Below are 70,601 nucleotides of genomic sequence, written 5' to 3'. Positions count from 1 at the left end.
CTGCGTGCTGCTTGCGGCCTGCTGCCCAGGAGGACTCCCTGAGTGAGTGCCTGAGGGCCCTCCTCTTTCCTGCCACTTACCACCTGGCCCAGGACAGTTGTTACTGCCGGAGAGGCACAGAGTGTTTTTAAAATGTTTTTTAAAATTTTCTTTGGATTTTTTGTATGTGGGGGGTGGGGGTGGGATGGATGTTTGGTTGGGCTTGGGGAATTATTATTTTTTTTATTTTGATGTTTTTGTAATTTTTACATTTTTTGTTTGTATTGTTTTATTGGTTTTGTTTGTTTGTTTAAGGTGTTATTTTGTTTTTAGGGGGAGGGTTCAGGGCTGCCGGGGAGTGGGCCCCAGCCCATAAAATGGCTGGGGCATGTTCCACAGGGGGGGATGCACTGGGACAACCGATCTCGGTGATCACGGGTAGGAGGAAGAGTTAGGTTGCCTACCCCTGGTCTAAAGGAATATGCAGCTGCCTCATGTGGGGATTGAACCCGAGACCTTGGTATCATCAGCCCCACGCTCCAAGCAGCTGAGCTGTCCAGAGACAGAACTAAACCTTATCCTCCCACCTGTGCTGCCACCAGTCTTGTCAGCTGAAGGGCAGGTGTACTCAGTGGCGTAGCGTGGGGGGTGCAGGGGGGGCCAGCCGCACCGGGCGCAACATCTGGGGGGGGGGCGCTCGCACTCTCAGCTCTCTGCCCCTACCTGGCTCACTCTCTCTCTCTCACTGCAGTGCTGGCTGTGCGAATCCGAGCTGCTGGGTCGCCGCCCACTGTGGAGGGGGTGGGTGCCAGGCGTGCGGTGCGGAGAGAGAGAGAGGGACTGTCTGGGGGAGGGACAGTGCAGCGGCCGCCCAGCGCAGTGCTGAGCGCGGGAGAGAACCACACCAGACCAGACCAGGCAGCAGCAAGAAGAAGCTGGCAGCGGCGGCAGGTTAGGGGGCGCAAATTACTTGCCTTGCCCCGGGTGCTGACAACCCACGCTACGCCACTGGGTGTACTGGTCTGGGGAAAATGGCCCGATGAGACAAAATGGACCTCTGGCAGGCTGGAGGTTCTGCACCCCGACGTAGTGGAAGCCTCCATGTGCAAAGCTGTGATGTGTGCTGGCAATTAAGACAAACCTATTCTCCAGGTAAAACCAGGTTAAACACGGGTGGCGCTGTGGGTTAAACCACAGAGCCTAGGACTTGCCGATCAGAAGGTCGGCGGTTCGAATCCCTGCGACGGGGTGAGCTCCTGTTGCTCGGTCCCTGCTCCTGCCCACCTAGCAGTTCAAAAGCATGTCAAAGTGCTTTTCAACACTGGCTCCGGCTTGGTGGAACGCTCTGTCTCATGAGACCAGGGCCCTGCAGGATCTGATTTCTTTCCGCAGGGCCTGTAAGACAGAGTTGTTCCGCCTGGCCTTCGGCTTGGAGCCAATTTGATTCCCTCCCTTTCTTTCTTTCTTTTTTCTTTTCCTTCTCCTCCTGCGATGAGGCTACATTTTAATATTTTAATGTTCCATTATTTTAATGTTGTATTTTATTTTTGTTTTTAAGTTGTAATCATTCATCTTGTTTTTATTATTGCTTGTAAGACACCCTGAGCCCGGCCTTGGCTGGGGAGGGCGGGGTATAAATAAAAAATTATTATTATTATTATTATTATTATTATTATTATTATTATTATTATTATTATTATTATTATTATTAAAGTTCAAGTAGATAAATAGGTACCACTCCAGCGGGAACATAAACAGCATTTCTGTGCGCTGCTCTGGTTCGCCAGAAGCGGTTTAGTCATGCTGGCCGCATGACCTGGAAGCTGTACGCCGGCTCCCTCGGCCAATAAAGCGAGATGAGCGCTGCAACCACAGAGTCAGCCACGACTGGACCTAATGGTCAGGGGTCCCTTTACCTTTACCTTTATTCTCCAGGCAGCAGACTCAAGAGCATTTTCATAAACATGCTTCCTTTTCTGAAGAATGAGGACATGATGCAACAACAGGAAACCCTCAAGCAGGAATTGAACGCAAGTGCCCTCTCGTCTCTTGCGTCTTCCAGAAACTGGTATTCAGAAGCATTGCTGCCTCCAGCTGTGAAGGAAGATCACCACCTCTGGAAGCACCCTATGACTGTGTCATCAGCGAGAGGAGCTTACCTGCATTTCCGGGCGTCGACGTCGAGTCTTCCCAGCTGCTAAGCTCTTGCAAGGACTGTCTCCCAAACATTCTCCGATTCGTTTAGCAGGAAGCGCTGCTGGGGGAATGTTGATATTGGCTCATGTATGCTAGCAAGCCCAGGCACTGGGCATTCACCCAGTGCCACAACTGTATCTGTGATTAATGCGTGTCGGCTCAGTTATCTATCTGTTAGCTTGCAGTTAGTATGTGAGACATCAGTCTGTTGGTGTTACTTGTCCAGTGTTACATCTTGAATTGGTGGAGTTTATTTGGAGCAACAGAGATACTTTGCGGTTGGAGTATGGATGGCGGCTAACAGATTGAGGTTGAATCCTGACAAGACAGAAGTACTGTTTTTGGGAGACAGGAGGTGGGCAGGTGTGGAGGATTCCCTGGTCCTGAATGGGGTAACTGTGCCCCTGAAGGACCAGGTGCGCAGCCTGGGAGTCATTTTGGACTCACATCTATTCATGGAGGCACAGGTCAAATCTGTGTCCAGGGCAGCTGTTTATCAGCTCCATCTGGTACGTAGGCTGAGACCCTATCTGCCGGCGGACTGTCTCGCCAGAGTGGTGCATGCTCTGGTTATCTCCCGCTTGGACTACTGCAATGCACTCTACGTGGGGCTACCTTTGAAGGTGACTCGGAAACTACAACTAATCCAGAATGCGGCAGCTAGACTGGTGACTGGGGGTGGCCGCCGAGACCATATAACACCGGTCTTGAAAGACCTACATTGGCTCCCAGTACGGTTCCGAGCACAATTCAAAGTGTTGGTGCTGACCTTTAAAGCCCTAAACGGCCTCGGTCCAGTATACCTGAAGGAGCGTCTCCACCCCCATCATTCTGCCCGGACGCTGAGGTCCAGCGCCGAGGGCCTTCTGGCGGTTCCCTCATTGCGAGAAGCAAAGCTTCAGGGAACCAGGCAGAGGGCCTTCTCGGTAGTGGCGCCCGCCCTGTGGAACGCCCTCCCAGCAGATGTCAAAGAGATAAACAACTACCTGACATTCAGAAGACATCTTAAGGCAGCCCTGTTCAGGGAAGTTTTTAACGTGTGATATTTTACTGTATTTTTGGTTTCTATGGAAGCCGCCCAGAGTGGCTGGGGAAACCCAGCCAGATGGGCGGGGTACAAATAATAAATTATTATTATTATTATTATTATTATTATTATTATTATTATTATACATATCTGTACATATCTGTATCTGCAATAGCCTACAAGCTGCGTGTATCTATATCCAGAACTGTTTTAGTGAGCCTTATCTTCTGCAATAGTAAATTATTCGGACCTTAAGCCATTTCTGTGTGGTGACTGGTACTGGGAGCAACTTCCACTGCGTGTGGAGCTCACCTGAGATTCCCAATAGAGCATCCTGTTGAAATCCTGCAACACATACAGCTCATAAGCGGCCCCTAGAAAGTTGTCTAGAAGATTTTGGACACACAAAATCAGCGATGAAGAGAGACTGAGTTTTGGATCTGTATCTGTATGTGTTTTTTATTTGGAATGTTTCTCCCCAAGTTATGTTTACACAAATACATTGTCTTCCTGTTAATTATACTTATTTAAACTAGGATATTTATTGTATTCTATATTTGATCTTCTTTTGTAATGTTGTATTTCGTAATGTTCTGTTTAATCTGTAAACTGCTTGGAGGGAATTATGAAATGATATAGAAATTATTGAAATATGTAAACTTTGGGACATCTCTTGGAGTTAAGTTATGCTCAGCCTGTAGATCTGGGCAAATAATACCATATATCAAAAAAGTCACAAATCTCCAGTGATGTCATTTGAAGGAATATGACCTTATATGCAGATTGGAAACCCTGAAATATCTCTCAGAAATTGGGGTGCAGTATAACAATATGATACAATGCAACACACAGCGGACACTAATGGAGCTGTGTAAATAATGAATCATTTTGCAAGAGACCGCCCTAACCCAGTAAGTGTTCTACCCACATTCTTGCATCTTTTGAAAAGAATGGAAAACAAAACGAGGGGGAAAAATGATTGCCTCCTACCTGCTGAGCAAATATGAGGGAATGATTTTGCTGCCAACCTGGGACAGGGGCTAGAGAGGTGTTTTTCACCCTTAAAAGTCTCACTGTTTCAAATCCATAGTAAGCCAACAGATGAAAGGAAAATGAGTGTAGAAAGGTTTGGTGGTCAACGCAGGTTGAGATCAAGTGCCCATGGCAGTTATTGATGTCATAATGGGCAGGGAAATGGCCAGGCAACCAATGAGAAACGACAATGGAATGCTTTGCTCCAACGGACGTTTCCCTCCCAAGCTGGTCTCGCCTCTGGAGAGCTTCATGGAGGTTCAAATTATGAAAAGTTACTGGTGCAGATATAAAACAGTGAAGAAACAACGCCCCAATTTTAATGAAACCTTATTTGTTGTTGCGCCACTCCTTGGTGTGTGGAGTGCCGCAGGGCGCAATCCTCTCCCCAATGCTCTTTAACATCTTTATGCGACCCCTTGCCCAGATTATCCGGAGCTTTGGGCTGGGCTGTCACCAATATGCTGATGACACTCAGCTCTATCTGCTCAACACACTGACCAGATGCTTGGAAGCTGTGGCTGGATGGCTTCGTGGGAGCCGATTGAAACTAAATCCTTCGAAGAAGAGGTCCTATGGCTGGGTCGGGATGGCACGGGGATGAGGGACCAACTCCCTTCTCTTGCGGGGGTCCAATTAGTGCCATTGCCTTCCGTTAAGAGTTTGGGTGTAATCCTTGACGCCTCCCTTTCCATGGAGGCGCAGGTTACAGCAACAGCCAAGGCAACATTTTTCCACCTTCGCCGCATCAAGCAGTTGTTCCCTTACCTTTCCCACCCCGACCTGGCCACAGTGATCCATGCGATGGTCACCTCCAGGCTTGACTACCGTAATTCGCTCTACGCGGGGCTGCCCTTGAAGCTGTCCCAGAAACTCCAGCGGGTGTAGAATGCTGCAGCGAGGCTCCTTACAGGGTCTCTGCCATAGGAGCATATTCACCCAGTGCTTTTCCAGCTGCACTGGCTCCTGGTGGAGTACAGGGTCAGGTTTAAGGTGCTGGTTTTGACCTTTAAAGCCCTTCACCGCCTAGGACCCTCGTACCTACGGGACCGCCTCTCCCGGTATGCCCCACGGAGAGCCTCAAGGTCCATAAATAGCAACACCCTAGTGGTCCCGGGCCCTAAGGAAGTTAGATTGGCTTCAACCAGAGCCAGGGCCTTCTCACTGAAAAGGCGTGCTTTCCCATAGCAGCGGGGAACTCAATTTACAAAAGGAACACACTCAACAGGAAGCGGAACATGTTCTTAATCCAAGGCAAAGTTCACAAACCAAAACACCTACTTCCGGATTTGCAGTGTCCTTAATCCAAGTTGTTCATAAACGAAGCTATTCTTAAACCAAGGTACCACTGTACTAAGATACTCATAAGTGTTCATAGATGGAAACTTTGTAACTTCGGATGTGGTTCTGGAGCTACATGTGTCCTTGTGTGTTATTTCCATGGCATAAGTTTAAATGTGTGTGAGAGATTCCCATCTGTAATACACTCCTCTGTTGCATGCAGGAATATGTTACCCAGACCTCTGCAAAACACCCCATTGTCCGTGATGTGGAAGCAAAGATTCAGCAATATTTCAAAGACCCAAGTAACGCTTTTTAATGAAGTGCCTTATTTTAAGGAGCCTTGCAAATATATTCCGTGGCATCTTGTTTTTTTATTTTGTAGAATCCTAGAATTACAGAGTTGGAAGGGACCCCAAGGGTCATTCAGTCCAGCCCCCCGGAAGTGCAGGAATCTCATCTAAAGCATCCCTCCAGCCTCTGCTTTAAAATCTCCAAGGAAGGAGCAAGGGTGCAAATTTGAATAAAATATTGGGGGGTGGGTGTGTATGCCATTTGAATAATAATTAATAATAATTTTTAATTTACATCCCGCCCATTTGGCTGGGTTTCCCCAAGACACTCTGGGCGGCTTACAACAAATAAAACACAACAAAACAAAACACCAAACATTAAAAAACAAGTATCTGAAGAAGTGTGCATGCACACGAAAGCTCATACCAAGAACTAACTTAGTTGGTCTTTAAGGTGCTACTGGAAGGAATTTTTTTATATTAAAAAACAAGGTATCCTATACAAGCAAAGCGTGTTCTCCTTCATGGAGAGCACGTGTTGCGGTGGGGGCCGCCAGGACACTCCAAAGCTGGGGGCGGGCTAACTGATCGTTGGCCACTGATGCGATTGGGGCTTCCCTTGTTGTTGGGAGGAAATTAATGTTGCCATTTATTGATTGACAGCCAGAAATGCTCAAACTCCTTGCACGAGGCCAGGGCTTCCTCTTTTCGCCCGTGCAGCGGATTGATCACAGTGAAAGGAGACGGTTGTATTTTTCTACAAATTACCTTGTGTCTTTGGCCTGCTTTAATTGTGTTACCTTTATATTTAATTGATATTTTAGTCCTATTAAATTCCCTTTTCTGTGTAATATTTTCTTTTAATTTTTCTCTGCTTTCCCACCCCCCTTTGGTCTTTAATTCCCCCCTACTCCCCCCCCCACCCTTTAGCTTACCTTAACGTTGGGTCTTCTAATTTGGTGGCAGGCCTTTCCAAGGCCGGTTCTCTTTAATTCATTGCCCCGGCTGCCCCTTTTCTGCCAGTCCCGGGTGAAGGGTGGGCCTGGCCGAGGGCGCAGCACCCTTTTAGGCCTTTTTGGGGGGCACCTGGTGCCGCACCGCAGCGGGAGGTGCCTCCGGCCTTGCCAGGCCCTTGGGAGGCCTTGCCGTGAGCTCCCCCCCCCCCGCCCTATTCTTGAAAGGGCCGGTTTTGGCCTTGTTAGCCTGGTGTCTGCCAGGGCTGCAGGGAGGCAGGCGCGGCCTAATTGGGGCCTGGCAGCAGGCCCCGTTGTGATCGCCACCTTCCCTGCTTCTTTTTGGCGGGAGCGCCATTTTTGTGGCCTAGTTTGCTCTCGCTGAGGTACTGCAGCGCTTGTTTTTATTCCATTAATTTAGGCTGACATTGCAGCCTGTGTGATCTAATTGTAAAGAAAATGTTTTAGAGACGAGCCATTGTGGCATAGTGGCTAGAGAGCAGGACTAGGGCCTGGGAGACAGGGTTCATATCCCTCACTTAGCCATTGTTAGAACAAAATAAATCAAAATAAATTTGGGTTTCTTGAGGGGATGCTTCCCCCTAAAAGGGCAAGCAGGGGTACCTGGACAGGCGGTGGGCTGCCTCAAGTCTGTTATTGAAACATTTTATGTCTGGCCTAGCAGGTGATCCTAGGGCTTTGCTCGAGAATTTGATGGCCTCTGGCAGCAGTTTTCGGCCTGAATAGCGTTCCCATGTGGTGCACGAAGCATTGGTTTCACTGGTTCCTCACATTGTTTAGTTTTTTGCAGACTATGGCAGAGCCTTTGCAGATGCCTCCAGAGCTTGCCTCTCCTGCAGAGGATGTTTTGCTGATGCCCCAGGTGCCTTCTTCTGGAAGAAAGCGTCTTCAGAGGCGGCATTCCAGGAGGGAGGGCAAAGAAGAGCAGAGATGATACTTACACTTCCTCACAGGTGCTTCATCCCTGGGCTCTTGTGACTATTCAGAGGTCACCTTGGACCTCTATGGGGTCAGGGTGAGGCTCTCCCGGGTCTTTAAGGATCATCCTGGTCAGCACGTGGTGCCAGTAATGCCTAGGTTGCAGGATTGGTCCCTGTATGGGACAGCTGCATGCTCCCCCATCGTTCTAACTGGACAGAAGCCGGGTTGCAGGGGGCCGGGCAGAGGGCTTTCTCGGTGGTGGCACCTGTCCTGTGGAGAGCCCTCCCACCAGATGTCGACTACCAGTCTTTTAAAAGACATCGGAAGGCAGCCCTATTTAGGGAAGCTTTTAATGTCTGATGCATTACTATATTTTAATATTTTGTTGGAAGCCACCCAGGGGAAGCTAGATATTTTATTTATTTATTTATTTATTATTAGGGAGTGGACTAGAAGATTGTTGCTGTCCCTTCCAACTCTACGATTCTATAAGTAGCAATTCACTATGATGGGAATGTTAGACGCAGGGCTGCCATCATTCCCACAGTTTGCTGGGATCGCAGGGATGGGGACGTGCAGCTCCACATTTCAAATGGAAATTCCCTGAGCAGTAGAACCTGAAACTGGTGTGCAGGAAGCTGGCTCGGCGGCAGCTTTGTTGTTTAGGGGTTCTGGACAGTGGCAGCCCTGTGAATTCACATATCTTAGGTGGCAGCACAAGACGCCCCCTGCCCAAGCGGGGGCTGGGAGCTGGCAAGCAATAGCTCCTCATCTTTGGCCCGTATTCCCATAAAATTATCTCCCTTGAAAGCCTGGCTAAAAGGTTATCTAGAGGGGTCAGCGACTTTGTGCTTGTGGAAAGGGTTTTCTCAAGGTTTAGGATTCCTCTGGCTTTTCAGCCAGTGGTTCGGAATACAGCAAATCAAAAGCCAGTTAGAGAGCCACTTGAGGTAGCCAGAAAGAAGGTCAGGTAGCAGCTTGCATTGGGACGTACGGTGGGACCCCTAAGAAACCCCCATATAATTCCATCTGATCCTTATTTATCGCATCCCTAAGGCACCTCAGTGAATGACGCTATCCTTAAGGAATTGTTCCGCGAAGTTCACGTCTTTGGAGCAAGCGGCACTCGAGTCCTTTAGCGCCTTTCTGGATTGAACAGTGCGAGTCTATACTCATTTAACTGGGGGTACCAATTTTTTGGATTATTTTACTGGCTGGTTCATGTGACACCAGCCTCTGTGTAGGCTTGCTAGACATCCTTTATTCCCTTTGAGGAGCTGAGTGTTTCATAGGCAGTGGATGGGACCCCCTTTTAATATTTGGGGGTTACCTGGATACCGTTGCTCAAACATCTGCTTGCCTGTGGGGAAGCTGTTTGCCTTCAAGGAAGTTATTTTATTATACTTCTTCTGAAGCAAGTGTTGCTTTGTCAAATCCTATCATTTGCTAGGTCAGTTAAAATTAATTTTGCATGCAGATTGGTTGCCCCAGGCCACCCCTTCCGTTCCCAGTTGGCCAGGCTGCCTGTGGCCCGAGGTCCCCTTACCTTCGTGTACGCTTACCAAGTGAGGTGCAGCCGGATCTCATGCGGTGGTTGCAGTTCCTAAATGGATGCAGTAGTAGTTCACCATGGCAGGATACCTTGAACCTGCACAGCGATTTTCAGGTTCATGCTGATGCTGCTGGATCTTTGGCCTTTGGTTTTTATTTCAGGGGCTGTTGGTGTGCAAAGCCATGGCCTCAAGCCTGGTGTGGTGAGGCTGTCATGTGACCTAACTTTGCTTGAGTTTTCCCCATTGTAGTAGCAGTTCACATCTGGACCAAGGAGTTCAGTGACCGTTGGATCTGCTCGGTCTGATAACCAGGCAGTGGTGAGCATCTTGGCAGAACAGTCCTCACGCTCCAGCAGAGTCTCCGCCCCTCTGCTCACGCTTTTGAGCTGCACTGCTTAAGGTTTAATATTGTGCTTGCTGCTCACCTGATTCTGGGATCCTCTAATGATATTGCTGACACTCTATCCCATTTCAGATGGCGTGCTTCAGATCCTGGGCTCCAGAATCTCAGCTATTGCCGGACTTTTCCAGACCACCTGTTGTACTTTGACAACAATTAGTAATTACAGGGAGTAGCAGTTTCCATTCCCCTTCTGCTTTTAGCTCTTATGAGAAGGCCTGGATGGATTTCTTAGGGTTTAGTTGACAGCCCTTGGCCATTCAGAGGAACTTGCCCCCATCCGCTAAGCAGATCCTGCAGAATTTGGTCCACCTGCTGCAGATTGGATGTGCTGTTAAAACTATCAGTATTCAGTCTGCTGCAATGTCTGTTATAGTAAAGCTTTAATTTGCAGAGACCCTTATATAAAGTCTGTCATGCGCAGGGCCTTGGAAGGTTGGAATAGGCTCCAACCTCATACAACAGTGGGCAGGAAGTCGGTCAGTTTTTACCTATGCAGTATCTGCAACAAGTTATAACTTGTCTGCTGGTTGAAGATCAAGGAGAGACTCCTTTCAGTATTCCATGGCATTTTTGGTGCACTGAGGGTTGGGGAAATTGTGTTGGAGCCAGCACGGGGCTGAGAGTCTGAAGGCTTATTGCTTCAGGACTTTTCCTTATCTGCTTTGGAGCTGGTCATTAGAGTTGGAAACTCTAAAACAGACCTAGTGGGCAGGAGTGCCACCATCAGGCTTCCCCTCACAGGTGAGGAGGGCCTTTGCCTGGTTATGGATACCAGAAATATTTGGCTTTTCGTTCCCCTGGGGGCTGGCCTGCTCCTAGTCCATGAAAATGGGTTCCCATTAGCCAGGCATCAATGTGCTTACATCGTGCACCAGTTATTACGGCCTGCGGCTTCCCTACCACTGAACACGCCTCATTCCTTCCGACTAGGGCTGCTGCAAAGGCTGCACACTGGGGGCCTGCCAGTAGACAGGATTGTGAATACGGGTCATTGGAAGTCTGATGCTGACAAGGGTTACATCAGGAAGTGTCACCAATGATGTCTGTGCTGATGCCTGTCTGTTATTTCCTTTTTTCATAGGAGCAGCTGTGCACATTTGGATTGTCGGTCACAGCATTGTACACTGGGCTGGCAAGCGCGCTGACGAGTCTGGACTGGGGCGCCATCTCAGTCTTCCTGCCCATGTGAACATATACTGGGTGTCCAGATGGGGAATGCTTTGGGAAGAGATCCTTCATTTGGTGCAGTCGAGTGTGACCTGTGCAGGTCCTCCCGCAGTGCTAGTGGTGCAGCTGGACGAGAATGACTTGCCGTCTTCTTACAGCATAAGTTTGCGTTCCTGCATGCAGGAGGACTTAGATGAGTTGATGGCAGCTCTCCCTGGACTCAAAATAATTTAAGGCATTGGTTCAAGGTGGTCTGGAGGGGGGTCGGAGCGCCTGTCCCCTCCAATGCGCAAAGGTAATCCTTTAAATGAATCCAAGGATTCACCATGCTTTTGTAGACCCCTTTCAAGGGGTAGGGCCACGCAAGGGTCCCTGGAGCATTTGGGGTGTGCTTGAGTCTGATCCTGGTTCATTGCTCCCCCACGATGTTTGCTTGTACTGACGATATGGTGGGGCCCAGACGTCAGTGCTGCCCTGCTGCGGTCAGGTGCAGATAGTCGGAACCAATGCCTAGACAAACTACCACCGAGCAGGCCAGAAAGCATGTTAATAAGGCGGTGGAATATAAAATAAAATAAATAAATAAAATAAAATAACCAATAAAATAAAATAGGTCCTTGCTTTAGGTGTTTCTGTGATATTGCACCCTGCTATTTCCTTCAAGGCTGTTGCCCTCTTTAGGGCAGATGGGGTGCATCTTTCCCCTATGGGGAACAACACATGGCTGGATGCAGTTGCTTTGGGATTGAAGGAAGGGTTGCAGTTGTGAGTGGTTGGCGGCGAGCTTGAGTGCTCGGTGGCGGGTAGGCATTGGTTTATGGTTTGGTTGGTTGAGGGGCATGGATTGGCTGTGCCTGCCCCTCTAATGCTGCTGCTGCAAGGGATTCCGTTAAAGGAATTGGGGGCTAACTATTGCTTGTCCACTCTGTCAAGGGGGCTCGGGCCATAGCAATGAGCTCCTGGTTGCATTTGGGGTGAGGGCAGATTCCCTGCTCCGCGTAACCCCCAAGTGTATTCCCCCATTCTGACTTTTGCATCGTGCGGAATGTCAGTCTGTCCCCCATGGTGGGGACAGATAGTCGCAACCAATGCCTAAGCAACCACTCACAAATTTGTATTTTAATAAAGTTGTGGCCAAAATTATGCCAAAAACCTTAAACAAAAATTCTGTGTGATGTGTGAGTTATTGGGGTGGATCTGGGGACCTCGACACGCAACAAACAAACCAATAAATCAATAAAAACCAATAACAATAACAATACTACTACTACTACTCCATGCTGATGCCCATCAACTTGGGGGAGCAGCCCCCTCAAATATTTTACTGGGGGGTGCAAAGGGACCTTAGACCCTATATGAAAGGGACTCCATTCCACTGACTGTTCCAATGTTCAACAGTCAGAACATTCTGCCTGATGTAGAGTCTGAATCTGCCTTCCTGTAACTTGAATCCTTTGCTTCAGATCCTGCTCTCTGGAGCAGCAGAAAACAAGCTTGCTCCCTCTTCTATGGGACATATCACCTCTTATATTTCATGGGGCTGCCATATACGTCTGGGATTTTCTGGACATATCACAGATTCGTCTGTTGAAAATAGCATCTGGACGGAAATTTCAAAAATTGGTTAAAATGCCTGGGAAAACCTGGTGGTATGGCAGCCAATGATGATTCTTTGGCAAATTTCCTAAAAAATAGCTCAAAACCTCATTCATTTTTCTTTTTCTTTTTTTTATTTTCTTTTGAGATTTCACAAAAAAAAGAGTCATTCTTGAGCAGGATTAGCCAACATGGTACCCTCCATATGTCGAAAGGAGATGGAGAGAACTTTTTTTAAAGCAGCAATTTGCATTTGACTTGTAGTGGCTGCTTAATATGCATAGACTTCCCTGTTCCTTTTTTATTTGTGAAGGTAGAATAAGAAACGCCACTTTAAGAAAAGTGCTTCCTGAGCCTTGAATGTGCACCTGGATAGTATGGTGGGAAAACTGTCTCACCTCTTACTTATGTATCTTCCAGACCAACACTTACCAAGCCATCCTAACCACTGATGGATACAGAACATACACACTGTTCCTTTATCAAAACGGTGGAATGCAATGGGATTACAGAAGAATCGCTCCTGCAAATGTGCTGATCGGGTGGACCAGGTATGTGCAGTTCCTTAACCAAAGGACATGAGTGGGCGAGCCAGGAATAGGAGGATTTGTCACTGATGGTCAAACCCCTGTTGCCATGATTCAGAGATCTGTGCATGTTGAAATATGGGTATGTTTTGGATAGTGGCAGCCACTTGAGAGAGCAAAGGAATGTACACCTGGAACTGCTTCCTCCACTGCACTGAATGGGAAATTTTCAGATTTGCCAATAAATATATGGGACGTAGGTGGCGCTGTGGGTTAAACCACAGAGCCTAGGACTTGCTGATCAGAAGGTCGGTGGTTCAAATTCCCGTGATGGGGTGAGCTCCCATTGCTTGGTCCCTGCTCCTGCCAACCTAGCAGTTCGAAAACACAAAGTGCAAGTAGATAAACAGGTACCACTCCGGCGGGAAGGTAAACGGCGTTTCCGTGCGCTGCTCTGGCTTAGTCATGCTGGCCACATGACCCGAAAGCTGTACGCCGGCTCCCTCGGCCAATATACGAGATGAGTGCCGCAACCCCAGAGTCGGCCAGGACTGGACCTAATGGTCAGGGGTCCCTTTACATACATACATACATATATGTATATATATATATATATATATGTATGCTTTCGTAGATTTTCACGGGTACAGGAATGCAGGTTTTGGTGTCTTCGGGTATCTTCCCGTGTAAGAGTTGGGGTGTCTAGGCGACGTTTCGACGAGGTCTCGTCATCTTCAGGCTGGTGCTTTCGGCTTCTTGTTACTAGAACAGAGCGTAGATTTTCACGGGTACAGGAATGCAGGTTTTGGTGTCTTCGGGTATCTTCCCGTGTAAGAGTTGGGGTGTCTAGGCGACGTTTCGACGAGGTCTCACTCGTCATCTTCAGGCTGGTGCTTTCGGCTTCTTGTTACTAGAACAGAGCACTAGACACCCCAACTCTTACACGGGAAGATACCCGAAGACACCAAAACCTGCATATATATGTATATATATATATATATATATATATGTATGTATGTATGTATGTGTATATATATATATATATATATATATATATATATATATATATATATATATAAATGTATGTATGTATATATATGTGTGTGTGTGTGTGTGTGTGTGTGTGTGTGAGAGAGAGAGAGAGAGAGAGAGAGAGAGAGAGAGAGAGAGAGAGAAGAGGGAGACTTTGGCTCCTGCACATGGACTTGAAATCATGGGGCCAAACTACATATTCACCAATTTCTTGTCAAAAGTCCCAACCGGTGCCGGATTTACGTATAAGCTAAACAAGCTATAGCTTAGGGCCCCACTCTCTTGGGGGCCCCCAAAAAATTTAAAGGGAAAAAAAGCTGGATGTACATTTCCAAAGTATAAGGTACGTTCAACAATTACTTTGATAAAATACATATTTTGTTATGTGCAAATGGCTTTAGATACCTATTAGAGCCATAAATTACCATATAGCATATATTCAACACAAAAACAGTGACAATTTGTTGTTGACAAAGGACAGCTGGACATATAAAGGGCCTCATTACCTTCAGTATCTTAGGGCTTCATCAAACCTCAATCCAGCCCTGATCCCAACTGCTGCTTTTTACACCTTTACAAACAGCGAAGGGGGTGGATGAGTTGCTTATGACTACTGTGAGATGTCAAGCATGTGGAACGCTAGCTCTCCCAAAATGTAATGCGGGGATGGCCTCTTCTCTGAAAGGTTTGCATTCAGCTACTTGAGATCTGAACGATCTCCTGGTCTGAGAAGGGAAAATGTTGTGTGTCCTTGGAAAGATAAAAAATCCGCTTTCTTCTTATTTTCTCCCACAGTGGTGATGGATATTTTAAAAACGATGACCTGATGACTAAAACGCCAGCTGAGAAATACCGGCCAGATCAAACCGAGGGTTACAACACAGGTACGGTCGACGCATCGCAAGAAATCCACTAGCACAAAAAACCAGATTCTTGTCCGCCTGTGAGGCTGCAAAGGGGTTCAAGAGAAAAGGGGTTCAAGACACTTGCAAAGATACTGCAAAGGGGTTCAAGATACTTGCATTGCTCCACACACCTATGCCTCCGGCCCCACTAATAATAATAATAATAATAATAATAAATTTTATTTATACCCTGCCCTCCCTGGCCAGAGCTGGGCTCAGGGCAGCTAACACCAATAAAATCACATTAAAAACATAATAGGGGAAAAAGAGAAGGGAGGGGAAAAAACCAGTTTAAAATACAGGTTAAAATGCAATTTAAAACACAGCCTCATTTTAAAGTAGCCGATAAATCACAACTGACCACAACTGACATGTGGCCCCCTGAAGGTTGCTCAGAAGCCCCCCCCCCCCCGATATCCTGCCAGGGGTCTGAAAGCCCCTTTGTCCTCGCAGAAAGCAAAACTCATACCCTCCAACATTTCTCTGATGAAAATAGAGATGTTCTATTCCATCAACATCATCATAGCCAATTTATTATTTATACCCTGCCCAACTGACTGGGTGGTCCCAGCCACCTCTGGGTGGCTTCCAACACATATAAAAACATAAGAAAACATTAAACATTTTAGAAAACACCTTTCCTATACTGGGCTGGCTTCCGATGTCTTCTAAAGGTTGCATAGTTATTTATCTCCTTGGTTCAGGGGTCGTGTAACTCCGTGCCCTCCGACTTTTCTCAGATGAAAATAGGGATGTCCTAAGGAAAAGTGGGACATTCTGGGACCAAATCAGAAACTGGAACGGCTTCTGTAAATCCGGGACTGTCCCTGGAAAATAGGGACACTTAGAGGGTTTGAAAACTAGAAGCTTCTAAACCAGGGCCCGGGGGCCGGATGCGGCCCAATTGCCTTCTAAATTTGGCCTGCGGATGGCCCAGGAATCAGCGTGTTTTACACCTCTGGGAAAATGCACCTCTGGGTTATTTGTGGGGCCTGCCTGGTGTTTTTACATGAGTAGAATGTGTGTTTTTATTTAAAATGCATCTCAGGGTTATTTGTGGGGCATAGGAATTCCTTCATCCCCCCCCCCCAAAATATATATATACTCCGGCCCACCACATTGTCTGAGAGACGGTGGACCGACCCACGGCTGAAAAAGGTTGCTGGCCCCTGTTCTAAACGGCTTCTTTCAAATGTGGTTTTGTTGTCTGATTCTAGCATTGGGGTGCAGAGTTGCTGGCCTTTAAGAACACAAGGAGAGCCTTCTGGATTATTTCAATGGCCCACCTAGTCCCCATCCTGTCCCCACAGTGACCCAAAAGATGCCCCGAAGGAAAACGCTCAAGCTGCATGATGGAGAACTTCCTTTTATTTGTCCATCCAACATTCAGCTTCCTTGGGTGTCCACGAGTTTTGGCATCGTGAGAGAGAGAGATAGAAAAACCTTTGCATCATTTCGTTAACTTCTATTTTGTCTTCTTTCATTCACTTTTTCCTTAAACCCAAAAGCCCCAAATGCTGCAACTGTTCCTCGAAGCGGAATTCCTTCACCCCCTTGATCATTTGGCTGGCCTCTTCTGAAACTTTTCGGAGCGGTTAAAAGCTTCTCACTAAATTTGTTGTCCAGGTCAGGGTGGGACTCCCAACACACACTTGGATTATTCCGTTATGTTATACCAGAATGATAGCAGAGGTCTGGAAGGAATTTGATAGATTTAGGGCAGCTAGGCGGGGATGTACCATAAGTAAATTAAGCTTCACGCCCTTGATTTCCCTCCCGTTTTCTTGCACCTTCCTTCCAGGTGTGCGTGGTCTCTGGGTATACAAGATGGACAGCCGCATCAGGCAGTGAACTTCAGGCAGCGGTGCCTCAACTGGCTTAGCCATGAGGGGCAGCCATTTGCCTGGAACAAAGACCTGCCTCCCTGCCCTTGCTCTCTGCAACAGGGGCTGTCGGACGATCGCTTCTCCCGCAGCAAAAAAGGTGCGTGGTCGGCTCTGTGACTCAGACACAGTGCTTGGATTTAAGCCAATCTCGGACCATTGAATGCATTGGAAGCAGCTCTCCAGTTCGGTGGCTGTGTGGCTCAAATGACGTCGACCCCATAGCTCCATGGCGAAGCACGTTTTTGTGCAGCATCCACCCCTGCGAAATGCAAGAAACCTTGGAGAACCACTGTGGACAATGCTGAGTGAGATGGACCAGTGTTTCGGCTTGGTGTAAGGCAGCTTTAGGGACGCTGTGGGTTAAACCACGGAGCCTAGGACTTGCCGATCAGAAGGTCCGCAGTTCGAACCCCCGCGACGGGGTGAGCTCCCGTTGCTCGGTCCCTGCTCCTGCCAACCTAGCTGTTTGAAAGCACGTCAAAGTGCAAGTAGATAAATAGGTACGGGAAGGTAAACGGCGTTTCTGTGCGCTGCTCTGGTTCTCCAGAAACGGCTTAGTCATGCTGGCCACATGACTCGGAAGCTGTACGCCGGCTCCCTCGGCCAGTAAAGCGAGATGAGCGCCGCAACCCCAGAGTTGGTCAAGACTGGACCTAATGGTCAGGGGTCCCTTTACCTTTACGGCAGCTTTGCATGCCCATCCATTTCTCTCTGCATTGTCATAATTTCTGATGCCCCTACATGGGTCCTCCTGCCTTGCAGATAATAATAATAATAATAATTTATTATTTAAACCTGGCCCATCTGGCTGGGTTTCCCCAGCCACTCTGGGCGGTTCCCAGCAGACGATTCAAAATAGAATCAAACATAAAAATCTTCCCTAAACAATGCTGCCTTAAGATGTCTTCTAAAGGTCATATAGTTGTTTATTTCCTTGACATCTGATGGGCGGGCATTCCACAGGGCGGGCACCACTACCAAGAAGGCCCTCTGCCTGGTTCCCTGTAACCTCACATCTCTCAGGGAGGGAACTGTCAGAAGGCCCTTGGAGCTGGACCTCAGCGTCTGGGCAGAACGATGGGGGTGGAGACGCTCCTTCAGGTATATTGGGCCAAGGACCTGAAGGTATGGTCTATCAGTGTTGTGTAATAATGGAGTTGGGGGATGTTTGTAGCAGTGATCCATGGTGTAAGGATAGAGGTGTACAAGAGGGGTCTTTTCAGCTGGGGAAATTTGAAGGGTTTAAGAAGGGTGCCTTTCTTTTCCTGCACACCCGCCCTCCCCCCGAAGATCTGCAACACAGAACTAACATCTTTAACCTTTGCAGGTTTGCCGGACTCTCGCTTAACCATGCTGTATTCCTCTGCCCCAAACAAGTACGGTGCTGGGGTCCGGTGTCTTTATAACAGCAAAAAACAACTTGTGGAAGGTCACCAGGAAAGAGTCTGGAAGGGTTCGAGAAGCTCCCCCAACAGCGGTAAGCTGTACTTTGGAGGCTGTGCAACGGTTATCTGCCTGAAGATACCCACAAGTTATCAAGTTAACAAGAGGTTGTAGGTGTTGGTGCAGGAGGAGGGGGAAATGTAATATATATATATATAAATGGAGGATTCCCTGGGTGACAAGCTCCAGGTTTAGGGCAAGTACTCTATGGTGAGAGAACCCCAGCAGAGATTTAAAATCACAAAGTGTGGAACTATAGCTTGTTAGACCTTTAAACTATGCCTTTGTGAGCTCCAAAACTTCCCTCTTCCCCCAGCATAGGAAAAGACCACACGTTTTGCAAGTTTAAAAACTGTTTTACTTACAAACTCTTCAAAGGTCAGGTTCATGTGCTTTTCCATACATCAGTCAGAAAAGTTGCACAGGCACTAAAACCTGACCTAGTCAGAAAGTGGTAAAAGTTCCTAAATTATGGGCATAGGAACCCAACAATGGCTTGTGAGAGCTGAGTTCATCAGGGAGACTGGAAGGGAGACAAAGGCTTGATTGTCTAGTTCCTTCCAAGGTGAGAGGGAGTGGACTTAGCTAAGCCTGGCAGTAGAGCTTACTCTATAGTATTAACCCCTTCATGCGCTAGCAAGTTGGTGCCATGAAGCTGGCTATCCCGCAGTAGAACGCAAGTGTTTGCATCCCTAACTAGTAGACGATGAAAGAACACAAGAGAAGCCCTACTGGATCTGGCCAGTGGTCCATGGAGTCCAGCATCCTGTTCTCACAGTGGCCAGCCAGATCTTTGTGGGAGACCAGCAAGCAGGAATTGAGCGCAAAGGCACTCTGCCCTCTCGCCATTTCCAGCAAAAGACATTGTCCGGCATAGAGCCTCTGACGGTGAGGTAGAAAACGGCCATTGTGACTAGTGGTCATTGATAACCTTATGAATCTCCCAGCAGAATCCCCCACCTTCTGTCCAAGTCAGGCTCTTGGTCTCAAATATTTCCAAATCAGGCTCTGGTAAGTTCCTTTCCTTTCCTTTCTTTCTCGCAATTCCTGTCTGCAGACGAAGAGTTGAAATTATATGACTGGTGCTGTAACCAGACCGGAAGCCTCCAGTTCTGTGATAAGTACAGCCAGAAAAGGCCAAAGATCGGCTGTGACGGATACAGGCCTCCAATCCGCGGTGAGCACTCGATCTTTGCAAGGCAGGGACAGAGTCCTTGGGATCAATAGCAGACGGCGTTCATTCATTCTGCCATATCCACAGGATGCAAAATGGATTGCACACATGTTTAGATGTGTGCAATTTTTTTTGAGGGGGGTTCTCTCTCTCTCGTGCATAGTTTTTAAGTTTTCCTGCACCAGCACAAAGAACAAGCATAAACAATGACATAAAAATAAAGGATATCAACAAAGCATGTCAGTGCACAACATCGTTTTGTCCTCACGACAGCCCAAGGAGGCTGAGCGACTCTGAGCTGCCCAAGGTCAGCCGGTGTCAAGCGTGGAAGTTCCCCTCTCCCTTCAGTAGCTCACAGATAAGAATTAATGAGCAGTTGATAGATTTTGTTGTTGTTTAGTCGTTTAGTTGTGTCCGACTCTTCGTGACCCCATGGACCAGAGTATGCCAGGCACTCCTGTCTTCCACTGCCTCCCGCAGTTTGGTCAGACTCATGTTGGTAGCTTCGAGAACACTGTCCAACCATCTCGTCCTCTGTCATCCCCTTCTTCTTGTGCCCTCAATCTTTCCCAACATCAGGGTCTTTTCCAGGGAGTCTTCTCATGAGGTGGCCAAAGTATTGGAGCCTCAGCTTCAGGATCTGTCCTTCCAGTGAGCACTCAGGGCTAATTTCCTTAAGAATGGAGAGGTTGGATCTTCTTGCAGTCCATGGGACTCTCAAGAGTCTCCTCCAGCACCAGAATTCAAAAGCATCAATTGATAGATTTACAGTCCTTTTATTACAGCATCATGCTGCAAGCACAGACAACCCTTCTCAAGGAGATCAGTTGCCTACTCTGAATCCTCATTCCGATGCAAGGAGCACTCCAATGGGAAGTTCCTCCCCCTCTCTGCCTCTTTTGATCTCTGATACGTTTGGCCCCCCGAGTCCATTGCGAGGGGTGGTTCCCCCATACTTTCAACTGATGTGTCTCCCAGCTGCCCCCTCCCTTCTGGCTCCCTTGTCATTATCCCGTAGTTGGGTAACTCCTCCCTAATCTGTTCAGCTTCTAAGTCTGTGTCTGCCTCTCTCTCTGCTTCTGAAAACGCTGGAGGCGGGGGGCACACAAATATTCCCCCTCCTCTTCTGAGTGGAGTTGATCCACCTGTGACTGCAATCCCCAATCTTCATATCCAGACCATCCCCTGACAGCCAGAGATTTTTTATGGGTGAAGGACAAGTTGATCCTTCATTTTCCTCCCTCCAAGCCAGACATGGTTCTCCGCATGAGTTTAAGGCCCCAATTCAGGGGTAGTCAACATGCCGCCCTCTAGATGGACTGGAGGGCACCATTATGCTGGCTAGCCCTGCCCTACTGAATGCACTGGGCGCATGTGTGGCTCTGCAGAGAAGACCAGCGTTCTCCAATATGTGGGGCCTGGGCTCCAGCTGAGCTTCGGATCCTTATTTCTGTTGGTGAACCCTCTGCTGTCACCAACATACAAATCAGGTGGATATATTGCATGGCGTTGGCATAAACCAGTGTTTGATCTTATTTTTTTAACAGCTGCGACTTCATCGGAAGAGAAGGTGGACAGCAAATCAGAGGAAGAAAGAGGTAAGAATGGGTGGGGTGTGCAGGAATACAGGGGATTTGGTGTGCGTGCACATTTTTGCACATAACCTGTGCTTCATGCGTGGCATTTTTCTTGCTTCCAAGTACACAGAATGTTTGCACTCAGTGAGAAAAAGCTTTTGCGGAGAAGCAATGCAGTCCAACTTATTTAAGGGCAAAGCACCTTTTTACCTAGGCTTGTTAAGAACCTTTTATTTGAAATATTTTTTATTGGTTTTTGCAAGAACAAATTTAAAATAATGAAAAGAAAAAACTTTTAACATATCCATATATGAGGTGCTCTGAATCTCGTGATTTCCCTCCCGTCCCCTGCATGGGTCCTTAAAATACTTTTTTTCTAAACCTACATATCATTCAGTTTTCATCTCTCTAAGTTATCCATGTCTTTCATTTCTTTACAAGTTATTTTTAAAGTCCAGCTAACGTTTTTATTTTTTTTTTTAAATTTTTATTTGATTTTCTGCTTTTATAAAAACAAAACACACAAACACAAAACAAAAACATGTATAAAATCAGCAAATCCCCATTTCATAACCTTGTTCCCTGACTTCCCCCCACCCCCCCTCGTGCATCCCAGTTCCCAAGATTATATCAGCAAGTTGGTGTTTCTCCTCTTAACCATCTTATTCATCTTATTACCTCTTTTATAATAAAAATTGATTTTCCTAAGTTGGACTTAAGTTCTCTTCCATCGATTTTCATTTTGTCTTAATTAAGAGTCATATTAACCAAACCTAAAAGTCTTAAGAGTTTTTAAGAATCTCCTCTTCCCTCCCTCCCATCCCCGGTTTTTGTCCCTTCCCAATAGAAATCCAAATTCGAGATTCTCAGCCTGGGTTCCTCACGTCCGAGGCTTTCAAGTCCATTTCAGTCCCTCTCCGCCTGTCTTGTTGGTAGTCCTTTATGTCAGTCGTCGAGTCTGGAAAGAGTTCTTTCACCATCAAAGTGTATTCTCTTCCCACAAGGAGATTTGAAAGTAACTGCTGAAAAGTTTCCACAAAGCCTGTATCTTCAGAATCAAAGTCCAAACTGAGGCCCCAGTCATATTTCTTTATTTTAAGTTCCTGTATTCCATATTGTCCCGGGACCTCCTCCTCCTTCTTCTGTGACTTTCGCAGACTTGTGGTAGATAAGTTCCCAGCATCTCCTTGCTTGTGTTCCACAGATGTCAACTTTTGGTTGTTACTTCCCAAGGTTACTTCTTCTTTTTCTTGTTGTTTAGTCTCTTCCACCTCTGTAGATATTGTTTCCCATTCAGCTGTGGATTCTTTCTCATTCAGGTCCTCAATACAGAGAGCAGAGTTGCCTGTTCCCAAGGTCATAGTCACAAGTTGTTTATTCATGGCCAAGCTCTGCTCTTGTAAGGTTCCCACCAGTTGAAACATCCTTTCGATTTCCACTAGTAACTTTCCTTCCACAGCCATTGTATCCATTGTAGTTACACAGAATTCCCCCTAGAGGGAATCTGGTTACTTATTAGTCTTTTCTCCAACAGTCCTTTAAGAAATTATTATTACTTTGTTTCCAACAATTTTGGCTCACTTATAACTCGTCTTAGTCCAGAGGGATCTTAGATAGCGATTTTTCCACTTTAAACCGCCCGTTTGACAGCTTTGACAGCTGTCAAACCCCGCTGCTCTTACACAGGCACAAAGGCAGGACTTTCCCGAGCCCGGGAGGGGGGGTTGTTTAAAACAAAAAGAAGGTTTCCAAAACTCCACTCTCCAGCCCAAAATTTCCTTTAGCCAAATCTTGAAAGTTAATGTCCTTTTTAACTCACCCCACCAAGGGTAGGCTCTCCAGCTTAGCTCTTATGTCGTTGCGTAGATCGTCTGCAAGGGGGGGGGGTGCGGACTTCCTTTTAGCACACCCCCCGGTCGTCTCCAATTCAGGGTAAATTTTTAAAGTCCCAATCCGTCTTACTCACGGGTGATTCTTTCAGTCCAAATTTTCAAGGAAGGAAGTCAGCGCTCTCTGGTCATGGCTCGCGGCTTCGCTCCACCGAGGTAGCGATCGACTCTCAGTGCCACACCACCCCCGTATCCTCTCCGCAGCCTTTAAAAAGGCTCTTCGTGGATCAGGGGGGGCGCTTAAGGCACCCGCTGAGTCTTCAGTCCGCAGGCATTCGCGCCTGCGGTTTTTAAGGGTCCCCGCGTCGCCGGCGCGGCAAAGACCCGTCCTCGGTAGAGCCGATTCCCTCCGCAGCTCGGAGGGAATCCGCCATTTCCAGATCACGTCAACCCGGAAGTCCAGCTAGCTAACGTTTTTATTTGTTTACAATGGTCTCCTAAATAAGTTGAATTTTCCCCATTCTTTTTTAAAGTCATTATCTTCTTCATTCCTGAGTCTCCCGGTCAGTTTTGCCATTTCAGTGTAGTCCAGCAGTTTGGCTTGCCATTCTTCCTTGATAGAGACTGTTGGTTCCTTCCACCCTTGGGCTAGTAGCATCCTTGCAGCTGCTGTTGCATACATAAACAGTCTTTTCTGGTCTTTTGGGATGTCGGCACCTGTAATTCTTAATACAAAGGCTTCTGGTTTTTTTGACAAATGTTATTTTAAACACCCCCCCCCCCAATTCATTGTATATCAATTCCCAAAGAACGCAAGATTTGCTCTGCCAGTCGAGACCAAGCTCTGTCTAGTCAGACAAGTGCCCTGGGGCTGCTCGCAAGCTGGGCATAAGGATAACAACCCCCCCTCCGAAATGAACAGGGAGGAGCTGTGAAAGGGCACAAGATCCCCTAAGCAGGGAGACTTCCTTAGCATAATGCAGGACTCAGCAGTTGCCATCTCAGGGTTGCTATTCTCAGATAATCACCTCGGCCTATATTCAGTTCCTTAGAAACTTTATCTGGGGTTCCTTGGTGAAAAGAGGGGTGAGGAGGGGAAACTTTCTTGAAGTACAGCTTCCTGGTCTTCTTTTGCAAAGGGAAGAGCGTTCCAGGGCTCATGGGGGCACCGTAAACCTTGCCAAAACTGTGCAAATTGGCACGTACCAGGGTCATCAGCAACACACAGGGGAATAGGCGAATATTTCCCTAAAAAATCTGAGAATCAGAAATAGAATCAATTGCCTTTCTCCAGTTAGTCAACATCACCATGTTACCTGTCACAAGGCAGAGATTATGACGCTTCTTTAGAAGCAGATAATGATGCTCCCACTTTCTTTACCTTCCAGATTGAGATCTCCTCCTCCTCCTCCAGACCTTGTTTTGCTGCAGATCAACGTCAATGATTCGCCCACCGGACTCCTTTTTGCTCCTGTTTTATGCAGGAGCTGAATGGGGAAACAGCTTCCAAATCCGTTAAGGCTGAAATGATCAACTTTGCTGAATAAAATGCCTTCAACACCTCGTTACTTCTGTCTGCAGTTATTATCCCAGTCGTAATGCTGGGAAGGATCAAGGCATGAGGAGAACCTGGGGGCAAGGATAGGGATGGACAGAGCGGCCAATTTTGGTTTCTCGTTCTTTCCAGTCTTAGATTCTTAACTCCACCTTTCCAGGCCAGTTTGTGATTTTATTTGAAAAAGGAAAAAAGTCCTCATGAAAATTCACCAGCATCTTCGTAGAATCATAGAATCGTAGAGCGGGAAGGGACGCTGGTGGTCATCTAGTCCAGCCCCCTGCAATGTAGGAATCTTAACTAATGCATCCATGACTCTGCTTAAAAACCTCCAGTCCACATCTTAGTGTGAATTTCCCCTAATATTTCTAATGCAATACAGTCATACCTTGGGTTGAATGTGCTTCGGGTTGAGCGCGTTCGAATTGCGCTCTGCGGCAACCCGGAAGTAACGGAGCGCGTTACTTCCGGGTTTCGCTGCTCGCACATGCATAGACGCTCAAAATGATGTCGCGCGCATGCACGGAAGCGGCAAAACGCCGCACGCGCAGACATGCTATCACGGCCTACGTTGCATTCAGGATGCGAACGGGGCTCCGGAACGGATCCCATTCGCATCCCGAGGGGCGGCGGTGGCGCTCTGCTGGAGGGGCGCCCGAGATTATTGGGGGGGCTCGGGCCCCCTCAGGTCCCATGGAGTCGGCGCCTATGTTTTCCATTGTATGTGGACCACTCCGTGGGACGTTTGGCCCCTTCCCCTCCAGACCTTGAGCTCCCCTGCGATTTCAGTCGATTGCTGGGAAGCTGGGATTGTAGGGGAGAGGGGATGCTTGGGTTGAAAGGTGGTGGTCAAAACTGTACGGTGGCGAGTCCTGATGGGGTCCAGCCCTCGAGAGGGACTGTCTGCAAAACCAGCCTAACCCACACTGAAGGCATGGCTGAAGGGGAGAACCACTACACTGGAGTCTACAAAGCTCCCCCCCCCCAGGTCTGCGGAAGGAGAGGCTGCAAAAACCAACATGAGCAGATGCCAGACTAGGCGCTCCTCCGTAGCTCATTCAGGAATTCACCACTTGCTGTCTGCCAGGCTGTTTTTAAAATATTCGTTTGTTAAATTGTTCCGTTTGCCCTCCTGGGCTCCTTTGGGAAGAAGGGCGGGATCAAAATCAGGGAAATAAAGGAATAACAAGACCTTTCTATAACAGCTGCTCAGCCTTCTCTGTGGGGAGGTTTCTTTAAGTAATAGGTTTGACTGAGGCATCTAATCATAGCCTGCATTTTTATCAAGGCTTATAGTTTGATTAGGGTCTGTATTTTAAAATGAGCTTAAAGATTTTCAAATGTTTTATGCCAGGCAGAAGACCAGCTGCCTAAGTACTTTGGCAAGATGTTTATCCTCCTGGACAAGGGGGCCCCCTGATTTATAGCAGAAAACAATTCTCAAAGTCGTAAAAAGGGAATTACAGGCTGAGAGCAAGGTTACACTGACCCTACATAATTAAGAGTTGGTAAATAGTAAAATAAAACCATGTGCCTCCCATTAAACTTGAGCCATATCTTCCTAAGGTTAAAGGCCAAGAGCAAATGGAAAAGAAAGCAACTGGCTGGAGAAGGGGAGTGTAAACAGACAGGAGACGCCATCGAGCACTCCTGGCATATGGTTGTCAGGCCTTTGTTTAAAGACCTCCAAAAAGGAGATCTTTCATTGATGATGCATGAGAATGTGAACCCAAGATCTCTGACATCTGTCTGAGATAAAAATTTAAAACTATTAACCACCTGTTTTGGAGGGCAATAGGGCAAGGAGGGCAAGAGGTGAGCTGGTAATTAAGGTTCCTTGTTGAGACAAATGTAAGATATATGACTACTTATTTGTCATTTATAGATAGAAGAATATATAGCTTTTTGTATCCCATAAAAGGCAATAGGAAATGGGTGTATCTTTTAGGATTGGTTATAGCAATCAGCCAATAGGAAATTCAACCAGGCTGATTGGACAGAGGCAGCCAAAGGAGGAGCAAGGGGGCTGGGCTGAGGGAATATAAGTGCTGGCCATAATGGCAGGAGACCAGGCCAGAGCTTGGTAACCATATACCACTGTGCCTCTCATTTATTTGTCTGACAAATAAATTATTATTTTAATTTCTCTATTGCTGCGTTGAATATTTCATTCCAGCTAAGCGTTAACCACAAGCAGGGTGCTACATTTTATGGTGCCCCTGTGACTCGGATAAGTGGTCTGCTGGAATGCAGCCCCTTCGCCTTACTGGGCAGGGTACAAGAGAGAGGACCACTCACTGCTTACCCAGCGCGCACTGGAAAGTTTTTTTCCAGGGGAACGCAGAAGTCTCGTCTGTCTGATACCCTGCCCACCGACGGTGACGGACCGGGGGGAACCAGAGAAATAAACAGGCAACCAACTAAGGGTAAGTGCACTAAGGGGTTTTTGGCCCTCCAATTAATTGGGAGGAAGAGAAAAGTCTTGATCAAACTTCTGCGTCTCAGTAAAGGGGAACTGAGCACGCTAGGTGGTTGGGTACATCAGATGGTGATCTGGTGTAGGGAAAGGGAAAGGTTGGGAGGTAGGGTGTGATGAAGTATCCAGCGCATTGTATGTGTGAGAAAGTACAATTTGTAGCTGACCTGAGTGTGGAGTGGGTAGTACTTCGGTTCCCAGTAAGGCGACTTCACTGGGCAAGGAATCTCACGAAGCGTGTGTGTGAGTGACTGAGTGGATACTTCACAGGGCCATACAATGGGAGTTGGGGGTTCAAAGGGGGAAAATACACCTCTTGAATGTATGTTAAATAATTTTAAGAAAGCCTTCTCAGGGGCATATGGAGTCAAAATGACGCCAGAGCGCCTGAGAACGTTATGTGAATTAGAGTGGCCGAAACAAAATACTGAATGGCCATCTCAGGGAACCTTTGATATAAATTTAGTAAGCAAACTTTGGTCTAACATCGCCAAAGAAACTGGAGGGTGCCCAGAACAATTTTCATATATAGATTCTTGGCTGAGCACATTAAATAAAAATCCTCCATGGATAAGGGAATGCAAAGTCCAACGATGCAAATTATTGGCTGTAAAAGCCGAAGCTAGGAAAGGAATCTTGCCAAATAAACTCAAACCCATTTTTGAGGGACCAGAGGAAGAGGTGCTTCCACCTCCACCCTATGCTCCACATCGAAGGGAGCCTAATCCAAACACTCCACCAGTTGTAACCCCAAGGCAAGAAAGTGGAATGAATAATGGGGCTGGAGTCACAGAACTTGATTCCTTGATAGATTATGATAAATATCTTCAGGAGGCATTGGAGGCCTATAATAAAGCCCAAGCAGAAGTGGTTATTCCACCTGTGAGTCCCAGTAGAACTCCATCTACAGTCTCTTTTAGTGGAACAACTGATTGCCTACCCCAAACCCCTGTACATCCAAGTCCTAGAGAATTATTACAGAAGTTACAGGGAGACCTTAATCGGTCAGCAAGCAATACAGCCAGGCGTATAAGGCTGCTAAAAGAACGCCTTGGGACAAATACCATCCCCTATGATTTGAGGCCCCTAGAGCAAAGCGAAGAGAAAGATCACGTAGTAGCCCCTCTCAGAAGAGTATTTGATGCACTTAAGGAGCCTGTGCTGGTTAACGGGCAACTCGGACCACGGCCACCTCGAACTTCGACCCTCCAGTACATTCCATTCACAACTACGGATCTGATGAATTGGAAAACACACACCCCATCTTTCGCAGAAAAACCTCAGGCTATGATGGACTTGGTGACTTCAATAGTAAATACTCATAGTCCTACTTGGACAGATTGCTGCCAACTCCTGAATACTCTGTTCACCACTGAGGAAAGGAGAGACATAATTGAAAAGGCACAGATATATTTGCGTGAGCAGGCCAGAGTGGGAAATATTTTTAATATTGACCGTCATCTCCAAGACAACTTTCCCTTGGAAGATCCTAATTGGGATCCAAACAATGCAATTCATCTGGCCAGGCTTACCACCTACCGCCAGACGCTTGTGCAAGGTATCCGCAGGGCATGCCAGAAGCCCACTAATATGTCTAAAGTCTCAGAAGTAGAACAGAAACCAAATGAGAGTCCAGGAGACTTTTTAGAGAGGCTGCAGGAAGCCTATCGTATATGGACTCCTTTTGACTCTGAAGCCCCTGAAAACAGCAGAATGATTACTGCTAAATTTGTGGCCCAGTGCGCTTCTGACATTCGTAAGAAAATTCAGAAATCAGAAGGATGGGAAGGGATGCTGATGAGCCAAATTATGGCCATTGCACGCTGAGTTTATCGGAATAGGGATGAGGCTGAGAAGCAAGAGAAGAAGAAGTGGCAGAAGGAAAAGATGGTAATGCTAGCCACAGCAGTGAAGCAAGACTACCGCCCCTTAAATGGAGGGAGAGGGCGGGGAAGGAATCCACCACTGGGAAGGAATCAATGTGCGAATTGCAAGAAGGAGGGTCATTGGAAGCGGGAGTGTCCTGAACCCCTGAGGTTGGAAGAAGTACGCCCAGGCCCAGGCTCCGGCCCAAGAAACCAGGGACGGGGACGGGGAATGATCCGAGATGGAAGATATCAGAGACCTGGACAAGGACGGAGTAGGGACAATTTCATTGGACTGGCAGAGGAGGATTTTACCCAAGACTAGGAACGACCGGACTCCATAAAGTTAGGCTTCCAGGAGCCCACGGTCACGATTCAATTAGGGAGCCATTTAATAGACTTTATGATTGATACTGGGGCTGAATACTCAGTACTCCCAGAACTATTGCAGAAAAAGGCATCCAAAAGTGTAGTCATTAAAAGTGCCACTGGTCAGTCAGCTAAGAGGTCTTTCCTCCAACCTTTGGAATGCCAGATTGGGGGACATCGTTTAACCCATCAGTTTTTGTATATACCTGAGTGTCCATTACCTCTCTTAGGTAGAGATATGCTGTCCAAATTGCAGGCCCAAATCACCTTCACTCCTCGAGGTCCAGAAATGAAACTGCCATCAAAGGCAGCAGGAATAATTTCCCTCTCAGTACCTAAGGAACAATCATGGCGCCTAATGTCAGCCCTGCAAGTCCAACCCACATTGGATACAGAGTTAAACAAGCTCCTCCGAACCCTACAGGTGCCACCAGGAATATGGGCCGAAAATAGCCCACCAGGAATGGCTAAGAATATAGCTCCAATTGTAGTAACCTTAAAACCTATGGCTACCCCTGTATCTGTAAAGCCATATCCTTTACCCCGGCGAGCAGCAGAGGGCATCCAGAAACATTTGGACCGCCTATTAAAATATGGTCTGCTTAAGCCCTGCCAATCAGAATGGAACACACCTCTATTGCCTGTTCGGAAACCTGGGACAGATGAATACAGGCCAGTACAGGACTTGAGGCTCGTAAACCAGGCTATCGAGACCTTGCACCCAAATGTACCAAACCCATATACCCTGCTGAGTTTGATCCCACCAGAAGCAACATTTTTTACTGTATTGGACTTGAAAGATGCATTCTTCTGTTGCCGGCTGGCACCACAGAGCCAACCTATATTTGCCTTCCAGTGGGAAGACCCTTTAACAGGAACAAAAGGCCAGCTAACCTTGACGAGATTGCCCCAGGGATTCAAAAATTCCCCAACTTTATTTGGCACTGCCTTGGCGAAGGATCTAACAAGATACCCCTCAATACCTGGAGAAAAGGTGGTTCTGCAATATGTAGATGACCTTATATTAGCAGCAAAGGATTTTGATACCTGTAAAGAAGGGACAGAGGAACTGCTCCACTTGCTCTGGGAAGCTGGCTACCGAGTTTCCCAGAAAAAGGCACAGTTATGTTTAGAAAAGGTCAAATATTTGGGCTTTGACATCTCACACCAACAACGAGCATTGAGGCCAGAGAGGAAAGAAGCTATTTGCCTTATCAAGGAACCTACCACAAGGAAACAACTCAGAGGATTCCTGGGAACAGCAGGGTTTTGTAGACTATGGATACCTGATTTCAGCAGTCCGGCCAAGCCCTTACATGAAAGCACTCGAGGTGCAGAAAAGGACCCATTCGTATGGGGACGAGCAGCAACAAGCCTTTTTAGTTATCAAACAACGACTTATGGAGGCCCCAGCCCTTGGACTGCCTAATTCGGAAAAACCCTTTCAGCTGTATGTACATGAACAGAATGGGATTGCAGCGGCAGTCCTGACCCAGAGATTAGGAAGTTGGAATCGTCCAGTAGCTTATTTGTCAAAACAATTGGACTCAGTAGCAAAAGGATGGCCTCCATGCCTAAGGGCAGTAGCAGCCACTGCAAGCCTTGTCAAAGAAGCTGATAAATTTACCTTCGGCCAGACGATGTATGTGAATGTACCTCATGCTGTTCTGACACTCATGGAATATAAGGGTAGTTATTGGCTAACGAACCCAAGGATGGCTAGATACCAAGGCCTATTGTGTGAAAATCCCAGGATTCATCTACGAGTAGTGAATATGCTCAATCCAGCAACTTTGCTGCCCCTACCAGAGGTAGATGATGAAGAATCACATGATTGTCTCCAAATAATGGATGAAGTTTATTCCAGTAGACCCGATCTGAAAGATGAACCATTGAAAAATCCAGATGTTGTATATTATACTGATGGTAGCAGTTACCTGCATGAAGGTGCCAGACGAGCAGGATATGCTGTGGTCACCAATGAGGAAGTTGTGGAAGCTGAAGCTTTGCCTGCTGGCACCTCAGCACAAAAAGCTGAACTTATAGGTTTAACTAGAGCTCTGCAATTGGCAGCCGGATGTAAGGCAAACATCTATACTGATTCTAAATATGCCTTCTTAACCCTGCATGCACATGGTGCTCTATGGAAAGAAAGAGGTCTAATAGGAGCCCACGGGAAGGCCTTGAAATATGGACCTGAAGTAGAAATCCTGTTGGAAGCAGTATGGGCTCCAGAACAGATTGCTGTAATGCACTGCAAAGGTCATGGACGAGGAAGGGATCCAATAACCAGAGGAAATCATGCTGCTGACAAAGCAGCCCGAGAGGCAGCCCAAAAGCCTGTGGGAGGATTTATAGCAGCCCTCATACCAGAGGTAGTTCCAGAAGAAGTTAAACCTCACTATACCCCAGAAGAGAGGAAGTGGGCTGAACAGGAAGGAGCGGTTGTGAAGGACGGTTGGATGATCCTGCCGGACAATAGGATTTATGTACCTCATCACCTAGCAGGCACAATTGTAAGAAATTATCATGAATCTACTCACCTTGGCGGTACTGCAACCAGAGAGAGTCTCAGTCGGAAGTTGTATATTATTAACCTATCACAATTAGCAACTTGCATTTCACAGAAATTTGTTCTTTGTGCTAAAAACAATCCCAGGCAGGGACCGGTACAACCTCCTGGAATCCAACATGTGGGATATGTCCCCATGGAAAGCCTAATTGTGGACTTCACAGAGCTGGTCCCTTCTAAGGGATTCAAGTATCTCCTTGTGTTTGTAGATACTCTTACCGGATGGGTTGAAGCTTTTCCCACCCGAACTGAAAAGGCACGAGAGGTAACTAAGAGACTCCTCACTGAATTGATCCCGAGGTTTGGGTTACCTAGATGCATTGGAAGTGATAATGGGCCAGCGTTCATTGATCAAGTAGTACAAGAAGTATGTCGAGTCCTACAAGTGAAATGGAGACTGCATGCAGCATATAGGCCTCAAAGTTCAGGGAAAACTGAAAGAATGAATCGGACTCTGAAAACCCAATTGGCAAAATTAACCCAGGAAACGGGATTGGGATGGGTAGATGTGTTACCCATAACACTGTTTCGTGTTCGGTGTGCACCCACAAAAAGACTTAAGTTGTCACCTTTTGAGCTCCTGTATGGGAGGCCGCCCTCCTTTGTTCAGGATATTCCAGCTGACCTCAAACAAATAGGAGACCATGTGACACAGGAACAAGTGCAATCTCTCTCCCGTGTTGTTTTTGTTTCTCTTAACTGGTGGGCCCTCGAGCGCACGCCGTGCAGCATTGCCGAGCCGATTCATCAGTTCCAGGCTGGCGATAGCGTATGGGTGAAAGAGTGGAAACGAGATCCACTTGCACCTAAGTGGCATGGACCTTACACCGTCTTGCTCTCTACTCCAACAGCGGTGAAGGTAGCTGAGGTGACCCCCTGGATTCATCACTCCCGTTTGAAGAAGTCCGAAGGCAGTTGGACGTGCAAAGGTGACCCCTCTAATCCTCTTAAACTGACTCTCTCCAAAAACCCCTGTATCTAGCCCTACAGGGAACGGGCTAGGTCACGGGCAACATTAGACGACCGGCCTGCTGCAGCCACAACCTGGAAGCTGGCTGACCTGCGCACGCCTGAAGCTTGAGGAGTGTCTAAACCAGCGATTGTGAACGGGAAGATTCTCTAATACAATTAATTGACTGCCCCCCCCCCTTGTGGAACAATTATCAAGGATATTGCTCATTGGGGATCCTTGGGATATATGTTTTGGTCTTGGTGGTTCCCCATTTCTGTCACTGGGGGAATTATATTGGGGCTAATATTTTTATGCTATCACAATAAGGTAATCTTTTGTGGAAGGAATGCATATACTACACATCAACATGATTTTATTATTAATCCTGATCCCTTGGGAAGGGGAAGGGTCCTTGAATCTGACCAAATTTGCTAAATATGGATTCCGCCATGACCACAATATGTGGATAGGCTTAGCTGAGATGGTAGCCAATGTTGCAAATAGGACCAATTGCCTTGTTTGCTCTCTTGGGCCAGATGATTCAGAGGGAGGTATGCCCTTATTACCGATACCATTAAATGCCATTGGTATGGTTAGCGAAATGCCACACCAAACAGAAGTACAGAATTTCCCCAGATGGAACTCAACTAAACCACTACGAGTTATACCTGTACAAGGGGAATTCTGTGTACATAAATCATCAGAGGCAGCTGATCCTACCATGGTAGGCTCTTCTCATTGTCACTATACTTGGGATTATATTAAGAATAGTCAAACCTGGGCAAATGGTACTACCTATCGAACTCGGAATACCTTGCCCTGTGCACCTCCTTTTATTCATGCATGGAAAGTGGTATGGAACATAACTGTGACAGAAAAAGGCAATCTAACATACTGCACTGTGAACTCTCTACCCCTTTTGATATTTCGCCTTATGCACTCCACATACCAAAAACCTCAGACCCGATGGTTGTGGTGGATATGTGGAGAATGGGCATACAAGCAACTCCCTTCCAAATAGAGTGGGACTTGTTTCCTGGGATGGATATTACCACCAGTGTGGATTATGCCCACTAGTTCGGCCAAGCGTACACGAAGAAACGCTGATATTTCTCGTATAGCAGGAGGAAGTACCCAAAGTTGGAGCGATACTGATGATTGGCCACCAGAGCGCATTATAGCCTATTATGATCCTGCCTCCTGGAATCCTGGTGAGCTCATACAAGGGGCACGGGATCCTATTTATAATCTAAACAGAATAATTCGATTGCAAGCAGTAGTGGAACTTGTAACCAATGCAACGGCCCAGAGTTTGAGACTTATTGCACAACAGCTGGATGAAAGTAGAGCCGCCATTTTGCAGCTGAAAATGGGAATGGATTATGTACTTGCCAGGCAGGGAGGCCTATGTGGAGTCTTGAACTTGACAGGGAATGCCTGTTGCTTTAACATTTCTGATAATGGTGAGGCAATCCGTGTGTTGGCCACAAAGATGGAGAGTATAGCACATGTCCCAGTACAAACATGGGAAGGATGGGATATGGGATGGCTCACCAACTGGTTACCTAATGTTGCGGGACTCAAAGGGATACTATTGTCTTGCTTGTTTTTCTTGACGGTAGTAATAATGGTTTTATGTATGGTGCCATGTATCATTTCATGTTTTAGAAGTACAATTAGCAAGATGATTTCGAATGAAACTCTACCTCATATCATGGCCCTATATAGAGCTTTACCTCAGGAATATGATGAAGGTCAAGCTATCAAGGACACTTGGGATGAAGGTCCTTGAGCTTGAAAGGGGGGAATGAGGCATCTAATCATAGCCTGCATTTTTATCAAGGCTTATAGTTTGATTAGGGTCTGTATTTTAAAATGAGCTTAAAGATTTTCAAATGTTTTATGCCAGGCAGAAGACCAGCTGCCTAAGTACTTTGGCAAGATGTTTATCCTCCTGGACAAGGGGGCCCCCTGATTTATAGCAGAAAACAATTCTCAAAGTCGTAAAAAGGGAATTACAGGCAAGGTTACACTGACCCTACATAATTAAGAGTTTGGTAAATAGTAAAATAAAACCATGTGCCTCCATTAAACTTGAGCCATATCTTCCTAAGGTTAAAGGCCAAGAGCAAATGGAAAAGAAAGCAACTGGCTGGAGAAGGGGAGTGTAAACAGAAGAGGCTTTTTTTCCTATTTTATTTTGAGGCTGTAAACTAGTCCTTCCTTTTACTTTGAGAAGGTTTATTCTTCTAAAAAGCTATCTATGATAATGTATGAAATATACTGGCTTAAATGTAATTATGCAAAGGATCTAGAAAGAAATAAATGTTAAATTCTTATTTCATAGAGTTATATTGCTGTAGGAGACCAGGGGGGCAGATGAGCCCAGCCCCCTGCCAGACAGGAGACGCCATCAAGCACTCCTGATATATGGTTGTCAGGCCATTGTTTAGAGACCTCCAAAAAGGAGATCTTTCATTGATGATGCATGAGAATGTGAACCCAAGATCTCTGACATCTGTCTGAGATAAAAATTTAAAACTATTAACCATCTGTTTTGGAGGGCAATAGGGCAAGGAGGGCAAGAGGTGAGCTGGTAATTAAGGTTCCTTGTTGAGACAAATGTAAGATATATGACTACTTATTTGTCATTTATAGATAGAAGAATATATAGCTTTTTGTATCCCATAAAAGGCAATAGGAAATGGGTGTATCTTTTAGGATTGGTTATAGCAATCAGCCAATAGGAAATTCAACCAGGCTGATTGGACAGAGGCAGCCAAAGGAGGAGCAAGGGGGCTGGGCTGAGGGAATATAAGTGCTGGCCATAATGGCAGGAGCCCAGGCCAGAGCTTGGTAACCATATACCACTGTGCCTCTCATTTATTTGTCTGACAAATAAATTATTATTTTAATTTCTCTATTGCTGCGTTGAATATTTCATTCCAGCTAAGCGTTAACCACAAGCAGGGTGCTACAGTACCTCAGAACGGCCACTAGAGGGCCTACAAGAGCAAACTAGGCCACAAAAATGGCGCTCCCGCCAAAAAGAAGCAGGGAAGGTGGCGATCACAACGGGGCCTGCTGCCAGGCCCCAATTAGGCCGCGCCTGCCTCCCTGCAGCCCTGGCAGACACCAGGCTAACAAGGCCAAAACCGGCCCTTTCAAGAATAGGGCGGGGGGGGAGCTCACGGCAAGGCCTCCCAAGGGCCTGGCAAGGCCGGAGGCACCTCCCGCTGCGGTGCGGCACCAGGTGCCCCCCAAAAAGGCCTAAAAGGGTGCTGCGCCCTCGGCCAGGCCCACCCTTCACCCGGGACTGGCAGAAAAGGGGCAGCCGGGGCAATGAATTAAAGAAAACCGGCCTTGGAAAGGCCTGCCACCAAATTAGAAGACCCAACGTTAAGGTAAGCTAAAGGGTGGGGGGGGGAGTAGGGGGGAATTAAAGACCAAAGGGGGGTGGGAAAGCAGAGAAAAATTAAAAGAAAATTAAAAGAAAATATTACACAGAAAAGGAAATTTAATAGGACTAAAATATCAATTAAATATAAAGGTAACACAATTAAAGCAGGCCAAAGACACAAGGTAATTTGTAGAAAAATACAACCGTCTCCTTTCACTGTGATCAATCCGCTGCACGGGCGAAAAGAGGAAGCCCTAGCCTCGTGCAAGGAGTTTTAGCATTTCTGGCTGTCAATCAATAAATGGCAACATTAATTTCCTCCCAACAACAAGGGAAGCCCCAATCGCATCAGTGGCCAACGATCAGTTAGCCCGCCCCCAACTTTGGAGTGTCCTGGCGGCCCCCACCGCAACACGTGCTCTCCATGAAGGAGAACACGCTTTGCTTGTATAGGATACCTTGTTTTTTAATATAAAAAAATTCCTTCCAGTAGCACCTTAAAGACCAACTAAGTTAGTTCTTGGTATGAGCTTTCGTGTGCATGCACACTTCTTCAGATACTTGTTTTTTAATGTTTGGTGTTTTGTTTTGTTGTGTTTTATTTGTTGTAAGCCGCCCAGAGTGTCTTGGGGAAACCCAGCCAAATGGGCGGGATGTAAATTAAAAATTATTATTAATTATTATTCAAATGGCATACACACCCACCCCCCAATATTTTATTCAAATTGGCACCCTTGCTCCTTCTTTGGAGATTTTAAAGCAGAGGCTGGAGGGATGCTTTAGATGAGATTCCTGCACTTCCGGGGGGCTGGACTGAATGACCCTTGGGGTCCCTTCCAACTCTGTAATTCTAGGATTCTACAAAATAATAAAACAAGATGCCACGGAATATATTTGCAAGGCTCCTTAAAATAAGGCACTTCATTAAAAAGCGTTACTTGGGTCTTTCTTAGAATACCAAAGTACAGTGATCGCAGTGTTCTGTTGCTGGAGACAACTCACTCTGCCGTTCTGTCCCTGTGCTGGGTAAGGCTGCGCTTTCACCCAGGTGATCTTGAGTGTCCAGGTGGCTGAATAGGAACACTTCAAATATTGCTGAATCTTTGCTTCCACATCACGGACAACGGGGTGTTTTGCAGAGGTCTGGGTAACATATTCCTGCATGCAAGAGAGGAGTGTATTACAGATGGGAATCTCACACACACATTTAAACTTATGCCATGGAAATAACACACAAGGACACATGTAGCTCCAGAACCACATCTGAAGTTACAAAGTTTCCACCTATGAACACTTAGGAGTATCTTAGTACAGTGGTACCTTGGTTTAAGAATAGCTTCGTTTATGAACAACTTGGATTAAGGACACTGCAAATCCGGAAGTAGGTGTTTTGGTTTGTGAACTTTGCCTTGGATTAAGAACATGTTCCGCTTCCTGTTGAGTGTGTTCCTTTTGTAAATTGAGTTCCCCGCTGCTATGGGAAAGCACGCCTTTTCAGTGAGAAGGCCCTGGCTCTGGTTGAAGCCAATCTAACTTCCTTAGGGCCCGGGACCACTAGGGTGTTGCTATTTATGGACCTTGAGGCTCTCTGTGGGGCATACCGGGAGAGGCGGTCCCGTAGGTACGAGGGTCCTAGGCCATGAAGGGCTTTAAAGGTCAAAACCAGCACCTTAAATCTGACCCTGTACTCCACCGGGAGCCAGTGCAGCTGGAAAAGCGCTGGGTGAATATGCTCCTATGGCAGAGACCCTGTAAGGAGCCTCGCTGCAGCATTCTGCACCCGCTGGAGTTTCTGGGACAGATTCAAGGGCAGCCCCGCGTAGAGCGAATTACAGTAGTCAAGCCTGGAGGTGACCGTCGCATGGATCACTGTGGCCAGGTCGGGGTGGGAAAGGTAAGGGACCAACTGCTTGATGCGGCGAAGGTGGAAAAATGTTGCCTTGGCTGTTGCTGTAACCTGTGCCTCCATGGAAAGGGAGGCGTCAAGGATTACACCCAAACTCTTAACGGAAGGCAATGGCACTAATTGGGCCCCCGCAAGAGAAGGGAGTTGGTCCCTCATCCCCATGCCATCCCGACCCAGCCATAGGACCTCTGTCTTCGAAGGATTTAGTTTCAATCGGCTCCCACGAAACCATCCAGCCACAGCTTCCAAGCATCTGGTCAGTGTGTCCGGGGCTGAGTCGGTGTGGCCATCCATCAGCAGATAGAGCTGAGTGTCATCAGCATATTGGTGACAGCCCAGTCCAAAGCTCCGGACAATCAGGGCAAGGGGGCGCATAAAGATGTTAAAGAGCATTGGGGAGAGGATTGCGCCCTGCGGCACTCCACACACCAAGGAGTGGCGCAACAACAAATAAGGTTCCATTAAAATTGGGGCGTTGTTTCTTCACTGTAACTTTTCATAATTTGAACCTCCATGAAGCTCTCCGGAGGCCAGATCAGCTTGGGAGGGAAACGTCCGTTGGAGCAAAGCATTCCATTGTCGTTTCTCATTGGTTGCCCGGCCATTTCCCTGCCCATTATGACATCAATAACTGCCATGGGCACTTGATCTCAACCTGCGTTGACCACCAAACCTTTCTACACTCATTTTCCTTTCATCTGTTGGCTTACTATGGATTTGAAACAGTGAGACTTTTAAGGGTGAAAAACACCTCTCTAGCTACTGTCCCAGGTTGGCAGCAAAATCGTTCCCTCATATTTGCTCAGCAGGTAGGAGGCAATCATTTTCCCCCCTCGTTTTGTTTTCCATTCTTTTCAAAAGATGCAAGATTGTGGGTAGAACACTTACTGGGTTAGGGCGGTCTCTTGCAAAATGATTCATTATTTACACAGCTCCATTAGTGTTTGCTGTGTGTTGCATTGTATCATATTGTTATACTGCACCCCAATTTCTGAGAGATATTTCAGGGTTTCCAATCTGCATATAAGGTCATATTCCTTCAAATGACATCACTGGAGATTTGTGCCTTTTTTGATATATGGTATTATTTGCCCAGATCTACAGGCTGAGCATAACTTAACTCCAAGAGATGTCCTAAAGTTTACATATTTCAATAATTTCTATATCATTTCATAATTCCCTCTAAGCAGTTTACAGATTAAACAGAACATTACGAAATACAACATTACAAAAGAAGATCAAATATAGAATACAATAAATATCCTAGTTTAAATAAGTATAATTAACAGGAAGAGAATATATTTGTGTAAACATAACTTGGGGAGAAACATTCCAAATAAAAAACACATACAGATACAGATCCAAAACTCAGTCTCTCTTCATCGCTGATTTTGTGTGTCCAAAATCTTCTAGACAACTTTCTAGGGGCCGCTTATGAGCTGTATGTGTTGCAGGATTTCAACAGGATGCTCTATTGGGAATCTCAGGTGAGCTCCACACGCAGTGGAAGTTGCTCCCAGTACCAGTCACCACACAGAAATGGCTTAAGGTCCGAATAATTTACTATTGCAGAAGATAAGGCTCACTAAAACAGTTCTGGATATAGATACACGCAGCTTGTAGGCTATTGCAGATACAGATATGTACAGATATGTATAATAATAATAATAATAATAATAATAATAATAATAATAATAATTTATTATTTGTACCCCGCCCATCTGGCTGGGTTTCCCCAGCCACTCTGGGCGGCTTCCATAGAAACCAAAAATACAGTAAAATATCACACGTTAAAAACTTCCCTGAACAGGGCTGCCTTAAGATGTCTCCTGAATGTCAGGTAGTTGTTTATCTCTTTGACATCTGCTGGGAGGGCGTTCCACAGGGCGGGCGCCACTACCGAGAAGGCCCTCTGCCTGGTTCCCTGTAGCTTTACTTCTCGCAATAAGGGAACCGCCAGAAGGCCCTCGGCGCTGGACCTCAGTGTCCGGGCAGAACGATGGGGGTGGAGACGCTCCTTCAGGTATACTGGACCGAGGCCGTTTAGGGCTTTAAAGGTCAGCACCAACACTTTGAATTGTGCTCAGAAACGTACTGGGAGCCAATGTAGGTCTTTCAAGACCGGTGTTATATGGTCTCGGCGGCCGCTCCCAGTCACCAGTCTAGCTGCCGCATTCTGGATTAGTTGTAGTTTCCGAGTCACCTTCAAAGGTAGCCCCACGTAGAGTGCATTGCAGTAGTCCAAGCGGGAGATAACCAGAGCATGCACCACTCTGGCGAGACAGTCCGCAGGCAGATAGGGTCTCAGCCTACGTACCAGATGGAGCTGGTAAACAGCTGCCCTGGACACAGATTTGACCTGTGCCTCCATGAATAGATGTGAGTCCAAAATGACTCCCAGGCTGCGCACCTGGTCCTTCAGGGGCACAGTTACCCCATTCAGGACCAGGGAATCCTCCACACCTGCCCGCCTCCTGTCTCCCAAAAACAGTACTTCTGTCTTGTCAGGATTCAACCTCAATCTGTTAGCCGCCATCCATACTCCAACCGCAAAGTATCTCTGTTGCTCCAAATAAACTCCACCAATTCAAGATGTAACACTGGACAAGTAACACCAACAGACTGATGTCTCACATACTAACTGCAAGCTAACAGATAGATAACTGAGCCGACACGCATTAATCACAGATACAGTTGTGGCACTGGGTGAATGCCCAGTGCCAGGGCTTGCTAGCATACATGAGCCAATATCAACATTCCCCCAGCAGCGCTTCCTGCTAAACGAATCGGAGAATGTTTGGGAGACAGTCGTTGAAAGAGCTTAGCAGCTGGGAAGACTCGACGTCGATGCCCGGAAATGCAGGTAAGCTCCTCTCGCTGATGACACAGTCATAGGGTGCTTCCAGAGGTGGTGATCTTCCTTCGCAGCTGGAGGCAGCAAGGCTTCTGAATACCAGTTTCTGGAAGCCGCAAGAGAGGAGAGGGCGCTTGCGTTCAATTCCTGCTTGAGGGTTTCCTGTTGTTGCATCATGTCCTCATTCTTCAGAAAAGGAAGCATGTTTATGAAAATGCTCTTGAGTCTGCTGCCTGGAGAATAAAGGTAAAGGTAAAGGGACCCCTGACCATTAGGTCCAGTCGTGGACGACTCTGGGGTTGCGGCGCTCATCTCGCTTTATTGGCCGAGGGAGCCGGCGTACAGCTTCCGGGTCATGCGGCCAGCATGACTAAGCCACTTCTGGAGAACCAGAGCAGCGCACAGAAATGCCGTTTATGTTCCCGCTGGAGTGGTACCTATTTATCTACTTGAACTTTAATAATAATAATAATAATAATAATAATAATAATAATAATAATAATAATAATTTATTTATACCCCGCCCTCCCCAGCCAAGGCCGGGCTCAGAGTGTCTTACAAGCAATAATAAAAACAAGATGAATGATTACAACTTAAAAACAAAAATAAAATACAACATTAAAATAATGGAACATTAAAATGTAGCCTCATCGCAGGAGGAGAAGGAAAAGAAAAAAGAAAGAGAGGGAGGGAGGGAATCAAATTGGCTCCAAGCCGAAGGCCAGGCGGAACAACTCTGTCTTACAGGCCCTGCGGAAAGAAATAAGATCCTGCAGGGCCCTGGTCTCATGAGACAGAGCGTTCCACCAAGCCGGAGCCAGTGTTGAAAAGCACTTTGACGTGCTTTTGAACTGCTAGGTGGGCAGGAGCAGGGACCGAGCAATGGGAGCTCACCCCGTCGCAGGGATTCGAACCGCCGACCTTCTGATCGGCAAGCCCTAGGCTCTGTGGTTTTGAAGCCTTATTTACCTAGGGATCCATCAGCCACGCCATCCCCGGACCTTGGAGGGAACAAAAGTACCAGGAAAGCAAAATCTTCTTTGGAGAAAAAGAGTTTATTGAAATCTGTGCACAGAGACAATCTGTACACAGAGACAACCAGCTGGATAGCTCCTGAAAATACACTGGCTGTACCGCAAGACACTTCAGCAGACTTTCTTATACTTTCTGAGCACTCTTCCCCCTCCCACACCTTCCCCAGACTTCCCCAATCGGCTAGCAAATGTTCAACTTATTCCCCTATATGGAACATCCATATTGCTTGCTAAACACATTTTATTGCTTGCTAAACATTCCTGTCTTTCTGCTAACCAAGCACTCCCTCCCCTCTCCTTCATACACGTGTCTCTTTTGCTAGTTAAGCATTCCCTTCGTATCTTTTCTTATCTTGCATTACTAAAGCAGAAGCAAAGCAGGAAACAGCTTGCTAGTGGTTTTTAGTTAACAGCAGTTTCTGGCTAGGCAGGAAACGACCTCCTGACCGGTAGCTAACAGCAGCAGTTTCAGATAGCTGGTTAGGCAGGAAACGGCCTCCTGACCTGTCTGATTTAGACTTTGCAAGTAACTGCATTTTTGAGTTTGAGCTGTGTAACCATCCTAGCAGAGTGCAGGAATTTACTATGTGTAGATAATATTAACGATTAACCGTTCCCCTCTCCCTTCACTCCCTCCTCTTCTTCTGAACAACCTAATACTTAGGTTCGTTCTGGGGTATGGGTCTATAATCCCTCATTAAAGCAATCACGCGGGGTCCCATCATGCGGGACATCATTCTCTCCATCATATGTTGCATGCTTTGTATCAAGCAGGGCATACAGAAGCAGAAAAGCAATAGAAGCAATATTGGGCCTATCACCATAGTAAATATCCTCCCCATCCATCCACCTGGGAAGATGCTATCCAACCAAGACATATCCCAGCCCTCCCAAGTTTGTACAGGGACATGTGCCACCTTTTCAATGCTAGCCGCCAGATCACGGATAGCCTCGCCATGGTCTGAAACGTTGAAACAACATGCTCCATTTCAGCCATTTGTAACCACCTATTGTAGGAGTTATGGGCACCCCACTCAGTCATCAAACGGGAAATGTCGGCAAGGGAGGTCGGGGGACTTTTTCCTGCCTGTGCCAATACACATGTGGGCTCTCCAACTAAAAAGAAAAGGAGAATCATCAAAGGTATAGATGGATTACGTTTCTTCCCACAAATACGATACCGTTCATGCCAACAGAAATACGAGAGCATCCATATGACAAGGGTGGTACATATCACTCCTACCCACCAAACCCAATATCTCCATGGTTCCTCCCACCAATATTCAGGGGGTGTGCTCATTGTTGAAGAGCCCACTGATATTTGTGCCCGACTACCTGTTGAGCCTCAAGGATGAGAGCCCACCGGTGAGCTGATGCTCCCACTATGTGAGTCAATTTTTCTACTAACCCTGTTGGGTGGATTGAACTCTCGTGCTGCCTCCCTAGTGACCAGAGCATATGGAAGCTGAAATCCTGGGGTGGCAATTCTTACTGGCACTTGTTTAGCAATTTCAATGCACACCTGGTTAAGGCTCCCACCCCTGCAATACTTGCATTAAGATAGGTTCCGTCCCATCTATCACCTGGATTAAGAGTAGGACCTGGTCTATCAAATGAGGTTGGTACAGTGCTCTACCTCCCAGATAACAGTTGACTACCCTCCCACAACAGCAAGAGCGGTCCAGAACTCGATAGATTTCGATCGTCTCTGCAACTTCCCGTATGAGCACTATCCACGCGTGCTGGACAGTGGTGTGGGAGAGGAGCCACAACGGGGCAGTGGGGTGTTTCAATACGGCAATCTCATCAAACCCCAGTTTCCAATAGCCAAAGAGCACGCCATCTCTTACCACCGGCAAGACGAACCAGTCGTAGCAGAGGCCAGCAGGCCAATAAGGGCGGTATGGCTCAGTGGGGTCAGGGCTGTGGGGCATAGAGCAGATAACAGAAAAAAGAAAAGAGAAAGTCCTTATGGAAATATTAAATGTCCTGGTGGACTTCCTGGATTAGTCCCGGCACGGGTTTTCACGTTGGGGACGCTGCCCGCGGGCGCCCCTCCCATCCAATTCTTCAGCTGTGCGTTGAGATATCAGCTTCCGGTGTGATATCAGCAGAGCGGTCGTCTGCCAGGCATCTGGAGATAATCAGCCGAAGGGAGTTCTCTGGATCTGGTGTAAGTGTCCAGTTTGAAATGGCTTTCTTTACTGAGTAGGGTGGACCCACGGGGTGATGCCAGCAACCTTCACAGCAGTAGGTGTAGAAAGTAGCACAGTGTATGGTCCCCTCCAGCAAGGCTGTAGGGGGGGCTCGCTGCCAGTCTTTCACCCACACTTCGTCACCTGGCTCGAACTGATGCAGCCAACACACAGGGGTTGCGAGCCTGGGTCCACCTGTCGAGACAAAAGAAAACTCGGAAGAATATCTGGACTTAATTATTCAATTGCATATCCTGACCAGCATGTGGGGACAACATTTTGACATATGGGACCGGTCTCCTAAATATAATTTCAAAGGGTGACAGATGGGTCCGTTTTGACGGGAGACTGCGGACCCTGAGTAACGCCAAGGGCAACATGGTCACCCAATTAGACCCGGTCTCCTGTGTCAGCTTGGACAGCTGATTCTTTAGAGTTCTGTTCATTCTCTCTACTTTTCCAGAACTCTGGGGTCTATAAGCAGTATGCAGCTTCCAGTTGATCTGGAGCGCTTTTGCCAGCCCCTGTAGGACTGCATGAACAAATGCTGGTCCATTATCAGATCCTACGGACCTTGGCAATCTATAGCGAGGGATGATTTCCCTAAGCAGGCACCTGGTTACTTCAAATGCCTTTTCAGTCTTTGTGAGCCATGTTTTGACCCATCCGGTGTAGGTGCACACTGCTACCAGCAGGTAGCGGTGCAGTCCACAACGGGGTAATTCAGTAAAGTCCACGACAAGATCTTCCATAGGTGCAGTTCCACTGTGCTGAATCCCTGGGGGAGCCAGTGGTCCGGCTCTGGGATTATTCGTTTGACATAGCAGGCATTTCCTGGAGATCTGGGCTGCCAGTTGGTAGAGCAGGCATTTCCTGGAGATCTGGGCTGCCAGTTGGCTATATAGAAGCACTTCTCCAGTTGCTTGGTTGTAGCATCTGGCCCCATGTGGGTTGACTCATGGTATCTCTGAGTTATCTGCCGGGACAGGGACTCTGGAATCCATATCCTGTCATCAGGGGTGAGGTACCATCCTTCTTTGGACAATGTCAACTCCTGGGCATCTGCAGTGTCCCTTTCCTGCTTTGTGTAGGCCGGCTTGTCAACGGTGCTTAAAATCTCTTCTGGGATTAGTGCTCCAATGATCGGGGCTGGGGCCAGTTCCCGGGCTGCTTCCTTGGCCACTTTGTCTGCCAATCGATTCCCTCTAGCCACTTCCCCTGGTCCAGTTGTGTGTCCATAACAGTGGATAACTGCCACTGCCTCGGGTTCCCATACAGCATCCAGAAGGTTCAATAAAGCTTGTGGGTGGGCCACCTGGTTTCCTCTGGAGGTAAGCAAACCTCTTTCTTTCCATAAGGCTCCATGGGCGTGTAAGGTCAGGAATGCATACTTAGAATCAGTATAAATGTTTATCTTCTGCCCCTTTGCCAGGCTCAGGGCTCTTTTAAGCGCAGTTAGTTCTGCCAGCTGGGCCGATGTTCCAGGCGGGAGTGACTTTGCTTCGATCACCTGGTCTTCCAGGGCTATCACTGCATAGCCTGCCTTCCGCTGCCCAGCCTCAACAAAACTGCTTCCATCCACAAACCATGAAGGCCAGTGGGGGTTTGCCTCGTCTTTGAGATCAGGCCTGCTGGAATATACTTCGTCCATTACTTCAATGCAATCGTGCGTCTGCTCCTCACCTTCTCCTACCGGCAACAGGGTAGCTGGGTTGAGGGCGGTGGTGACCTGGAACTTCAGACGCGGGTGCAACAATAGCATCTGGCACTTTCTCATCTTTGCTTGGGAGAGGAAATAGGTACCCTTCATGTCAAGCAGTGCTGGGACTGCATGCGGGGTCACACAAACAGTGTCTTGGCCAAAAGTGAATTTGTCGGCTTTGTTCAATAGGGTAGCTACTGCCACAACTGCTCTCATGCACGGCGGTAAACCTTGTTCTGTAGGCATCAGGCGCTCAGATAGGTATGCCACGGGCTGTTGCCAGCTTCCCAATTTTTGGCATAGCACTCCCTTTGCTGTTCCCTGGTCTTCATCCACAAACAGGGAGAAAGGCTTCTCAGGATTTGGGATGCCCAGCGCTGGTGCTTGCTGCAATGCCTTTTTCAAATCCTTGAAGGCATGCTGTTGCTCTTTCCTAAGCGGCCTCGCCCTCCTCTTCTTCTCCTAACGGTGGACCTCCCGTCTTCAGGGCCATCAACTTCTCTGCCTGGTACTTCTCCTTTTTTCTTCTGGGCCTCTTCCTCTCTCTGATTATAAGTGGTTTGGGCTATTTCTAACATTCATTTCAGGGTGTGGCCCATCTGGATTTTTCGGCAAATATCGGGCGCTGCCTGGGCTACAAAGGCAGTTTTATGATAGGGGCATTGGCAGCCTCATCTGGGTCCACAGGGATATACTGGCGGTAGGCTTCCTTCAGCCTCTTTAAGTAGGCTTCAGGGGCCTCCTCTGTCCCTTGCATTCTCATGTGTGCTCGGGCTTCAGCATGAATTTGCCTATCCTCCTCTGTAGCTAGCAGGGCATCCATCAAATACTGCACATCATAAGAAGTGGGGTTGTATGTTTTAAAAATTGGCAGGGTTTTCTTCAAATGAAGGGTTTTGGTTCTTCCAATTACAAACATCTGCACTAGAGAAGGGGACATGTTGAACTGTATGAGTTCTATTGGGCACAACCCCATCAGGTCCCGCGGGGGCCGGAGGGTCATACACTCTATGGAGAGGCATCACTCTGGCCGCGCCCTTCTCCTATGCTTTATGTGCCCTATGGAGGGTCACTCTTTTCGCTGCCTTTCCCCACTTTTTCTGCCACTTTCTTCTCTGTTCCCCTATACATCCCGCTGTTTTTAACATATGGGGACTGACGTCCACTTCTCATAAGGTTCCACATACTTTCTCAAATGTTTTGCCTGTTCCTCTGTTCATATCTTTCCATCACTTGTCAACTTAATCAATCTTCCTACAAATGCCTCATCCTCATCATCCTCTTCTCGTTCCTCCCTTTCTCCATCTTCGCCCAGGTCTAACAATGCATTGTCCACGGGATTGGGGGCTGGGCCATCTGTTCCCTGTGGCGGGGGTGGTGCCAGGGCTGTTGCCGGGGCATAAGGCGGTGGGGGCATTAAAACTTTATCTTCTTCCTTCTCTGAATCCTGGAGGACTGGGGGGTTGTCCTCCTGTCTTCCTGACTGAGCAGATACGGCTGCCTGAGACTTTTTGGCATCATGACTTCAGCCAAGGGGGGTTCTTTTCCACATTGGTCTTCCATGTGGAAATGTAGGGGATTTGATCAGAACGGTCATTCAAAATGTTCTGATATAATGGATTAATGAGTTGCAAATCAAGGGTCCTGATGGACGGCCAATTTATTCTTTTGGGTGGGCCAATCTAATTCACAATGTCCTCATCTTCCCCTCATCAGCTTGAATCCCCAAAAGCCTTCCAAGTATCTGACATACAACATAGCAACATACAACATACAAATCACATCAATATAATTTCAACATGTAACACACTAAACACACCAAAATAACTTCAGCATGCAATACACAAAACACAAAACACACCAAAAATCACAATATATATATATCCCTCCCTCTTCTGTTCCCAACTTCTGCTGGTGGCACTCTCCTGCACAACCAGTCCCCTTTATTCCTGGTGGCTGGCACTCTACTGCGCAACCAATCCCCTTATTCCTGGTGGCACCTTATTGCCTGTGGCACCCTGCCACAACCAGGGGAGGTTGATCAAGCCTCCTGCCCTTTCCGTCGGGCTGCCCTTTCCGCCGGGCTTACCTTTTTCCGCTGCGGACCTGTCCCCTCGGCGCCGTCCTCTTGTTCTCCCTCAACTAGATGTCTCCACTCCAGAACAGTGTGGCTGGCTCCCCCCACGAAACAGGCGGGGTGCGCACGGGAGCCTGCAAATGCTGCTGAGCTGTTCACCTTGGTTGAGCCTGGCCCTCCGGTCCGTATTGGGGAGGGGGCTTATCCCGGACGAGCCCCCAAAGAAATGAAGCCTTATTTACCTAGGGATCCATCAGCCACGCCATCCCCGGACCTTGGAGGGAACAAAAGTACCAGGAAAGCAAAATCTTCTTTGGAGAAAAAGAGTTTATTGAAATCTGTGCACAGAGACAATCTGTACACAGAGACAACCAGCTGGATAGCTCCTGAAAATACACTGGCTGTACCGCAAGACACTTCAGCAGACTTTCTTATACTTTCTGAGCACTCTTCCCCCTCCCACACCTTCCCCAGACTTCCCCAATCGGCTAGCAAATGTTCAACTTATTCCCCTATATGGAACATCCATATTGCTTGCTAAACACATTTTATTGCTTGCTAAACATTCCTGTCTTTCTGCTAACCAAGCACTCCCTCCCCTCTCCTTCATACACGTGTCTCTTTTGCTAGTTAAGCATTCCCTTCGTATCTTTTCTTATCTTGCATTACTAAAGCAGAAGCAAAGCAGGAAACAGCTTGCTAGTGGTTTTTAGTTAACAGCAGTTTCTGGCTAGGCAGGAAACGACCTCCTGACCGGTAGCTAACAGCAGCAGTTTCAGATAGCTGGTTAGGCAGGAAACGGCCTCCTGACCTGTCTGATTTAGACTTTGCAAGTAACTGCATTTTTGAGTTTGAGCTGTGTAACCATCCTAGCAGAGTGCAGGAATTTACTATGTGTAGATAATATTAACGATTAACCGTTCCCCTCTCCCTTCAGTTTAACCCACAGCGCCACCCGTGTTTAACCTGGTTTAACCTGGAGAATAGGTTTGTCTTAATTGCCAGCACAAATCACAGCTTTGCACATGGAGGCTTCCACTACGTCAGGGTGCAGAACCTCCAGCCTGCCAGAGGTCCATTTTGTCTCATCGGGCCATTTTCCCCAGACCAGTACACCCAGTGGCGTAGCGTGGGTTGTCAGCACATTGTTTGAGGGTGGACCAACCCACGCCTGAAAAAGGTTGCTGACCCCTGCTTTAGACGTTTGCTGAAAACTTGTCTGTTGTTTAATCGTGTTTCATTGCTTTTAGATGAGTTTAGCAGTTTTTAAATATTTTAAATTTGTTTTGTTTCGTTTATAATTTTTAAAAATAATAATAAAGGGGTGTTTTTTGTTTTTTTGTTTTTGCTCCTTTGGGCTCCTCTGGGAGGAAAGGCGCAGTATTTACTTATTAAATTAATAAACTTGTTTCAGATTCACCAAGCTCAGACTCCTCCCAGACAACATTTAGTTCTGCAGCTTCTGAGGGAGAGATGAGGGGTGTCATGCGCTTCATGCACCAGTTTCTCCGCAAAAGCCACCAGGTATCTGCACCCCAACCCTGCCCTCGCTTTCCCTGCTACGACATGAGTTCCTTAAAAATGGAGGGGGCGGGGGCTTCTTCCTCCAGTCACATAATTCAGGAATACTTTGAATTGGGCTCGAACCCAGCAAAGTAGGCACGGCACTGGAGTAAAACATTCCCTGCGGAACGCCCCCAGAAGAGTCGTAGTTTCCAAATCTTTCTGGGGGCAGCCCCGCAGAGAGCATGTTGCGGTAGTCAAGATGGCTTGCCGCTTTTGCTAATCCTTCTTGAACTCATCACCCTGTCCTTGGTTGGGGAGGCTAGGAATTACCTGAGAAGGTCAAGTTCCTGGACTGCATAGACCTCATCAGCGAAAACCTCAACAGCAGTAAGGTGGGCTACATTGGTCAATGTCACTACAACCCGACCCTGATAAGAGAAATTCTCATGGTGAGTAAGCCGACCCGTGTACATGTGAGTGCGAACGATGAAAATAGCCCTAAAAAACCACCCATTCATAAAAAGAGATGTGTAGCTAAAACAGCACCACCCATTCATAAAGAGAGATGTGTAGCCAAAACAGCACCACCCATTCATAAAGAGAGATGTGTAGCCAAAACAGCACCACCCATTCATAAAGAGAGATGGAAAAGCACAAACCAAAAAACACAACTCCCTGAGGGGGAGAAACTCCCGAAAACAGCCCAGAAAGGACTGGGCATGTTCGGGGGCTTTGTAATGCTTGCAGACCTTGTGGAGAGAAATGGGGAAGCAGGTTGGAGGGGGAATAGAACAAAATGCCCTAGAGCACTTCATGCTGCAACTCTGGGTTGCAGCTCCCACTTGTGCACTACAAGAATGCGTCTCATGAAATCTCCATGGATGCCGTCCTTTTTTTGCCGTTCCAGTTCCTTCTTCTTGAAACGGGATCCCCATCGGTCGAGGAGCGGATCATGGCCTTGTCCAGAATCACCAAGCTGGTCTGCTGCATCACGTCCCATTGCACACCCAAAGTGAGGCTCAGTCGCCCATTCCCAGGGCTGGTTTGGTTTAGCAAACTGCGTGGAAGTAGTTCAGGAAACCTCCAAACTACACCTGAAAGGAGTTCCCATAACTGCTGAACAATTCACCTGCAGTTTTTAGGGTTGCCATGTTCTGAAGAGCAAAAAGAGAGGACACATTTTCAGATTTTAGCTATGGATCGCTATGGCGAATCATGAAAAATAATGTAAATGGAGCAGTTCACTCTCTGCACGTGCTTTAAGATACTTTTTTGCTGTTCTTAGGTACAATTCTATGCTTCTATGATTTTACACTCCAGCCCAGCAGCTTTTAACCTTCTGCATGGTGGGGATTATTTCAACTTGAACAGTTTTTCGAATCATAGAATCACAGAATCGGAGAGTTCAAAATGAACTGAATTTGCTCACTTTTCCCCAAAGGAGGGGTGCTAAAAAATTGTAACACGACTTGGGAATTCAAAAGATATTTTGGCTAAATTAATATAATTTAGTTTTGCTTAGTGAGTAAAATTGCATAGAAATCATTAGAAATGATTGCCAAGTACTTGCAGTTATACTATATATTAATATGGCATTATTTTTATTTTTATTAAGCAATACGTGGCATTTTCAGAAGGTAAAATTAAAATTCTTTGGTTTTCCAAAAACCGTTTATGTGCTTCTTCCTCAAACGTACTTGCCAAGCTAAATGTTGTCCAGTCACAAAAATAATAGCAGATTTGAGTTCCTCACACCCAAAACCATTTTTTGAAAGATCCCTCACTGAAGGAATCTGGAAAAAAATTAAGTTTCACCCCGTAAAATAACACTCTCTAGTAGCCCATGTCAGTGTGCCACCTTCACAGGAAAGAGTAAAGGGGTGCATTCGGGGATATCTTGGCAGCAGGGTCCAAATCCATAGGGAGGTTGAATAAGGCCTCTTCTCTTTGCACCCCACTGCAGCCATGGTGGGTGGCATGACACAAAATGGCTGCTATGGGGTGTATGGGATGGCACAAAATGGCTGCCGTGGAGTGCGTGGCACGACACAAAATGGCTGCTGTGGGGTGCATGGGATGGCACAAAATGGCTGCTGTGGAGTGTGTGGCACGACAGAAAATGGCTGCTGTGGGGTGTCAGGTGTGACACAAAATAGCTGGTGTGAGGTGTGACACAAAATGGCTGCTGTGTGCATGGGACGGCACAAAATGGCTGCTGTGATGTGTGAGGTGTGGCACAAAATGGCTGCCGTGGAGTGCGTGGCACGACACAAAATGGCTGCTGTGGGGTGCATGGGATGGCACAAAATGGCTGCTGTGGAGTGTGTGGCACGACACAAAATGGCTGCTGTGGGGTGTCAGGTGTGACACAAAATAGCTGGTGTGAGCTGTGACACAAAATGGCTGCTGTGTGCATGGGACAGCACAAAATGGCTGCTGTGGGGTGCATGGGATGGCACAAAATGGCTGCCACACTTGAGGAGGAGTAGAAATGAGGTACTGTAGAATGATTCTCTCCTGCAGGAAATGAAGGACTTCAAGATGGGGAAGCTGGCGGGGCACCTGGCGCTTTGCAGCAAGGACTCCAGCGAGAGCGTGCGCCACTGGGCGGCCAACGCACTCCACTGCCTGTACACCCTGATCCTTCACCAGAAGAGTAAGAGCAAGGACCCGCCGGCCTTCCCCAAGATGGTTCCTGGCGGGGAAAGGGAAATAAATGGGTTGGCATGTTGGCAAGAGCTGGGAAGCGGGATGTCCCACCAGAGGAGATAAAGCAAAAAAGGGTCTTCGCTTAGAGCGTCTTCAGATTAGCAAGGGTGGCTTTGCCTTCTGAGCCTGCCTGGTGGAGGCTTGTTTCATGGCTGCTCCTGCTATTCCCCCAGGCTGTCTGTCAGCCCAACCCTGCCCTTCGGAGGGCCGGGTGGAGAGCCCTGGAGGGCCACCTTCAGGGTCCGGGTCTGAGCTTCCCTGCTGGCCGGCCTGAAGGAGTCTTGGGCGGCCTCCTCTCGCTCCTCCATCCCCTCTCCGCACCCTGCTTAGGGGTGACCATGTCCCTTGAGCTGACCCCCAACTCCTCCAGCTCCACTTTCCGTTGGGGTGACCCACTGGGGAAATCCGTGTCACGTGGTCCTTCAAAACCTCCAAAGGCCACCGTCCCAACGCTAATACATGGTGAGTATTGGCACCTATTTTGGGGGGGACAGGTGCAGCACTGTATATTTATATATCTATATGTATCTGTATCTATATCTCTCTCTCTCTCTAGATATACCGTATATACCGTTTCTTTGCATCTATCTACAGCTATAGCTATACAGTGGTACCTCTGGATGCGAATGGGATCTGTTCCGGAGCCCCGTTCGCATCCTGAGTAGAACGGAACACGCGACTGCGTGTCTGCACATGCGCAGGTCGTATTCCGTTGCTTACGCGCATGCGCGCAACGTCATTTTGAGCGTCTGCGCATGCGTGAGCGGCGAAACGCGTTCCGTTACTTCTGGGTCGCTGCGGAGATGTAGGTATGACTGTATCTATATCTATCTATCTATCTATCTATCTATCTATCTATCTTTCTATCTATCTAATCTCTGAGTTTCTTTGTACATTTCCTGAGGCCTGACGAATCATGAGAACGACACAGAATATATGGAGCTTATGCAGGACTGGAAAGAGGAAAAGATCTTATGGCTGGACTGGTTCTCTGACATCAGCACCACCACTATGGTAAACCTTTTTCACCAGCTCCAACGTGTGTCTTCTTCACACCTGGCAATTTTGGGCATGGACCTGTTTTACAGGTGCAGCTGAAATGAATGTAACCAACACAGGAGTTTGGAAACCCATCCAGTTCATCTAGATTAATAAAATTATGTTTTGTTTATAAAAAGGAAGCACGCCCAGTTGCGCACAGGCGCATGCAGAGAGGCAGGGCGGGCTGTGTCTGGGTGTTTGCCGCGCAGCCAAGGGCACACCTGAGTTTTGAGCTAGTAATCGTATAACTGAGCCCAGTGGCTCTTCAAAGGTCCTTCTCTGCTCCGCTGCTGTATCTGAGATCGTTTCAATGAGAGAGTTTAAAAAAAAGAAAGAGTGAATATGAAAAATGCTCAGCACTCAGAAAACTGAGTGATGGTGGGGGCAGCAGGGATATAAAAAAAATAGAGGGAGAGGGGATGCAATGGAGTATCCAAGAAATGGCCTGGCTGTCTGGCTGTCAGGTAAGAATCCTGAATAGGACCATTTAATGCTGCAGATTTTTAATTCCTAGTCCCAGTCCCCACTCAGAGGCCTCATCCACACATCAACTTGCCCCACAACTTTCCCCCAAGTAAAATCAATTTTTACAGCTGAATTGGAGCAAATGTCAATTGGTTGGCCTCCATTTTTAGCACTGGTTAGAAGTGTGGATGAGCCCTAACACTGGACTGTGGTCTTTCCTATACATAAGGAGAGCACTGCGACCTTTCCTGCAGCACCAGAATCATAGAATTGGAAGGGACCACAAGGATCACCTTGTCCAGGGTTTCCCAAATGTGGGTCTCCAGCTCTTTTTGGACTACAACTCCCATGATCCTTGAGCACTGGTCCTGCAAGATAAGGAAGATGGAAGCTGAAATATACTCAGAGTAGTCGCAAAGTGATTTCATGCTCTTTATTCAGCTTATAGTGGTGAGGAGGAATGAATGAAAGTCCCCTCAAAGTATCTGCTTTATATACATTATTTACACAGTGGGCTGCACATGATTGGCTAATTCTGGAATTCTACTGTAAGCCAATCAGGTTGTGGATTCACTTCTATCTGCAGCATGATTGGGTGGTTCCTGCCAACCAATCATACTGCTGCATTGTTCTTGGACCAATCAGACTGCTGCATTCTGAATCCTATTGTTCTAGGACCAATCAGACTGCTGCAATTTGGATCCTATTGTTCTAGGACCAATCAGACTGCTGCAATTTGGATCCTATTGTTCTAGGACCAATCAGACTGCTGCAATTTGGATCCTATTCAACTCAGTACATAACAGAAGCTGTAGTCCAGCAAGAGCTGGAGACCCACATTTGGGAAACCCCGATCTACTCCAACCCCCTGCAATGCAAGAAGCTTTGACCCAAAGTGAGGCTCGAACCCACAACCCTGGGATTAAGAGTCTCATGCTCTACCGACTGATCTTAAGGAGGGTCCCATAGCGAGTCAGCTCATCCCAAGATATGATCCCAGCCATGGTGGATCCCAGCTCTCTGGTGTAACCGCCACCAGGCTTTCAACGCACCCCTTCCCTTTTCAGAAATTCAAGAAATGCCTCCAAGGCGACGAGCAGATGGACTTCCTCCTCGCAGCCGTCAAGGGCATGAGGGACGACAACCTTTACCACACGAAGGCTGCCATCCTGATGCTGAAAGCCATGCTGAGGGATTCCCAGCCCATTTTCATGAAGGTACGCTGCCTTGGAGACTCCCGTTCCCCCTTCTCCTCTCTCCCCAGTCACCTCTTCGCTCCTCTTTCCCCCTGCAGGTGCCCAAAACCACCAGGTCCATGTATTTGAGTCTGGAGCACATCGGAGACCCGCAGGCCCGCCTGGAGGTCTTCCGGTTCCTCTTGCTTCTGGGGAAGAGCCGCCCTCAGGATGTGGTGAAGACCCTCCTGGCCTGCTCTGTCCAGTGTGACAGGTGAGCGAGATGGGGACAGGGGGATAAAAAGAAAAAGGATTTAAAATCCTTTTCGTACTGGCTAAATCAGTGGTTCTCGAACTTTTTTCTCTGGGCCACACTTTCAGAATAAAAATTTGCCTGTGGCACACCGACTTTTTGTCGATAAAAATATATTGGGAAAGGAATACTGTATTTTTCGCTCTATAAGACGCACCAGACCATAAGATGCACCTAGTTTTTGGAGAAGGAAAACAATAAAAAAAGTATTCTGAATCTCAGAAGCCAGAACAGCAAGAGGGATCGCTTCATAGTGATCCCTCTTACTGTTCTGGCTTCTGGGATAGCTGTGCAGCCTGCATTCGCTCCATAAGACGCACACACACTTCCCTTTAATTTTTAGGAGGGAAAAAGTGAGTCTTATAGAGCAAAAAATTCGGTAACTCCTAGCAGTGCTTGATTTATAACACAGAACACAACTACTTTGTAATATGATCATGGGACGTCCAGAAAGTATCAAACAATACAGCTATGTAAGAAGGTGAATCATTTCCAAAATGTAATTATAAACGAGCATGAAACTTAAGTATGTGTACAAACTCAGTGAGAGGTGTGAGCTTACTTTTGCCAGGTAATCTCATTTATATCAGGGTGGAATGTAGACACACATTAAAAAACACTGTGAAAATGCTTTTTTTAAAAAGCGTTTTGAAAAATGTATTGAATTTGCCATAAGCTCATGACTGCCATCTAGTGTCATGTTTGTATGTGTCAGAGCTGCTTCCAGATCCTAGCTCACAGAGGATCACGCTAGCCAGCGCTCACTTTATAAAAGTCTTTATTGATTTACAGTTTCCATTTCCAAGCCGGAGCGTGCAGCTCTACGTCTTATAAGCTAGACCGGCGAAGCTCCGTCTGAGTCCCCGCCTCCTGTACACCAACTTAATACCCTTGCCTTACTCCACCCTTTCCGCCTTTCCTTTCTTCTCTGGGTCCCTCTGCCCCCCGTGGTCCCTTCCTTCCGGGACTCTTCTGACGCTGACCCCCCGGACCCTTCTGTCTCCTTGCGGCGGGCTTTAGGACCTGGCTCCCTTTCCGGGCTGCTTACTGTGCCGCCTTCCTGTGCATTTGAACTTGGCGCGCGCGCCCAACCTTCCACTTTCCGCTTGACCGTTTCTTCGCTCTCCGATGGAGGTGTGGCCACTCCTGACTCATGCCCTCCCCCCTGCGGCGAGCCGCCGGATCCCGATGCCTGGCGCCCTTCCTCCCCACTGCGCTCTGTTGGGGACGTTGGCCCCGATTTCCCACTGCTGCTCTCTGAACCCCCTTTTGTCCCTTCTTCCTGGGGTGTCCCCCTAAACTCCCCCCTTGCTCTGGTCACTGGCGCTCCTTTCTGTGAATCTGCCGATTCACTGGAAAGACTCGGAGATCTCGGGTCGTCGTCATCGCTCATCTTTCCTTCGGACTCCTCCCCCTCGCTCTCTGTTTCCTCCCTTGCCCTCGCCTCTGCTCCTGAACCCCTGACATCCATCCCCCCCTCGAAGCCCCCCCTTCCCCCTCCCCTCCTTCAGGTGTGGGTGCTGGGTGCTCCATTGTCATGGGGACGAATGCCGGATACAGTTCGCTTCCCGTGGCTGGCATCCAACTGAAGACTTCCGGTTCTTCCTCCCTGCGCTCGTCGCCGACGGTCACCTCCTCTTCCATCTCTGTGCCGCCGTGCTCGAACCCAAGGTCCTCCCCGAACACGTCCATGTCCGTCTCACCCTCGCTTCCTTCTGGGGACGTTGCTCGTCCAGGACCCTCCAGCCACTTCCTGCGCCACTGCTCCTCTGGTCGATCATCCCACCAATACGAGGGTTCTGAGGCAGATCCCGAGGGTGACCCCTCCTGGGAACGTGTGTCCAGTGTCGGTTCCTCGCCCGAGTCGAACCCCCGGAACGTGCTGGCTGAAAGCGTGGGTGTGAAAAGCCAGTCGTCGAAAAACTCGGCTGGCATGGGCCTGTGCGGGAAGAGGGCATGAAACTCGTCTTTGAGTAGAGGTTCCTCCAAGGCGTAGTCCGGCACCCAGCTGTTGGCACTGGCTGGGGTGCCCTCTCTGGCGAGAAGGTATTCTACTCCCTCTTCCCCCCATCTAGAGTCCAAGATCTCAGTGACCTCGTTGATGGGCTCCTCCTGTGGCACTCCCCCCTGCTCGGTCCCCTCCCGGTGCGGACTCGGTGCCATTCCTGGCTCTTGAAATCTGTGAGGTGCCTTGTAGGGAGTGAGCACCGATCTGTGGAACACCGGATGCATCCTGGATCCCTCCGGAAGTGTCAGCCGGAAGGCCACCGGGTTGACCTGTGCCTCGACTTGGTAGGGCCCCAGTTGTTTATGCCCTAGCTTCTTCTTTGCTAACGATCTGGCCGGCACTGCGTGGGCTGCCAACCAGACCCAGTCGCCCACTTGGATCTCTTCGCCAACCCTCCTGTGTTTGTCCGCTTGCACCTTGTATGCGTGCTTAGCTAGCTCCAGCTGCCGCCGGAGCTGATCGTGGACCTCCTGCAACTCCGACGCGAACGCGTCCGCTGCCTGCGGCTCCCCCTCCCCCATTCTTTCCAGTCCCGGGAAGGTTCTGGGGTGCCTTCCATTGTTGGCGAAGAATGGCGTCACCCCTGTGGACACGTGCTTCGTGTTGTTGTAGGCGAACTCGGCGAGTGGCAGGTAATCCACCCACGTTGCAGGCTGTTGATTTGCATAACATCTGAGGTACTGCTGCATGATGGCATTGACTCGCTCCGCTTGCCCGTTGGTCTGCGGGTGTCTCGCCGACGCCAGGTTTATCTTGACGTTCAGGAAGCCCATCAGCTTCTGCCAGAAGTTCGAGATGAACTGTCGCCCCCGGTCGGACAGTATAGACCGCGGCAGACCGTGAACCTTGAACACGTGATCTATGAACAGTTTGGCGGTCTGTTCCGCCGTGGCCACCTTCGCACACGGAATGAAATGCGCCATCTTGGTGAACAAGTCCACCACCACTAGCACTGCTGTCTTGCCCCTCGAGCTGGGTAGATCCGTGACAAAGTCCAGGGCGACTCTCTCCCATGGTTCGAACGGGGTTTGCAGCGGTTCCAGCAGTCCCGCCGGCGGTCTGTGCACTGGCTTGGCCCTCTGGCAGGTGTCGCACCTCGCCACGTAGTCTGCGACTTCCCCTCTCATTCTGGGCCACCAGAAGTCTCTAGCGACTAATTCCATCGTCTTCTCCGTGCCAAAGTGCCCGGCAGTGGGCGCGTCGTGCAACTGCTGCAGTACCTTGGCGCGAAGTTCGTCTCCCGGCACGTAGATGGCCCCTTTACGGATGAGCAAACCATCGCGCTCCTGGAACTCGTCGGTCGTCGCCGTGCCCCTGTGCACCTCTGCCAATTTTGCTTGCGCAAAGGAGTCGTCCTGCAACGCTCGCCGTACCGCATCCAGGTCAACTGTTGCCGAAGCGCACGCCCACGCTGTCGGTGCAAAGATGTGCATGGCCGTCGCTGGCGTCACCTCCTCCAGGTATTGCGGTTTACGGGATAGGGCATCCGCCATGACGTTGGTGTCTCCTGGGACATACTCTATTCGGAAGTCGAAGTCCGCAAAGAACTCTGCCCAACGTATCTGCCTCTGATTCAGGAACTGCGCTGTGCGCCAGTGCTCTAGATTCTTGTGGTCCGTGCAGACCTGCACTGTGTGCTTGGCGCCGATCAGGAAGTGCCTCCACGCCTTGAATGCCGCATGAATGGCAAGCAACTCCCTGTCCCAGATGGTGTAGTTCTGTTCCGACTTGCTGAGCTTCCTGGAGTAGAACGCTCCTGGCCTCCAAACCCCCTGCGGGTCTTGCTGCAACAGGACTGCTCCCACGGCTCTGTCTGAAGCGTCCGTCTCCACCCTCATCGGTCTGCTGGGGTTGACATGTAGTAGCTGCTCTTCCGACGCAAAGAGACGCTTGAGTGCCTGAAAGGACTGCTCCGCCTGCTCCGTCCAGATGAACTTCTTTTTCTTGGAGCTGAGCGTGTCTGTGATGGCCGCCGTCTGCATTGCAAACCCCTTGATAAACTTGCGATAGAAGTTCGCAAAGCCGATAAACCGCTGGACCTCCTTCCGGTTGCGCGGGCTTTTCCAATCCAACACGGCGCGAACCTTGGCGCTGTCCATGGCGAGCCCCTTGTCTGACAACTTGTAGCCCAGGAAATCCACCTCCGACACGTCGAACTGGCACTTTTCCAGCTTGGCGTACAGCCTATGCTGCTGCAGTCTGCTCAGCACTTCCTTGACGTCTCTGTCGTGGGCCTGCTGCGATTCAGAAAATATCAGGATGTCATCCAGGAAGCAGACACACTTCTTGTAGAGGAGCCCCGCTAACACGTGATGCATGAAAGCTTGAAAACAGTGGGAGCCATTTTGCAGTCCAAACGGCATAACTCTGTATTCGTAGGTGCCCAGGGGCGTGAACATGGCTGTCTTCCACTCATCGCCTTCCCGCACGCGAATGAGGTTGTACGCCCCTCGCAGGTCCAACTTGGTGAACACGCGTCCTTTGCGCACCGTCGCGAGGAGGTCGTCGATCCTGGGCATGGGGAAATCCGATGGCTTGATCATGCTGTTCAAGGTCCGATAGTCCACTACGAGCCTTTTTTGGGGCGTGTCCTTCTTCTTGACAAAGAATACAGGACTGCCCCCCACTGCCCTGGACTCCCGGATGAAACCGCGCTCCAAATTATGATCTATGAACCCTTTGAGTTCCTGTAGTTTGTCCTCAGACATAGAATACAGCTTCCCTTTTGGCAGCGCCGCCCCTGGCAGGAGGTCAATCTTGCAGTCATATGGTCTGTGGGGGGGTAGCTTGTCCGCCTCCTTCTCGCAGAAAACCTCCAAAAATCCTGCGTATTTGTGGGGGACTGCTTGCAGCGTCCCCAGCTGCAGCTGAGACTCCTCTTCCTCCCCCTCCTGCTGGGGCAGGATGCAGTGTTCAGCACAATAGGAAGAGCCGAAGATCAGCTGCCGCTGGTACCAAGCCAGCGTCGGGCTGTGCCTGTCCAGCCAACTCATGCCCAATACAATAGGCGTGTCCGACAGTTGGGTGACATTAAAACTGATGATTTCCCTGTGATTTCCAAGTCGCATCACCATTAGTGGCGTTTGCTTCACCACCTGCCCCCCGAGCAGCTCCCTGCCATCCACCGTGACGACCTGCAGGGGCAGCGTGGCAGGCAGCAACTGTATAGCGTGCTGATCGACGAAGTCTTGCCCTATAAAGTCCGCGTTGCTGCCAGAGTCAACGGTGATTGGCACGTCCATCGTGAGTCCATTGGGTAGCTGGAGCGATGCGGTGAGCTGCACCACTGGTTTGGGCGGGAGGGGGTCTGTGGGCTGCAAAATCTCTGGGGACTGCTTCACTGACACGTCTGGCTGGGCCCCAGTGCCTCTTTCTCCAGCCAGACTCCGTCGTTTCCCTGCTGTGGTTCTCTGTGCTGAGTAGCTGCAGTTACCGTTGCAGAGGCTGCAGTGTGTTTGTGGATCCTCTGGGGACACTCTTTCGCCATGTGCTGAGGACTGTCGCAGATGTAGCACTTCCGGTTCCCTCTAGGAGGCTTCGCCTTGACTGCTCCCGGCGCTAGGGCTCTGGTAGCTGACTGAGCCCTGGCACCTCCAACCTCCATAGGTTCCGCTCCCCCTCCTGGCGGAGGCGTAGATTGCGCACGCGCTGCTTCCCTGGGAACGAAGGAAAACCCTCTCGCTGGTTCGCGCCCTTCGTCCCTGCTCCATGGACGTTCTTCCAGACGCACCCCAACCGTCAGCGCCCTCTGAACGACCTCCTGCGTGCTCCGGGGTCTCTCCCCCCTCGCAATTTCATCTTTAACCGCGCCGCTCAAGCCTTCCCAAAAGAGGTCTCTGACTGGAGCCGAATCTCTGTCCCATTCCAGGGCACTGACCAGTGCAAAAAAGCGGGCATGATACTGCCTTACGCTGGCCCTCCCCTGCTTTAGTCCGTGTACCTCTTTCCGGGCAAGATCCACGTCTATGCTTGATAAAAAACACGCATCCATCGCTTTAATGAAGGCATCCGCATTTCGGAGCGCCGGATCCTTATCTCTCCACAAATTGTGCAGCCATGCTTTAGCATCTCCATGCAAATGGGACAGGATAAACCCCACCTTCTCTTGCTCATCTCTAAAGTCCTTGTCCAGCAGTTGCAGCGCACACTGTACATCTGCTCGGAAGTTGGGGTACTGTTGTAAATTCCCATCGAAGTGAGATACTAGACCGCCTGCTCTTCTCCCCAACCCAATTCCCTCCGGTTTGGGTGTCAGTTCCCCTTGCTTCGTAAGCATTTCCAACCTGACCTGGAGATCCTTGTAGGCGGCGGCTGCTTCCCCCTCTCTCTTCCTGGATGCGAGTACCTCAGCATTCAGTTGTGTCACTGCTTCTCGCAGATCCGCTATCTGCTGTTCGGCAGTCATCTTGTCTGCCGTTCGTGAGCTCGCGAGTAGGCACCAGTCTTCACCCCTCTCTGCGAGGCTTTAGGTGCCAAATATGAGACGGAGCTTACTGTCAGAGCTGCTTCCAGATCCTAGCTCACAGAGGATCACGCTAGCCAGCGCTCACTTTATAAAAGTCTTTATTGATTTACAGTTTCCATTTCCAAGCCGGAGCGTGCAGCTCTACGTCTTATAAGCTAGACCGGCGAAGCTCCGTCTGAGTCCCCGCCTCCTGTACACCAACTTAATACCCTAGCCTTACTCCACCCTTTCCGCCTTTCCTTTCTTCTCTGGGTCCCTCTGCCCCCCGTGGTCCCTTCCTTCCGGGACTCTTCTGACGCTGACCCCCCGGACCCTTCTGTCTCCTTGCGGCGGGCTTTAGGACCTGGCTCCCTTTCCGGGCTGCTTACTGTGCCGCCTTCCTGTGCATTTGAACTTGGCGCGCGCGCCCAACCTTCCACTTTCCGCTTGACCGTTTCTTCGCTCTCCGATGGAGGTGTGGCCACTCCTGACTCATGCCCTCCCCCCTGCGGCGAGCCGCCGGATCCCGATGCCTGGCGCCCTTCCTCCCCACTGCGCTCTGTTGGGGACGTTGGCCCCGATTTCCCACTGCTGCTCTCTGAACCCCCTTTTGTCCCTTCTTCCTGGGGTGTCCCCCTAAACTCCCCCCTTGCTCTGGTCACTGGCGCTCCTTTCTGTGAATCTGCCGATTCACTGGAAAGACTCGGAGATCTCGGGTCGTCGTCATCGCTCATCTTTCCTTCGGACTCCTCCCCCTCGCTCTCTGTTTCCTCCCTTGCCCTCGCCTCTGCTCCTGAACCCCTGACATCCATCCCCCCCTCGAAGCCCCCCCTTCCCCCTCCCCTCCTTCAGGTGTGGGTGCTGGGTGCTCCATTGTCATGGGGACGAATGCCGGATACAGTTCGCTTCCCGTGGCTGGCATCCAACTGAAGACTTCCGGTTCTTCCTCCCTGCGCTCGTCGCCGACGGTCACCTCCTCTTCCATCTCTGTGCCGCCGTGCTCGAACCCAAGGTCCTCCCCGAACACGTCCATGTCCGTCTCACCCTCGCTTCCTTCTGGGGACGTTGCTCGTCCAGGACCCTCCAGCCACTTCCTGCGCCACTGCTCCTCTGGTCGATCATCCCACCAATACGAGGGTTCTGAGGCAGATCCCGAGGGTGACCCCTCCTGGGAACGTGTGTCCAGTGTCGGTTCCTCGCCCGAGTCGAACCCCCGGAACGTGCTGGCTGAAAGCGTGGGTGTGAAAAGCCAGTCGTCGAAAAACTCGGCTGGCATGGGCCTGTGCGGGAAGAGGGCATGAAACTCGTCTTTGAGTAGAGGTTCCTCCAAGGCGTAGTCCGGCACCCAGCTGTTGGCACTGGCTGGGGTGCCCTCTCTGGCGAGAAGGTATTCTACTCCCTCTTCCCCCCATCTAGAGTCCAAGATCTCAGTGACCTCGTTGATGGGCTCCTCCTGTGGCACTCCCCCCTGCTCGGTCCCCTCCCGGCGCGGACTCGGTGCCGTTCCTGGCTCTTGAAATCTGTGAGGTGCCTTGTAGGGAGTGAGCACCGATCTGTGGAACACCGGATGCATCCTGGATCCCTCCGGAAGTGTCAGCCGGAAGGCCACCGGGTTGACCTGTGCCTCGACTTGGTAGGGCCCCAGTTGTTTATGCCCTAGCTTCTTCTTTGCTAACGATCTGGCCGGCACTGCGTGGGCTGCCAACCAGACCCAGTCGCCCACTTGGATCTCTTCGCCAACCCTCCTGTGTTTGTCCGCTTGCACCTTGTATGCGTGCTTAGCTAGCTCCAGCTGCCGCCGGAGCTGATCGTGGACCTCCTGCAACTCCGACGCGAACGCGTCCGCTGCCTGCGGCTCCCCCTCCCCCATTCTTTCCAGTCCCGGGAAGGTTCTGGGGTGCCTTCCATTGTTGGCGAAGAACGGCGTCACCCCTGTGGACACGTGCTTCGTGTTGTTGTAGGCGAACTCGGCGAGTGGCAGGTAATCCACCCACGTTGCAGGCTGTTGATTTGCATAACATCTGAGGTACTGCTGCATGATGGCATTGACTCGCTCCGCTTGCCCGTTGGTCTGCGGGTGTCTCGCCGACGCCAGGTTGATCTTGACGTTCAGGAAGCCCATCAGCTTCTGCCAGAAGTTCGAGATGAACTGTCGCCCCCGGTCGGACAGTATAGACCGCGGCAGACCGTGAACCTTGAACACGTGATCTATGAACAGTTTGGCGGTCTGTGCTTACTGTGCCGCCTTCCTGTGCATTTGAACTTGGCGCGCGCGCCCAACCTTCCACTTTCCGCTTGACCGTTTCTTCGCTCTCCGATGGAGGTGTGGCCACTCCTGACTCATGCCCTCCCCCCTGCGGCGAGCCGCCGGATCCTGATGCCTGGCGCCCTTCCTCCCCACTGCGCTCTGTTGGGGACGTTGGCCCCGATTTCCCACTGCTGCTCTCTGAACCCCCTTTTGTCCCTTCTTCCTGGGGTGTCCCCCTAAACTCCCCCCTTGCTCTGGTCACTGGCGCTCCTTTCTGTGAATCTTCCGATTCACTGGAAAGACTCGGAGATCTCGGGTCGTCGTCATCGCTCATCTTTCCTTCGGACTCCTCCCCCTCGCTCTCTGTTTCCTCCCTTGCCCTCGCCTCTGATCCTGAACCCCTGACAGTATGATTCAGGTAGGTAGCCATGTTGGTCTGACGCAGTAGAAATATATTTTAAAAATTGATAAAAAATGTCCAGTGGCACCTTAGAGACCAACTAAGTTTGTTCTTGGTATGAGCTTTCATGTGCATGCATCGTATCTGAAGAAGTGTGCATGCAGATGAAAACTCATACCGATAGTTGGTCTCAGGTGCTACTGGACAATTTATTTTATTATATATATATATTTCTATGTTTGTATGATGCACACTTAAAACGTTATATTTGCAGCTGTATAGCTGAGTCCCAGGTCTCATTTGGGACAAGCAAACTCTCATCTCATCAACGCAGAGATGCCTTTCTCTTTTCCGCTCTCTCCTATTTGTCAGAACTGAACATCCCTGCTCACAACAATAGGTCATGGAGAACTGCAGAAGAACAGCCAATGCTCTTTTCCTTTTTTTAAAATTAAAAGCGCATTTATTCACAAGTTACACTCCATCTTTCTCCACTCTCACAGAATGACCCCTCCAGTCCTAAGTCCCACATCACTGCCTAGCCAGTGCTCTTGAAGAGAGGGGCACCACACACATACTGGTCTAAATCGCCTTTCTCTCGTTTTGCCGTAATCTGAACGCATTTTGTGCGCCAACCGAAGCCCCTGCTTCTCCCCCCCCTCGCAGCACCGCCTTCGCCATGTGGAACAGCTTAACCTTCTTCTCCGACACTGCGCAGAAGGTCCTTGCCGTGTTGCAGTCCATCCTGCAGGAGCAGCCGATCTACTGGGATGGCCCCAGGGTTAAGGCCTCCTTGCAACCCTTGGCTGTAAGTGCTGGCAGGACTCTGGCCCCCAAGAAAGCACCCAAAGAGCAAAGCGGCCCTGTGCGTGACATCTCCAAGGCCCATCCCCGGGGCCTGTCTGCCCACGAGTCCGAGGGAAGCGACCCGCCTCGGGCGGCGGACTTCCACAGGGCAGTGCCACTGTAAGCACAGCACCCACCTCTGCTGGGTCACACAGTGGCAGCACTTCCGGATACCTCTCCCGAAGCCACCACACGACCCTGGTAAGGGAGGCAAGAGGGGGGGGCAAAGTGAAACAGACCCCAGAGATGCCTCTTTGGCATCCGGGTGGCCATTTGAGGCACCTAAGGACGTGGCCAGGAAGGGAAGTGGGCGGGAAATTCCTCTCCTTGCTCAGGTACGATCAGGCGCCTTGACCGACCTCCCAGGCCAACTCAGCGTTTTACGAGATCTTGAGGCGCCCGTCCCCAGCCTGCCACGAGGTGCTGAGAGAGATGTTCACCACGCTGTCCATAGCAGTCCTCTGCCAAATCTCCTTCGCCGTGTACTTTACACCAGAGGAGACAGATGTCTACACGACGGCCTGCATCCGCCAGGAGATCCCCACCCCTCCTGCTCCCTTCAGGTGCGCTTCTTTCGGTTCATCCGATTTTCCCTGTTTGTCACAGGCAGGGTCGACTGATACTGCGGTAGCCCTCTAGCCAGGGCGGCCGGACGTACGCACACAGCTCCCTGCTGAGCCGGACTTCGCTCCTCGTCCAGCCCAAGGTTGTTTTTGGGGAAATTGTCTTTTTAATTTGTGACATGATACACAGCGACAGCCTCCACTTAAAGAATGGCAGCTTCTGTCTTGTCACGCCAGGCTGTGCTTTCGCAAGTTTCTGGTCCTCAAGGCTGCATGCAGAAAAAAGCCTGTAAATGCATGGGTGTTTTCTTCGAAATGCTTAGCGGCGTGGGGATCACATGCGAGTGACGGTAGCCAGGATTGCTGTGATCAAGGGAACAACTTCAGCACAAGTTGGTCTCCGCACCCCAACCCCTGTGGTGCCCGGGACTCTGTGAGAGCCAGCTATCTTTTACCAGCATAAACTATGAGGCACAATGGCCTACCCAAATCACTGAGGTAATGCATGCCACCCCTTTGAGGAACTGCTGTAAACCCAGCACAAGAAATCCATTCTAATACGGATTTGTCTCTGTGTGCAGGTCTGCTTTGAAAACTTTCAAAGGCCTCATCAGGCGCGAAGGAGATGAGGACCTCATCCTCATCATGAACAAGAACAGAGGTTCAGAACTCCTGTTGCATCGCAGGACCCACCTGAAAGGCCTCGCTCTCTTTGCCAGGTAAGCACATTGCTGTTAAAAGGAGCAGCGAGATCTGAAGAGTTTCTTTGGGGGAGATCCCTAAGGCGTGGAACTTCATATCAGCCCCATAAGGGTCTGGATGGCATTGAATGTGGACTAAGAGGGCAGGGGAGAGTGAATGGAACCAAGCACCTTGAAAGGGAGGAGGGAGATAGAGACTCTGAGGTCTAAAACCATTTCATTGTCCAGATAGGTAATTAATAATAATAATAATAATAATAATAATAATAATAATAATAATAATTTATTATTTATACCCCGCCCATCAGGCTGGGCTTCTCCAGCCACTCTGGGCGGCTTCCAAAAGAATATTAAAATACTATAATACATCAAACATTAAAAGCTTCCTGAAACAGGGCTGCCTTCAGATGTCTTCTAAAAGTCTGGTAGTTGTTGTTCTCTTTGACATCTGGTGGGAGGGTGTTCCACAGGGAGGGCGCCATTACCAAGAAGGCCCTCTGCCTGGTTCCCTGTAACTTGGCTTCTCGCAGTGAGGGAACCGCCAGAAGGCCCTCGGCGCTGGACCTCAGTGTCTGGGCTGAATGATGGGGGTGGAGACGCTCCTTCAGATATACTGGACTGAGGCCGTTTAGGGCTTGAAAGGTCAGCACCAACACTTTGAATTGTGCTTGGAAATGTACTGGGAGCCAGTGTAGGTCTTTCAGTACCGGTGTTATGTGGTCTCGGCGGCCGCTCCCAGTCACCAGTCTGGCTGCCGAATTAGTTGTGGTTTCTGGGTCACCTTCAAAGGTAGCCCCACGTAGAGCCCATTGCAGTAGTCCATTTCTCAGTTCATACCAAGAAGCCGTTTTCAGGTGTCTCCAAAATAGGAGCTGCCCATAAACTTTGATGGAGAAATCAAATAATTAATCATGACTGGGATTGGGCCACTAGCACGTCCAGTCCTCCCCGTCACCCATTCAGCGAGAATGGAATCCACTCTGCAGCATTTTGTTGCAGGGCCTTCCTTGTGTATCCCCATAGCTAGCTCAGGTGGTGTGTTATGACAGCTCTGTAGTCAAAGCACGAGGGCTGAGAAGCAAGAGGGAGGTATGCTCCGCATGTTCCCCGAAAATGGAACAGAATATCGGGAAAGAAGACATGGCTGGCTGGATCAGGGGGGAAGAACACTCCATTTTGCAATGTTTTGGACACCCAGTTTTTCTGTTTTTCAATGACAAGAGAGATAGTCCGGGGCGAGGGAAGCGAAAGGATGTTGCCTTACTTGTTGGAGATTCTGGAAAGCGAGGGGTATCCGAAGCACATCACTGTGATGCCTTTCTTAACTGAGGTGAGCCTTGTTTTCTGGAGGTAGGTGGGTCTGATTAATTGCACAGCTGATCCGCCCCAGCCCCTCTTAGACTCCCATCTGCTTCCCCCAAGAGCATCATAGCCAAAGCCATTCCCCTAACCCACATTTTTGGCAAATCAAGCTGTGCACAGTTGTTTTCAGCGGACTGCAAAGGCTTCCAGAGCCCAGCGCACTGCACCTCCCGAGCCACAAAACTTAGCTGTGGTCACGTCTGCTTTGTGGTGGGCCCTGCGTCTCAGCTGCTTGAAGGAGTTTGCAGAGACCAGTGCAGAGAGCTTTGCAAGCCCTGACGACACATATTTGGCCCCTGTGGGCCAAACAGGGAGGTCTGGCAAGCAGAGCTGCTCCCCCCCCCCCACATAAGGCATGCTGAGGCAGTCGCCTCAAGATGACACACCCAAGGAGCACGCAGCTTGATAAAAATAATAATACCTTTATTGTCATTGTACAACCTGTGTACAATGAAATTAAACAAGCTCCCCCCCCCCCCGCAACACTCAATCTCTTATCGAACAACACACCACCTCGCAAGTCAATTTCACAGTGTCATTTTCTGTTCAACAGTCTAACAGGCCACGGATAGAAGCTATTTTTTAGCCTGTTGGTACGGCTGATTATACTTCTATATCTCCTGCCCGAGGGTAGAAGATTAAAGAGGTGATGGCCGGGGTGTGAGCCATCCCTGATAATTTTTCTCGCTCTCCTAAGGCAACAATCCCTTGCAATGTCATCTTGCTACCTCCTGGCCTCCTCCTCCTGCTCCTCTTTGGCCTGATCCAGCAAGCTCTTCTCGTGTTTTCATGTTCAAGGCCTGCTGCTGCCAGTTCTGCACATTCTTCTTCCCTTCTAGTTCCTTCATAAGGGAGCCTTAGCGCCAGCTATGGAAGATAGCATCATTGAGCAGCTGTGCCGGCAGGTGAAGGCCAGCCGGTGGGAGCTCAGATCCCTAGCTCTCGACGGCATGATTTGCTTTTTGGATCATCAAGAGAAGGTGAGAGACACACAGTGATCTACCAGCAGACCAATAGGTCTTCCCAGTGGGTGGGGAGCGTACCATCCTCTAGATCAGGGTTTCCCAAACGGGGGCCTCCAGCTGTTTTGGGACTACAACTCCCATCATCCCTAGCTAGCAGGACCAGTAGTCAGGGATGATGGGAATTGTAGTCCCAAAACAGCTGGAGGCCCCCGTTTGGGAAACCCTGCTCTAGATATTGCCTAATTACACCTGCTGGACAGAGGTTGACTACCACTGTTCTGTATTCTCAATATTATTATTATTATTATTATCATTATCATCACCAGTTTTCAATTTATTATAGAACCACAAAATAAATAAACAATAGCAAAAATTCAATCAGATATCTAACTAAAGGCAGGGCATGCAAAACCTAAACGAACTGAATAACACACAATCTAAGGTCATGACAGCCACATTTCTCTAGAGGGCATGGGGATAGATACCTGTGAGTCTGAAACTAAGCTATATGAAATAAAATCCCTCCACACTGAGTAGAAATGACCAGAATATTCCTGTCCATTAGAGACCCATAGCTTATGTGTTACTTTTTTCTGCAGTAACTAAATTCCAAATATTTTTATACCATAATGATATTAGTCTTTGGGGTTGTTTTTTTTTACAATTTCCATTGTTGTGCCATAGGGATCCCAGCAACATCTGTGTCGGATGTTTCTTCCGGCAAAATGTCTTCATGGTACATGTCCACGTATTTAGTAGGGAAAACAGAGGAGAAATCTGAATATGTGTTTTGATAATATCTAGTATCGCCTGATGAATTTTCTTCCAGAATAAAAGCAACCTGTGGGCATTCCCACCAGATATGGGGAAGGAAAATCCCTTTATTCCTGCAAACTCTCCAACAGTTTGGTGAACAGATGTGGAATTCATAAGGAACATCTGCATGTGCAGATGCTGATCTTTTAATGGCTTGGAATCCGAAATACTTTCTGGCCCATGTCTTCTACGCCACCATTTTAATCTTTTTGACAAGGAGGGCGGGGAAGCAGCCATGAGGTTTTGGTTCTCTGTGGCATCTTGTGTTCTGTTCAAAGCTAAAGATTCCCCGGAAGAAAGACACGGAAACTAACTTTGTTGCTTCTCTGGAGATCTGTGACTCAGCCTTTTGTGTCGCGCAGATGAAAAAACTGAAGACTGCCTTTCCAGATATCATAGCCAGGCTGCGCGACGCTGACAGAGACATCAACGTGAAGGCTCTCAAGCTCCTGCCAGACCTCCTGAAGTGTCAGAGCAGGGAGGTGAACTCCCTCACTGTCGAGGTGGCCACCAGCGTGATGCCACTTTTTGACGACGTGAGTCAGGCCAGGTGCAGGTGGAGCAGCACCCGTGGGCACAGGGCAGGCCCCAGTGGCTGGGTGTGGAGTTGGTGGGAATGATCTCTCGGGGAGCCACCCAATGTTTGTGTGTGTCTACAGCTTTTCCCTGCCATTTTGTGCTGCAGTTTCATCCCAGTATTTGATCAAGATATGAGCGCCCTATTGTTCTAGGACCAATCAGACTGCTGCATTCTGAATCCTATTGTTCTAGGACCAATCAGACTGCTGCATTCTAAATCCTATTGTTCTAGGACCAATCAGACTGCTGCATTCTAAATCCTATTGTTCTAGGACCAATCAGACTGCTGCATTCTGAATCCTATTGTTCTAGGACCAATCAGACTGCTGCATTCTAAATCCTATTGTTCTAGGACCAATCAGACTGCTGCATTCTGAACTCAGTACATGACAGAGATGGAACTGGTTGGGAAAAGTACAGCCAAGTGTATCTTCAGAAGGGATGGGAGTTATTTCCTGGTGCAATCCTGCACCTGGCAATGGCATTCAGAATTGCCAGGGTCTGCTCCATCTGTTTTGCTGCCTGGGATGAAAATTTATGTCACCCGACTGAGCTGGATAGCTCAGTCGATATAGCAGGCATAGGCAAACTCGGGCAAACTCAAATCCATGGACCTGAGATTAAGAGTCTTACACTCTACTGCAGGCGTAGGCAAACTCGGCCCTCCAGATGTTTTTGGGACTACAACTGCCATCATCCCTCACTGGT

General features: G+C 48.7%; 3 protein-coding genes across 4 annotated transcripts in view; 2 read left to right on the top strand and 1 right to left on the bottom strand.

The window, feature by feature from the left end:
• LOC308579594 (maestro heat-like repeat-containing protein family member 7) overlaps nt 1-4,348 on the bottom strand; it is a gene marked incomplete at its 3' end in the record, with an annotated part of 26,650 nt that extends 22,302 nt beyond the window's left edge. Inside the window, exons 1-2 of the mRNA XM_081214182.1 lie at nt 4,231-4,348; nt 2,139-2,233 (exon numbers count right to left, since the gene is read on the bottom strand). Coding sequence (XP_081070308.1) covers nt 2,139-2,208 — 70 coding nt within the window. The remainder of the gene's footprint in view (nt 1-2,138; nt 2,234-4,230) is intronic.
• A 6,924-nt stretch (nt 4,349-11,272) lies between these two features.
• Nucleotides 11,273-24,363, top strand: LOC308579596 (mucin-4-like; the record flags this gene model as incomplete). The annotated part of the gene is made up of 6 exons (XM_081214185.1): nt 11,273-11,313; nt 16,688-16,869; nt 18,100-18,249; nt 19,273-19,392; nt 20,937-20,987; nt 24,184-24,363. 6 exons carry the CDS (start codon nt 11,273-11,275, stop codon nt 24,186-24,188), a joined length of 549 nt encoding a protein of 182 aa, XP_081070311.1. The 3' UTR covers nt 24,189-24,363.
• Nucleotides 24,364-38,542: 14,179 nt separating this feature from the next.
• LOC308579595 (maestro heat-like repeat-containing protein family member 7) lies at nt 38,543-70,004 on the top strand. 2 transcript variants are annotated; one of them, XM_081214183.1, is made up of 15 exons: nt 38,543-38,661; nt 40,656-40,753; nt 49,167-49,276; nt 49,582-49,707; nt 50,166-50,270; nt 51,782-51,914; nt 52,872-52,981; nt 54,541-54,690; nt 54,768-54,922; nt 64,728-64,869; nt 65,274-65,470; nt 66,052-66,189; nt 67,393-67,501; nt 68,373-68,513; nt 69,677-70,004. In XM_081214183.1, the coding sequence occupies exons 2-15, from the start codon at nt 40,684-40,686 to the stop codon at nt 69,932-69,934; spliced, it is 1,944 nt and encodes a 647-aa protein (XP_081070309.1). In that variant the 5' UTR covers nt 38,543-38,661; nt 40,656-40,683; the 3' UTR covers nt 69,935-70,004. The 2 variants fall into 2 exon arrangements, with proteins under 2 accessions (XP_081070309.1, XP_081070310.1); XM_081214184.1 differs by lacking the exons at nt 38,543-38,661; nt 40,656-40,753; nt 49,167-49,276; nt 49,582-49,707; nt 50,166-50,270 and adding exons at nt 51,227-51,358; nt 51,425-51,487.
• The last annotated feature ends 597 nt before the right edge of the window (nt 70,005-70,601 follow it).

This window comes from Podarcis bocagei (genome assembly GCF_964188305.1).
Source record: "Podarcis bocagei genome assembly, contig: HAP1_SCAFFOLD_231, whole genome shotgun sequence".
NCBI classification, from domain to species: domain Eukaryota; kingdom Metazoa; phylum Chordata; class Lepidosauria; order Squamata; family Lacertidae; genus Podarcis; species Podarcis bocagei.
The sequence above is the reverse complement of the archived record's forward strand: the minus strand, read 5'-3'. Positions and strand labels throughout refer to the sequence as shown.

Coding starts and splice junctions, on each gene's coding strand:
- LOC308579595 (XM_081214183.1), top strand. CDS start 40,684: ATGTTTGGGAGACAGTCGTTGAAAGAGCTTAGCAGCTGGGAAGACTCG. Junction 67,502..68,372: donor TGATGCCTTTCTTAACTGAG/GTGAGCCTTGTT, acceptor CTTCCCTTCTAG/TTCCTTCATAAGGGAGCCTT. Junction 68,514..69,676: donor TTTTGGATCATCAAGAGAAG/GTGAGAGACACA, acceptor TGTGTCGCGCAG/ATGAAAAAACTGAAGACTGC.